The following is a 72,089-nucleotide window of genomic DNA, read 5'->3' on the forward strand; positions in this document are numbered from 1 at the left end:
TCAATGTGGGCTCGATATTTATATGCTAAACACAAAGGCAATCGCTACTTAAAAAGTTATAGACAATGCATAGACAATGCTTCCTATTGAAGCTACATACAAAATATCACACCAACCTTTCCTTCGGATGCCAATATGTTGGGGTTGGTATCCATAGCCTTTAGGAATGTAAGTTAAGTCTACAATATATTTATCTGGCATTTCCCATGGTAACAGAGAAGACAGTTAGTATTTATAATGTATAGATAATACTGTCTTCGAAACTACGCATCAGGCGCCAGAAGCATCTGATCTTTACACCCTTTTAGGAAGTGCATTGTCAAACAGTTAAAATAGAAGTTTGGTGGCCAAAGTCATTTAAGTGTAAACAAATCATCTACCCAAAAAGATTCACTCTAACATTCGTCCACAGAGCAAAGACACCTGTGCGTGTATTTGTTTAACATGTGCTTGATGTTGCACTCCAAGAAGCACACGATACTTCACAAATCAACCAACTGATTCCAGTGGCAAGGAAACCATGATGATTGGAGCTGATGGATTTGTTGCAGCCTTCATCCGCCTTCACAGCCGTTGAGTTTGAAGTAACTTCATCCGCCTGTTCCACTGTTGAGGTCTTGGTTGGATTGTTTTTTGTCAGGGACCTCACCCTTGACCTTACCGCCATGGGTGACCCTACCAGGAGCATAGATCCAGACGGCATTGCTCTCGGGATTACAGGACCACACAAGCTTCTCCACCGCGACAAGGTGACAATCCATGGAGGAGATTTGTTGCATATATAGTACATCAAAACACACAGCGAAATGCATCATTTGCATCAGCAAAGATTGTGCTGGGAAACCCACAAGTGTAGCCACAATTCCAACACCAACATAGCATGCCCACAACTTGTTTAGCATAACCAGTATATCTTTGGAATGTGGGAAGAAACCGGAGCACAGGGAGGAAACCCACATGGTCACGAGGAGAACAAATGGTGCTGCAATAGCATTATGGTACCGTGCTTCACCCATACTATACCGAGTCTTATGAATAAGATGGCTAATTTTGCTTCTTGCTGGGATAATTTCAATCACTTGCCTATCAGACAAACAAAAAATGCACATTCAGATAGATGTTCTAATAGTCTATCGTTTTTATTTCCAATTTGGATTAGATCATTGTCATGTACACCAGGGTGCGATGAAATACCTTGCTCACATGAAGCTCACATTTTATTCATTAGACACAGTAACAATAAATACAGCAACGAGAGCAGAGCACCACAATGGTGCAAAGATAGTCATGCAAAAAAAATTGTTCAATAGTGGAATAGCCAAGAGAGGTAGAATTAGGAGTCAAGAGCGTGGCAGCACCACCGGGGAAAGAGGAATGAAAGAAGCGGTTGGTTCAGAAGCCTCTTAGCAGAGGACTGTTCTTAAATCTAGTCATCCAAGCTTCATTTTTATAAGTTTAGCCTAGCTGGTACAGTGGCTGGCTACAAAACCCAATAGCACATTCAGTCATATTCCAACTAAAAATGATGCCGTAAACAAATGGTCATATTGGTATGAAGTGACAGAGGTGCGTGTAGAATTCCACACCCAGCTCTTCCTGCAATACTGGCAGGAATTCAATTAAAACAATTGAACTTATTTAAATAACTACATATCTGAACTGCAAGTCCGTCAGAAAATATCATTGTTTGCAGTACGTCCTTGGTTTGCACATTTGCAGTCTGTGTTAACAACTCGTCAATAGCTCGCTGCATGGCAAGTTTCACAGTGAATACATTTTCAAAGCTGAATGTAGAAGTGACAGCATGGTAAGCCAATGAGGTGAATGGATTTTGTGAACCAGAAGCTCTTGCATTAGAAAATTCATGTATGAAATCAGGAATTGGAGCTAAAATTCCTGTGCTGGAATCAAATGACATGGAATTTCTGATATACACATTCTGAAACACATGAATATAGATGGTACATCGTTCCCAGGCAATATTACACAGGCTTATTCTCAGTATCGCACACAAAATGCTGGAGGAACTCAGCAGGCCAGGCAGCATCTATGGATATGAATAACCAGGCGACATTTTGGGCTGAGACTCTTCTTCGGGACTGGAAAGGAAGGGGGAAGATGCCAGAAATAAAGAGGTGGGGGCAGGGGAAGGAGGGTAGCTAGAAGGCGATAGGTGAAGCCAAGTGGGTAGAAAGGTAAAGGGCTGAAGAGGAAGGAATCTGAAAGGAGAGGAGAGTGAACCATAGGAGAAAGGGAAGGAGGAGGGGATCCAGGGAGAGGTGATAGCCAGATTAGAAGAGGTAAGAGGCCAGAGTGGGGAATAGAAGAAGAGGGGAGGGGGAGGGAAATTTTTTTACTGGAAGGAGAAATCGATATTCATGCCGTCAGATTGGAGGCTGCCCAGACAGAATATGAGGTATTGCTCTTCCACCCTGAGGATGGCCTCGTCTTGGCACAAGGGAAGGCCACGGACCGACATGTCAGCAAGGGAATGGGAATCGGAATTTAAATGTTTGGCCACCGGGAAGTTCTGCTTTTAGCAAATGAAGTGGAATTGTTCGAGGAAATGGTCTCCCAATTTACCACGGTTCTCACCAATGTAGGGAGGCTGCATTGGGATCACTGGGCACAATAGAGGACCCCAGCAGTTTCACAGGTGCAGTGTTACATCACCTGGAAGGACTGGAGTTGAGGAAGGCAGTGAATGGGCAGGTGTAGCTCTTTGGCTGCTTGCATTTATAAGTGTCTGGAGGGAAATTATTGAACAAGGGAATTACGGTGGGAGCGATCCCTGCAGAAAGCGGAGAGAGGCTGTGGGTAGGTAAAGATATGTTTGGTGGCAGGATCTCTGTAGAAATGGTGGAGATTGCAGAAGATAATGTGTTGGATGCGGAGACTGATGAGGTGGTAAGAACAAGAGGAACTCTATCACTGGAAGGAAGATCAGGAGGAAGATCAGGAGAGCGCGTATGTTTGGCAAGTGGAAGAGATGAGGGTGAGGGGAAGTAGTGGAGGAAGGGAAACTCTGTTCTTTGAAGAGGAGGACACCTCTGATGTCTTGGAATGGAAAGCCACATCCTGGGAACAGATGCGACAGAGATGAAGAAACTGAGAAAAGGGAATAGCATTTTTAGATGAGACAGGATGGGAAGAGGTACAGTCAAGATAACTGTGGGAATCAATAGGTTTATAAAAGATATCAGTTGACAATTTGTCTCCAGAGATAGAGACAGGGTGTCAGGAGTTCTCAGTATCTATGCTCATACATGAAGAAAGCACATCAAGGCCAACGTTCTTCAAGGCAAGTTACTGGAGACAGTGATGGCTCCGATTGACCGTAGGTGCTGCTGCCGATCCCGAAGGCGCCAGGGTGTGGCTGGAAATGGAGGTTGGTAAATGGTGGAACTTTGCTGGGACAGGAGCCAAATGAGCACCATTAGAAATGGGTCTAAGTGTGTGGAAGGGAGTCAAGAGCTGGAGGATGTCTGGAAGCATGGGGAGGTGTAGCAGTGATGTGAAGAATGAAGGGAAAAGGTCTGTAGGCGGGCAAGCAGACGTCAGCGAGGAGATGGGTGGGGAGTGGACTTCATGTAAAGAGGCTTATAGGACAGAAGGAGTGAATAGTGGGTGGATGGCATATCACGCCTCAGAGATAAGGGCCCATTCATATGTAATCAATACTTATGTAGAGTACAATATATTCATCAGAACAGAGTATATTGTACTTATCTGAAATTCAACATCATTTGACAGACTTTTTAAAACATTTTATAAACAGCAGAAAAAATTTAATGTGACACACAGAACACGGGAGGAACTCAGCAGGTCAGGCAGCATCTTACGTGTTCATCCGTCGTCATCGATGAAGACCTCGACACCATCGTGGTGTCGAGACAAGCACTTGATTTGGATTTAAGTGAGGGAGAGTTGCGCAGCGTCAGCCTCACTCTCTCTTCCCAATTCCCATCTGTATCTAGTGGCAAGACAAGATTCGACACAGCTGGAGATGGGACTGGGCGCAGTGGGTGACCAGGACATCTTCTGTGTCTAGTCATGCTCTACACGTTCCACAACACTTGCAGAGACTGCCTTCTTGACCATTGGACCTTCCATCGGTCTCGTCCGCTCAATCCGCCGGAGTCTGTCTTCACATGCTGGGATAGACAACTCCCTATCTCACCGAAGGTTTGAGATCTGTCGGCCGCCCTCACCTAGTTTAGCCGGCTTGTCGAAGCCATTGCCCGGAGTGTGGCCGCTGTCGCATGCAAACAGCTACAGGGAGCCACAGGTGAGAGCTGAGTGCCAGGTGGGGACCAAAGGTGGACAAACCACCTTGAAAAGGACGTGACATGTTCCCCCACCAGAGGTACTACCCCTCCCTGACACCCCATACACCCCTACATACAGTATCTGAGGTAGGAGTAAACAGTCGACAATTCAGGCTGAGACCCTTCATCGGGACTGAGGAGGAAGGGGAAAGATGCCAGAATAAAATGGTGGGAGGGAGGGGATGGGGGCTAGGTGGAAACTGATAGGTGAAGCCAAGCAGGTGAGAAAGGTCAAAGGCTAGAGAAGAAAGAATCTGGTGGGAGAGGAGAGTGGACAATAGGAGAAAGAGAAGTAGGAGGGTATCTGGGGGGGAGTATAGGCAGGTGAGAAGAAGTGTAAGGTCAGAGTGGGGAATAAAGGAAGGGGAGGGGAGTGAAACGTTCACCGGAAGGAGAAATCAATATTCATGCCATCAGGTTGGAGGCGACCCAGACGGAATATAAGGTGTTCCTCCTCCACCCTGAGGGTAGCCTCCACTTGGCACAAGATGAGGCGATGAATTGACACGTTGAAATGGGAATTAAAATGTTAGGCCATCGGGAAGTCCCAGTTTTGGTGGATGGAGTGGAGGTGTTCGACAAAGCGGTCCTCCAATTTGTGACAGGTCTCACCAGTGCAGAAGAGGTTGCATTGGAAGCACTGGACACCATAGACAACCCCAGCAGATTCACGGGTGAAGTGTTGCCTCACCTGGAAGGACTGCTTGGGGCCTTGAATGGAGGTAAGAGAGGAGGTGAATGGGCAGATGTAGCACCTAGGCCGCTTGCAGGGATAAGAGCCTGGAGGGAGGTTAGTTGGGAGGGACAAATGGATAATGTGTTGGATGTGAAGGTTGATGAGGTGGTGGGTAAGGACAAGAGGGACTCTATCGCTGTTATTGGGGCGGGAAGATGGGGTGAGTGCAGGTGAACAGGAGATGGAGGAGATGCGGGTGAGGGCAGCATCAATAGTAGAGAGAGGGAATGTTAGTCCCTTTTCATGTAAAACATCCAGTGAAATAAATGGAGAAAAAAATTATTTTTTACAGAAATGAAATTTGATGGAATAGAGCTTTATTAAATAATATAAACTCAGTGACCACTTTATTAGGTGCAGGAATGGAACCGATGCAGTCTTCTGCTGTTGTAGTCCATCCACTTCAAGGTTCGATGTGTTGTGTATTCAGAGATGCTCTTTTGCACACCACTGTTGTAACATGTGGTTATTTGAGTTACTGTCACTTTCCTGTCAGTTTGAACCTGTCTGGCCATTCTCCTCTGTCCTCTCTCATTAACAGACTTGCCACTCTCTGGATTTTTTTTTGGTTTATCACACCATTGTCTGTAAACACTAAAGACTGTTGTGCATGAAAATCCCAGGAGATCAGCAGTTTTATGAGATACTCAAACCGCGCCATCTGGCACTAACAATCAGTCCACAGTCAAGGTCACTTAGATCACATTTCTTCCCCATTCTGATGTTTGATCTGAGCAACACCTGAACCTCTTGACCATATCTTCTCACGTTTATGCATTGGGTTGCTGATTTTTGGATTAACGAGCAGGTGCATAGGTGTACCTAACAAGGTGATCACCGAATGTAAATTACCCATTTTTCCCAATGATGAACGAACCCCTCATTCTCATACGTCCATAACGTCACACTCCAAACTTCATCATCTGAAAGCTTCAATCAGTTATTTGGTCATAGTTACGATATCATTACTGCTAATGAAACATGAGGACTGATTTAGAGCCTTAAAGAACTCTCCTCAGGCCAGCCACAGAGCAGGTACAGAAAATACTCCTGAGACAGGGGCAAATATGTATTCGGCCAGCCTGGTTTCCCCCTTCCTACTCCAACTGCAGCTGCTTACACAGATTAAATCATGTTTCACAAATGGTCCCAGTCACTGTAAGTCATGGAGTGTTCACATTTTAAGAGAGAACAGCATGTAATTATGTAGTGTCTTGTACAGCAGGACTGCCATAAAGCCTGAAACACTCTGCGATTCTGTTAGAAATATGCTGAATGTTAAAAACTGAGGGTGACTGATACAGTGAAGGAACAGTGAGAATCTCTTAAATCCACCGCAGGATCTGTTACTCTCTGTTTGTAAGTTAATGCAGGTCACCGTTAATATCCAATTACTGGTGGTAAATATGCAAATGCGTACTGCAAACCAGATGCGTGACTGATGCCAGGCAATATGTTAGATGCAATAAGATGAATCACTTCTAAACGTAACCAGGCCGGAAACCTGATGGTCAGTTAAACAATGCATGAACAACGATTCCTTTGATCTACTGGCAATTTACCACAAAGCCGTACATAACTGGATCGCATTTCTCAGCCTCAGTGACTTGAGGATAGAAAACAGAGCAAAATGAATAAGCGTGGAAGCCCACAAAAGAATCCAATCAAAGCAACTTGATCTGAGCAATCCCTTCATTGCTTTCAAATGGGGAACATGAGAGGGAACTTCTTCAGTCGGAGGGTGGGGAGAGTGTGGATCGAGCTGCCGGCGGATGTGATGGATTTGGGTTCGATTTCAGCAATTAACAGAAATTTGGATAGGTACATGAGTGGGAGCTGTATGGAGCGTTATAGTCTGGGTGTGCAGGTCGATGGGAATCAGAATCAGGTTTATTATCACTGGCATGTGATGTGAAATTTGTTAACTTAGTAGCAGCAGTTCAATGCAATATTAATATAGAAGAAAAAATAAAATAATAATAAATAAATAAATCTTATTCAGTATATTTTATACAGTATATGTATAGCGAATAGATTAAAAACGTGCAAAAAACAGAAATACTATGTATTTAAAAAAAAGGGAGGTAGTGTCCAAGGGTTCAATGTCCATTTAGGAATCGGATGGCAGAGGGGAAGAAGCTGTTCCTGAATCGCTGAGTGTGTGCCTTCAGGCTTCTGTACCTCCTACCTGATGGTAACAGCCAGAGAAGGCAAGCCCTGGGTGCTGGAGGTCCTTAATAATGGACGCTGCCTTTCTGAGACACCACGCCTTGAAAATGTCTTGGGTACTTTGTAGGCTAGTACCCAAGATGGAGCTGACTGGATTTACAACCCTCTGCAGCTTTTTTCGGTCCTGTGCAGTAGACCCGCCCGCCACCCCGCTCCCCGCCCCCATACCGGAGAGTGATGCAGGACTTGACAGAACAAGAGTTTGGCACAGACTAGATGGGCCAAAAGGCCTGTTAAGGCTGCAGTATTCTAAGACTCTGCTGCTGCTGAGAAAAATGCCTGCATTCAAGAGGGAGCTGAATTGTCTAGGAATTCACCCACACTGACATTCACAGGCAGTTTCCCCTCACCAAGCCAAGGGGCAATTCATCACTACAGAAGCACAAAGGAGGGTGAGAATTTTCCTGGCACCAGGTTCCCAGTACGACAGCACAGAGCAGCAGGGAGGGTGGGAACTTGCACCAGATTCCAAGAACCACAACACTTCCTTCACCTCGTATTTTTCATGACTCTTTTGCCCATCAAGTTTACACCATCTTACTGAGCATTCCCATAAGCATCATCCCCACACTTATGAACTGGAGACTGTTTTCTCTCATATGCTCATTAAGTCCAACTAATTCACCTCACACTCACAGGGGGAATTTTTAGCAGCCAATTAAGTATAATTTTTGGGGTGTGGAAGAAAAATGGGTCAACCGGGGCAACCCACGCAGTCACAAGAAAAGCATGCACATTCCACACCTGTAGCACCAGAGGTCAGGATTGAAACTGAATCATTAAAGTTATGAAGCAGTATTACTACTTCCTGCACTATGACGCAGCCTTTCTATAATGTCATAACTACCCTGTCTAGCACTGATTTTGTTAATGCTCTTGCTCCATGGAACGCATCCTGAGATCTAAGTGAAGAACCTGAGTACTTAGTTTCATAGGCAACAAATTGACTGTCAGTATAACTGTGGAGTTAGATCAAAAACGTGAATACTCAGATGCATTAATTAACTAGAGGCATGTTCAATTACCACATTTAAAAGATATTTGACAGTACATATATAGAAAAGAGAGGGCTATGGGTCAAATGCAGATAAATGGGACTAGCTCAGTATTCAATAGAGCCGAAAATGTTCACCACAGTAATATTATGGCCAAACCCATCATTGGTTCAATCAAGATAGACATGCACTTTCGTCCAAGGGTCACGAGGTTTTAATCTGCAGCTGATTTTAAAACCCATGACCCATTTCCAATCAACTGTACAGTACAAAACAAGATTTCATTTCTTCTATGATGAAGACAGAGATTGTAGATGCCGTAATATGCAAAAATACACTGCAGGAAGAACTCAGCCTTTCAAGCAACATCTGTGGAGGCAAAGGGATGGTCAGCATTTCAGGCTGACACCCTCCACCAGGGTACTACTTTTAAAAAGTCCTTTGTTTCAAAACTTCTTATTTTTACTGCTCACTGCAAAATAAGCAAACATTATTGTATCAAAAATAAAACAAGTTGAACTCTGCTTTATAAAATATTCTGAACATACCTGCTATTGACACATGGCGCTACCCTATTAATTGCAAAATGTCTGTTCAATGATTTATGGTTTGTTCTTCGTCCCTCTGAGAAATCCAGAGGAGGACGCAACATCCACACACAGTAAAAAGCCGATAGTAAAAGTAAACAATCTCCACTCTCTCTGCTGTATTATAGAAAAATACTAAGCATTCAAAACATGTTCAAAAATTCTGCCTGTACTATACATAGGGAGAGTTTCACATCAAACCTCTCATGACATTTTCCAAAACAGGCCAAGGATTACACTCATTAAACAGCATGAATTATAAAATAAGACAGACCTTTTTAGCTTCAACAAAAATGAATTTTGTTTGGACTTATGTATCTTGATTTAGATTTTGATTCAGGCTCATTTATTTATCAAATGTACATCGAAGCATACAGTGAACTGTGTGCTTTGTGTAAACAACCAACATAAGCTAAGGATGAGCTGAGGGCAGCCTGCAAATGTCGCCACACATTCAGTTTCCAACATAGCGCCCCTGCAATATTCAGCGGAACATTTTGGTTTCCTTCAAATCCTTCCCCACAGCTACCTTCTATTGTTCCAGTTATGCTGCATCTGTTGTACGGTAAGAAATCCGATGGGTTATTTTTACATGCATAATCAATTCATACCCATTCAACGTTCTGGACAACCAGTAATCATCCTAGACTGTTTCCTGCTCTTGATAACACTTATGAACAAATGAAGTGGGTGACAGTGTCGTCTAGTGATAGAAGCTGAAGCATTAAGTTCCACTACCTGCACTCTTTTTTTTAAAAAATGATGTTCTTCAGACAGAATCATTCAGAAAAAGCTTGCAATATTTGAACTCAGTGCAAGGATCATATCACAACACCTAAGATCTGGTAATGCATTACCATCAGTGCATCACTTGAAGATAGTCAATGCATACAATTTTCATTAGGTATTACTGAGATTAATATAAATTTTATGTTCAATATTAGTTTGACTAATCTGAGAATATATTGAAAATATTTTTAACTTGCCAGTGGGCTGAGCCAACAACATAGCTTTGGTAACCTGCAAAAACAACAGTCCTGACACTTTCCGCATTCTTAGCATGAGCAGAATAAATTGATGTGAGTGTTTGATAGAAAACATATTAGAACTGTATCTACCCTCAGAATGAGGAATAATTCTATCAGAATACAAAGGCTATGGATTACATAATTCTAAAAAAAGGCTACAAATGTTGAAGTGGTGAAAATGAATGGATGCTTGAATACTGCTATATATCTGCAGGTGTGGCAGCAGTGTTGGGAAGAACATTTGTGAAACAGAAGCAAAAAATATTGGAGGTATTCAGTAGGCAGCATCCGTAGAAAGAAATTACTTAGGTTCAAGGGCCTTGAATTAGAGCAGAAAAAAGTTTGAAATGAAACAGTTTTAATCGGCAGGGAAGGAACAGAGACAGCAAAAGAGAGTGTGCATGATGAGGTCGAAACCAGACTGGATAATACAAGTAACAGTACCAGCTGAAAGGCTGGTTGTCATCTTCCCATACAGTTCTCTCACATTGCAAGGTCGCAAATGTAAACGCTCTGCTTGAAGCAGAGGGAAAACAGGGGCTGTAGACCAGCTAGCCTTACTCAGTAGAGGACAATCCAATACTAAGAAAATGATAACAAAGCACTTGGATAATGAAAATAGTTTAGGACAGAGCCAACAAAGGAAATCATGCTTGACAAATCTAATGCCTGTTGGTCCTGGCTTTTATGCTGCAGTACTGTTTCCCGGATGGTAGCAGCTGGAACAGTTTGTGGTTGGGTTGACTTGGGTCCCCAATGATCCTTCGAGCCCCTTTTACACACCTCTCTATGTAAATGTCCTGAATTGTGGGAACACACATCAAAGTTGCTGGTGAACGCAGCAGGCCAGGCAGCATCTGTAGGAAGAGGTGCAGTCGACGTTTCAGGCCAAGACCCTTCGTCAGGACTAACTGAAGGAAGAGTGAGTAAGGGATTTGAAAGTTGGAGGGGGAGGGGGAGATCCAAAATGATAGGAGAAGACAGGAGGGGGAGGGATGGAGCCAAGAGCTGGACAGGTGATAGGCAAAAAGGGATACGAGAGGATCATGGGACAGGAGGTCCAGGAAGAAAGACAAGGGGGGGGGGGACCCAGGGGATGGGCAAGAGGTCTATTCAGAGGGACAGAGACAGAGGGAGAAAAAGGAGAGTGAGAGAAAGAATGTGTGCATAAAAATAAGTAACAGATGGGGTACGAGGGGGAGGTGGGGCCTTAGCGGAAGTTAGAGAAGTCGATGTTCATGCCATCAGGTTGGAGGCTACCCAGACGGAATATAAGGTGTTGTTCCTCCAACCTGAGTGTGGCTTCATCTTTACAGTAGAGGAGGCCGTGGATAGACATGTCAGAATGGGAATGGGATGTGGAATTAAAATGTGTGGCCACTGGGAGATCCTGCTTTCTCTGGCAGACAGAGCGTAGATGTTCAGCAAAGCGGTCTCCCAGTCTGCGTCGGGTCTCGCCAATATAAAAAAGGCCACATCGGGAGCACCGGATGCAGTATATCACCCCAGTCGACTCACAGGTGAAGTGTTGCCTCACCTGGAAGGACTGTTTGGGGCCCTGAATGGTGGTAAGGGAGGAAGTGTAAGGGCATGTGTAGCACTTGTTCTGCTTACACGGATAAGACCTGCCCTCCAACTTTCAAATCCCTTACTCACTCTTCCTTCAGTTAGTCCTGACGAAGGGTCTTGGCCTGAAACGTCGACTGCACCTCTTCCTACAGATGCTGCCTGGCCTGCTGCGTTCACCAGCAACTTTGATGTGCGTTGCTTGAATTTCCAGCATCTGCAGAATTCCTGTTGAATTGTGGGAAGTTCACATCTACAGATGCGCTGGGCTGTCCGCACTACTCTCTGCAGAGTCCTGCAGTTGAGGGAAGTACAGTACCCATACCAGGCAGTGATACAGCCAGTCAGAATACTCTCAATTGTGCCCTTGCAGAAAGTCCTTCGGAATGGGGGACTCATGCCAAACTTCTTCCAGCGTCTGAGGTGAAAGAGGCACTGTTGTGCTTTTTTCACCACACATCCGGTATGTACAGACCACATGAGATCCTCAGTGATGTGTATGCTGAGGAATTTAAAGCTGTTCACCCTCTCAATCCCAGATTCATGCATGTCAACAGGGGTGAGCATGTCTCCATTCCTCCCGTAGGCCACAACCAGGTCCTTTGCTTTTGCGACATTGAGGGAGACGTTATTTTCTTGACACCACTGTGTCAGGGTGATGACTTTGTTCCTGTAGGCTGCCTCATTATAATTTGAGATTAGGCCAATCAATGTAGTATCATCTGCAAATTTAATTAGCAGATCGTAGCTGTGGGTGGTGACACAGTTATGGGTATACAGAGAGTAAAAGAAGAGGCTTAGGACACAGCCCTGAGGGGCACCTGTGTTGAGGGTCAGAGGGGCAGAGGTGAGGGACCCACTCTTACCACCTGCCGGCGATCTAACAGGAAGTCCAGGATCCATCTACACAAGGCGAGGTGAAGGCCGAGGTCTCTAAGCTTCTTGTCGAGCCTGGAGGGAATTATGGTGTTGAATGCTGAACTGTAGTCCAAGAACAGCATTCTCACATAAGCATCACTCTACTCCAGGTGTGTAAGGACGGTGTGTAGAGCTGTGGCTATTGTGTCATCTGTCAATCAGTTGTGTCGGTAGGTGAATCGTAGGGGACCAGCCTGTCAAAGCATTTGCTTATTATTGAGGTGAGTGCAACAGGACTCCAGTCGTTCAGACATGTTACCTTGGTCTTTTCAGGTACAGGAACAACGGTGGATGTTTTGAAGCAGGGGGGCACTCTACACCGGAGAGGGAGAGATTAAAGAATGTCTGCAAACACACCTGCCAGTTCTGCCGCACACATCTTGAGTAGCTGCCCTGGGACGCCATCCGGTCTCGCAGCTTTGCAGCTGTCCACTCATTGGAAACACCAGCATACTTCAGCCTCAGAGATGGCCAAGTGCAGGTCACATCAGCGGCTCTCCTCAGGGAGCTGAAGACATTGAACTGAGCGTAAGGAAGATTTAGCTCATCTGGGAGAGAGGCAGCAATGTTGGCAGCTTCATTGTATTTAGCTTTGAAGCCTGCAATGGTGTGCAGACCTTAGTTTTTTGAATATAGTTTTTTGAGGTTGTAAACAGCATAATAAATAAGTGCAAATAAGTTGATGCGGTTGTTTGGGGTTTCAAAATGTGTTTCAAATGGTATCACCCAAAAATTGAAAGTAATATATTGCTGTAAATTGAGAACAGGGTGATGGCAGAGAACCAGTTTTAATGTACAGTTAAATTTCAGATTGGGATTCTGTAATACAAGGATAAGTCCTGGGATCCATGCTATTGACAATCTAGGTCAATAATTTGGATGAGGGAATCGACTGAAACATATTCAAGTTTTTTTGATGATACAAAGCTAAAGTCCTGATGAAGTGTCTTGGCCCGAAACAGCAACTGTTTATTCATTTCTATAGATGCTGCCTGACCTGCTGAGTGCCTTTAGCATTTTGTGTGTGTGTTGCTCTGGATTTTCAGTATCTGCAGAATCTCTTGGTCTAAGTGATAGAGTAGGTTGTAGGGAGAATGTAGAGGGGCTTCAATGGAGTACATATAGGCTAGATGAATGGACAAGCAATTGACAAATAGAATCTAAGATGGGAAAATGTGAGGTGATCCAATTAAATAAATAAATAGAATGGTGGAATATTTTTAAATAGTGAGAAAATGAAAGCAATTAATATTCAGAGGAAACTAAATATCTTTTGTGTGCAAATCACTGTAAGTTAACTAGCAAGTTAATCAGGGAATTAGGAAGATAAATAGTAGATTGGCCTTTATTACAAGAGAATTTGAATATAAAAAATAGAGACTTCTTGCTCTATTATGTAACTCCCTGCCAAAACTTCATCAGGAACATTGTATGCAAACATGGCTTTGCTATTAGGGTGAGTTCGGTGAATTATTTGTAATTGGAGGAGTGCAGTGAAGATTGAGCATATTCATTAGATAAATAAGGGCCCAACAGGTATTGGGGTGCTAGGTTTGTCAGATAAGGAGACAATAAGCAATCTAAAATTATACTCTTTTGAATTTAGAAATATGTGAGGAAATCTCTTTTAAATTCTTATAGGCTGAGCAGAGGTGATGTTTCCTATCCCTGGCTGTAGATAAGGCATTGGTCATGTAGAGGAGAAATAAGGGGGCGGAATCTCCAATCAGTATTCATTTTTTAAAAAAATTTAGTCCAAAAGGTTTCTGGGGCTTATTTGCTCAGTATAAAGATGAAGACTGATAGATTTTTTTTGCTTTTACTGTAATGGAATTAAGTATATGGTGTTAGTGAGGGGATCTTGTCCAATGAGAGAAAGGGTACGAGGCGGCTGCCTCTATGTATCTCCTTATGTTCCATTTTCGCACTTTATTCCATCTTTTTTAGATAGCAGCTATCAATCCATCAATTGAATTGAAAGTGATTGTTCTTTTTCTCCAAGAACTCACACATTTATGAACACTTTCACATGCGTTGCGACCAATGGGTGGACGTCGAATTTGAACATCTCTTTGAAAGCAGTCCTCCCACCGCCAGGCGGCGGTGCGCCCGACACCTGGAATGGAGGAGTTTGTTCCGACAGTAAATGCAGTCCTCCCACCGTTAGGTGGCATTTGACCGACCGTCCGCACCCCTCGGGATGACTGGCGCATGTGCAGTGAGGGGACCCTCCGTCTCCTAGTGATGGCGGCGGCTGTGGAGAAGACAGAGGCTGGGAACGAGGCGGAGGCGACGTGCTCTCAGGCGCAGTCCGCCGAGACGCTGAAGCTCTCCGACATCTTCGAGAACGGCTGGAGGCTGCACGATGAGGTGGAGAGCAGCAACGAGTCGTCCAACTCGGAGAGCTTTCAGCGCAAGGTGCGGCGGGGGATGGAGCTGCTGGAACAGGCCACTCGGATGGTGAACCAGCTGGATCTGTTCAGGTAACTAGAGCCCCAGCCCGACCTGCGCGACGAAGGCGACCGTCCCTCAAACCGTGCGCAGCCGTCTCCCACCAGCAGTCAGTGAGTGTTGTCGCCGAAAGGGGAGCGGTCCCCATAGGTGACAGTTGTGGAAGCCTTTGTGATCAGAAGGATTGGGCATTTAATCCCTTTAACGCTGTAACCACTGAAGACCCCCCACCTGCAGACTTTGGACAACCCTTTCTGCTCGATATATTGAGCGAGAATATATCCACCGTGACTGGATGTATCTTAAGGGTACTTGAAGAATATAGGTGTCTTGGGACAGGTAGTCACACGTAAGGACCACAGTGATATCGAGTTCTGGTGTTTAGAGTCATACAGGATAGAAATAGGGTTTTCACCCTATCGTCCACGCTGACAAACACCTGTTTGTACTAATTCCATTTTATTCTCGCAAACTGTCGTCCTTTCAACCCCCACCCACCACTCACCTGTTCAGGCGTGGGAAACCAATTTGCAGTAGCATTTAGCCTATCGTCCTAAGCACTTGGAGGAAACCCTGGGTCAGGGAGATGGTGCAGATTCAACACAGAGCACTGGAGGTCAGGACTGAACTTGGTCTCTGCTGCTGTGACACAGCATTTTCTCTATCTATGCCGCGCCAAATGTGAACATTCAATTGTGATTTAACTTTAACTTGGCCTACTTGATATAATGGTGATTCCTCACAGAATTGTGGAAACGTGACTTTACCTTCACAAATTGTGCTTTGGTCAATATTTAGACCTATACATGGTCGATTAAAGTGACTAATAAAGGAAAAAATGGTAACGCTAAAGTCACAAGTAGATGATGGACAGGTGATGGCCGCAGTAGAGGCTTCAAGATGGTGTGTGGCCTCCTGGCTGCCAGGGTCAAGGATATGGTTGCTACTGTTGAGGAGGAGGTTTCAGAGCCTGAAGACACACACACAATATTTCAAGAATAGCTTCTCCTCCTCCATCAACTTTCTGAATGGGCAATGAATCCATGAACACTACCTCACCTTTCTAAGCTGTCTTTTTGTATTAAGTTTATATATAATGTTGTAATTTATAGTTTTTATTATGTGTTGCAATATGGTGGTGCTGCAAAACAACAAATTTCATGACATATACCAGTGATATTAAACATAATTCTGATTCCGACCTATTTCTGGGAATCAGTAGCCTGTTTCTACTCAAAATGGAGAAAGAAGAATTGCGCAAAAAATCTTGGAGTTATCTTTAAAGAGCTTGACAAAAGCTCGATATAAGTAGTTTGGGAGTGCACCACCTCCCAAACTACCTACCTGCCCAACGCATCAAGCATCTCCTATCTTATGTTGGACAGAGTTAGCAGGGTTTCCCAACCTGGGGTCCAAGGACCCCTCAATTAATGGTAAGGCTCCATGGCATAAAAAATGTTGGGACCCCCCCCCCCCCCCGGGTTTTCAGGTCCTGCATTGGTCTTGTCTGCCCAGCCCATTTGCAAAATGGAACAGGAACAGTCATCCTCCAAGAAAATGGCTTTCAAAATATAATTTATGTGCAAATATAGCAACAAATGTACACATGGCTTAGTTGCATGCAAAAGCAGATATAAGGTACAATGTTTTATATAGTATTGACTTAAATGTGAAATTAGATAACTTGATACTAATTTGATTTTTTTTTTAGATTTGTTTTTGTTCTATTGCAGTCGAAATGAAGAATTGGAAGAAATTGCCACTCCAGATGTTAAGTACCTGTTGCTGCCTGTGTTACTAGGAGCTCTTACAATGAAACTAGGGAATTCTGCAAAGCGGCTTGAGCATATACAAAAGGCCCAAGTCTATTACATGGACTTCTTGCAACGTTGCAAAGATTATAATGTAATGACATTTGAGTTCCCCAAAATAATGGAAAATAAAGAAGAAAGTAACAAAGCAGGTGCTGATTCCAGTAGACTGACAGTTTCAAGTCAATCCAGTTTAATCTCCATGGCAGTAAAAAGACAGGCTAAAATTGAAAGGTACTGCTTTAATATTATTTTGTTCTTTAGTATTAATCTTGGACCAAATGAATGATTGTGGCAACGTGTGTTGAAATACACAACGTAATTTACTTTGTAAATTCATCCCAACCAGGTATAACTTGAAGAAAGAAACTGAAGCCAAATTAAAAGAGATTAAATCTATTATTTGCAGTGGAAAAGCAGATGATGAGCAGACAAGGAAATTTTATCTATTGAATTTACAGAAATGGATAAGCACAAGTCTGGAAGAGATTGAAAGCATAAATCAAGAAATAGAAATTTTGAAACGAATGGGGGAAAATAAACAAGTAAGTGTTTGGTTCACCATTTGGCTTCAGGCTGAAGTAAGTGTAAGGAGTGAGGAATAAGTGTTTTCAGAACAAAAATATTCTCTGGGCGTAGCCTGGTCCCCTCAGATTTAAAACTCTGTCTATTCAAACTCCTGCTGTACAAGGTATTAACAGTTTGCTGAATAAAGCCTCATCTTTGGGAACTCTGCTTTCAGAGTCCCAAGCTCAAAACCTAAAATTGACAACTATGCCTTTAGCTTCGTGGGCCCAAGCTAATGGCTCCCTCATTCACCTCTAATTATCTTTTCTTAAAGTGCTCCTCAAATTTCCCTCCATGTGGCCCAATGTTGGATTTTGTCTAATAATACATCTGTCTTTGGACATTTTGTTATATTAAAGACTCAATGTGAATGTAAGTAATTGTGCCCGCCTCTGTAAGGAGTTTATACTTTCTCCCATGACCGCATGGGTTTCCTCTGGGTGCTCTGGTTTCCTCCCATAGTCCAAAGGCATACTGGCTGATAGGTTAATTGTTCTTTGTAAACTTTCCCATGATTAGGCTAGGGTTCAATTGGATGTTGCTGGGCGGTGCAGTTTGAAGGGCCAAAAGGGCCTATTCTGTGCTGTTTCTCAATAAATAGATAAAGTAAGTACACCTGGAGTTCAACTCAGTAGTGTAATTGTACCTGGTAGACAAGTAGATCTCCAATTTTACTGCTGGTGTGTTTACAAAATTCATTGTTCTTTTGAAGTGATGGTTCCATGTTCTCAACTATATTTTTACTCCTCAGTACAAAATTCGTACATTTCCAGTAACTTTCCATCTTCAGTTTAGCATCAATATTTTTCAATATCTGATGAAGTAGGCTTGTTCCATTCTGGTCTCGTGCTGGAAAGTGGCCATTTCATAATGTAGTATGAATTCAATTATTTGCATTGACATAACTGAGATGGGGAAATTGGTGAAGCCCTGTTAGATATATGTCAGGGTTTTGGTAAAACATAGCAGATATAAAAAATTTTAGTACTTCTTAAAATGTAGAAAATAATAGCAATATACTTATACTTTTCTAACTTTTGATTTTTTTTCTGCATGCCAGTAAGAGATCCATGACTAAACATCTATGACTAAAATTAATGTTTATTGAGATGTAATGAAATAAAGCAATTTTACAAGACAGAGGTAAAGAATGCATCTGGTACAGACACCTTAAAATAAAACTGTTATCTATTATGCTCCCCATAAATTTGAATACTTAGCTTCCAAGCATTTCCAGAAACATTCTTTTAAAGGCTAGCTTTGAATCTGTTTCTCATTTCTTGTACAATATTCTTGTATTTTTTTTATAATTATTTCTTGTATAATTCTTGTATATAAACTTGATATTGCCATTTGAGTGCTGACTGATAGCCTATCAATACTGAACTTACTGTTTCTATTGAATCAAGAGTAAATACTAGGAAAACAAGAACTATAAGAGCACCTTGTTATACCTGTTCTTGAAAACTAAGCGTTAATTTTAAAAGTAATATAAAATCAATTCATTGTCGAGCTAGTTTTTATAATACTGTCTTTAAATTTCTTTAAAAGAAATATATCAGCATTTAAGTGAAAGTTTAAAGTATTGTGAACATTTTAATGCAAACACAGTTCATGAATTTAATGTTTTAGCTACATACACTCAGTATGTGCACCTGCTTGTTAATGTAAATCAGCCAATCATATGGCAGCAGTTGACTGTATAAAAGTTTGCAGACATGGTCAAGGGGTTCAGTTATTCAGAGCAAACCTCAATGGGGAAGAAACGTGATTGAAGTGACTTTGACCATGGAATATTTGTTGATGTCATATGGGGTTGTTTCAGTGTCTCAGAAACCGCTAATCTCCCAGGATTTCTGCAGTCTGTAGAATTTACAGAGAATGGTGTGAGAAACAAAAAAATATCCAGCGAGTGGCCTGTGGGAGAAAATGCCTTGTTAATGAGAGATCAGAGGAGAATGGCCAGACTGGTTCAAGCTGACAAGCAAGTGACAATAACTCAAGTAACCAGTGGTGTGCAGAAGAGCATCTCTGAACGCACAACACATGGAACCTTGAAGTGGATAGGCTACTGCAACAGACCACACCGGGTTTTACTCATGTATCTAATAAAATGGTCACTGAGTGTATATGAATTATTAATAAGATTTAATAAGTTCATATTTCAGTGAATATTGTAATGTGATGGTCATTTCTTCCCACCCCCATTCAGCCTCAGGCTACTCGACCACAGAGACCCCCAATGCAACCTTTTATCCTTACTCGGAATGCAGCTGAAGCCAAGTAAGTCGAAGAAGAATACTATTAAAAATCCTGTCTGTACTAAATTCTGTCACTTAAATATCTACAGTTTACTGAAGATCTTTGTGTTACTTCTGCTTGTTCTGATTTTCGAATTGACATTTTCCCCAAAAGATTACTATATGCTGTGATATAACAACTCCAGTGTTATTCCTACACCTCAGCAGAGTGTCCTTTTTTTGACATATTATCAACCTATTAGGTTTGTTTGGGTGGCGAAAAATAAAGTCTTCGTCAATCTTTACCCATATATATGCCCCAAATTGTGTATCCTGCTTGTCCTGATGTAGTCAAGTTACACCAAATAAATGCATATACATAAGCAGACATGGTGAAAACCAGCTCTAAATTTGTATCTCCAATTTTGCTGATAAATCAAAATTGGGAATTTTGCCAAAAGTAAATATTAGAAAATGCATAGAGAGGTCAGTGAAATGGTCAGATTGATAATAATATTAACTTGCAGGTGATAATGCCTTTCCAAATGTATTTTTAGGAGGAGAAACAAGGAACTAAACTATGGACTCGATAAAACCACGTAGCTACGCATTAAGAACTTGGAGTTCAAAAACCTAATTTCATGACAGTGCAGTGACCCTTTTGGAATTTTTTTAAATTGGGCGTGATTTGAAAAACTATGTAAAGATGTTCGAAACATTGAACGGTTTATACTTAGAATGCATACAGTTTTCATTGCTACAATCATTGAACTCAGAACAATTACAGGGCATATTTTTCTGAGTGTTCCAGAAAAAGAATATACGTATACACTTGAGAAATCAATGCTATTTCTTATCCTTGCAAGCGGAGCAAGTGTTACACCTGCCCCTACACCTCCTCCCTCACTATCATTCAGGGCCCGAAACAGTCCTTCCAGGTGAGGCGACAATTCACCTGTGTGTCTATTAGGGTCATATACTGTGTCAGATGCTCCCAGTGTGGCCACCTGTATATTGGTGAGACCTGACATAGATTGGGAGACTGCTTCGTTGAGCACCTAAGCTCCATCTGCCAGAAAAAGCGGGATCTCCCAGTGGCCACCCATTTTAATTCCATTTTCCATTCCCATTCCGATATACCTATCCATGGCCTCCTCCACAGTCATGATGAGGCCACACTTAAGTTGGAGGAACAGAACTTTATGTTCCATTTGGGTAGCCTCCAACCTGATGGCATGAGGGTCAATTTCTCGAACTTCTGGTAATGCTCCCCACCCCCTCTCCTTTACCATTTCCTATCCCACTTTCTCTCTCTCACCTTCTCTCCTTGCTTGCTCCTCACCTCCCTCTAGTGCTCCTCCCCTCTTTTCTTTCTTCCACAGCCTTCTGTCTCTTTCACCAATCAGCTTCCCAGCTCTTCACTTCATTCCTCCCCCTCCAGGTTTCACCTATCATCTTGAGTTTCTCTCTCCCCTCTCCCCACCTTTTAAATCTACTCCTCAGCTTTTTATCTCCCCAGTCCTGCCGAAGGGTTTGGGCTGGAAATGTCAACTGCACCTTTTTTCTATATATGCTGCCTGGCCGCCTGAGTTCCTCCAACATTTTGTGTGCATTGCTATTTCTGTTGGAGCTTGTGACAAAGTGAAGATTTGCCATAAGCTTTTGTGAAAAGATATATACTTTATAAATTATAATCTGGTTTGCTATTGCAATTTGAGAAGCACTTTTTCCTGCTGTTTTATATTCAAGGATCTTATTTCCTTTTGGTATTGGTAAAAAAGTGAATGCATTGCATGGGTGGGAATTGAAATGAAGACCATTTTATCATTTGGGGAAGACTAAATAAATTAATCTGATGCAGAACAAGACATGGAGCCTTTGAGAAATGGCTAGATAATGGGTTTAGTTTGAGATTGTTCCAAAAATAGGTTCAAGTAGGCTACCATCTTTTAGAAATGGCACTAATGAGAAGGTAGCATTTTTAGATGCTCTTTAAATTATAGATTTTTCATTCTTTTCCATCTTAGAAGTTTTCATTTTTCAGGTATTGAAATGTAGAAAGTAAGAGTAGACTAGTCAGCTCTTCAGAACTGCTCCACTATTCAATATGATCATAGTTGGTCAACCAAATTCAGTATGGGTTCCTGCTTTTTCTCCTATACCTGTGGCCCTAAGAACAACATCTTAATTCCTTTTTGAATCTATTTAATAATTTGGCTTCAATTGCCTTTTGTGGTAGAGAATTCACTGGTGAAGATATGTCTCCTCACCTCATTCCTACTACATTACTTACCCCTTATCCTTAAACTGTCAAACCAGGGTCTGGATTCCTCCCCCATCAGGTACACCCTGCTTTTGGTCTGTGGACTCTTGATGGGATTTTGTAGCTTTTTATAACATTCCCTTCTTCCAAAATCTACCAAATATGGCTGAATCTTATTCCATTTGTTAATCTTCCCAGGAATCAGTCTAACAAACTTTTTTTGCACTCCCTCCATACAGGAACATTGTTCCTCAGATAAAGCAACCAAAACTGCACATGGTGTTCAAAGTGGAATCTTACTAAAGCAGTGTATATTTGCAGCAAGATACCCTGCTCCTTTACTTGAACCCTCTTGCTATGTAGCCCAATGTACAACATGCTACATAATAGCCTTCTGTACCTTCATGCTTATTTGCATAAACCGGTGGGCAAAGACACCTAGATCTTATTGCACTTGTCCCATTCCCAATCAGAAAATAATCTGCTTTCATTTTGCTGCCAAAGTGGATAAGCGCAACCTTTACTTCCCTGCCCACCTTTGCTTTCTGCAGGGATGGCTCCCTCTCTGATTCCCTCGACCATTCGTACCTCCCCACTAATCTGCCTCCTGGCACTTATCCCTGAAAGTGGCCAAAGTACTTGTACCTGTCCAGTCACCTCCCTCACCTCCATTCAAAGCCACAAACAATCCTTCCAGATGAGGTAACGCTTCACCCGTGAGCCTGCTGAGGTCATCTGTTGTGTCCGGTACTCCCAATGCAGCCTCCTGTACATTGATGAGACCAGTTGTAAATGGGGGGAGCACTTTGTCGATCACTGCCATTCCATCGATCACAACCGGAACTTTCTGGTGGCCAGAAGTTTTAATTCTGATTCCCATTCAGACATGTCAGTCCATGGCCTCCTCTTGTCTCACAATGTGGCCACCTTCAAGGTGAAAGAGCAACACTTCCAACCTGAAGGTATGAATATCAGTCTCTCCTTTCTGGTTTAAAAAAAAAATTCCCTCCCTCCCCCCTTCGATTCCTCACTCTGGTTTCTTACCTTTCCTCACCTGCCCCTGAGTTCTGTGCTCCTTCCCTTTCTCCTATGATCCACTCTCATATTCGGATTCCTTCTTCTCTGATCCTTTATCTTTCCCGCCCTCCTGGCTTCACCTGTCACTTAGCCAGCCTCCTTCCTCTCCCCTATCTTTTTATTCTGGCGTCTTCTGCCTTCCTTTCCAGTCCTGTCTTGGCCCAAAATGTCAACTTTTTTTTTCCCATTTCCATGGATGCTGCCTGACCTCCAGATTTTCTTTCTGTTGCTTTATAGATCATCTGCTCTCTTTCTCATTCTGTCCAAAGCACACTAATCTCTTCAGCTCACATACCCACCAAGATTTGTGACTTCTGCAGACTTGGATTTATTACATTTAATTTCTTCATCTAAATGACTAATATATTTTGTGTATATCCTGGCACTGATTCCTGAGATGCCTGCCAGCTGGAAAAATACCCATTTATTCCTGCACTTTTTGTTTTCTCTTTGCCAATTGATGAATGAGAAGTTACCAGCTGCATAAGTGTACTTAAAATAATTTATATCATTAAGTCCCATTCTAGCTAGACATTGGAATTTGATATTTTAAACATCTTGATGTAATTTCTTTCTAGAGTGTTTGGTCTTGGTTATCCAAGTCTTCCTACCATGACAGTTGATGATTGGTATGAGCAACATAAGAAGCATGGTGCTCTCCCTGATCAGGGAATTCCAAGAAGTCATCCAGGTAGGAATACTTTCTTCGAAGTAGTTGCTTTTAATTTATTCTGTGTATTTTTTATTACATATCCATAATCTTTTAGTGTAGTGTATTTGCTAAAACATTAACTCCTTGAGTGAGTAATGGTATTCAAAAGAGATTGATTCATTCACCTTTGCCTGTATTGCTGAAGTTACTTAGAATATGATATTCATTATGGAGAATTCAGAAAGAACCTTCCCCATCCTTTGTCAGTAAGAAACATGCAAATAGTCAAAAAAAAAAAATTGGCTTTGAAACGTTACCACCAGTTAATGGCATTCAAATGTTAATGTTAAAATAGAGTAATACAACATTGAAGCAGGTCCTTCAGCTAACAGGATGCTCATCTAAGCGACTTCCATGTTTGGCCCATATCTCTCTCTCTCCACCCAACTGCCCCAAAACATTTCCTATCCATGTACCTATCCGAGCGTCTTTTAAATGGTGTTAATGTACCTACCTCAACTGCTTCCTGAGGCTTTTTTGTAATACACACCACCCTCTGCATGAAGAAATTGCCCATCAGGCTCCTTTTAAATCTTTCCCTTCTCACCTTTAGACTTATGCCTTCTAGTTTTCGATTCCTGTTTTCCCAGGCTTAGGCTCACTGCAGCAACTCACCAAGACTTAATTATTAACAATCTCTCTCTCTGAATCATTAGCAAAGTAAATATGTTACTTTGTTATTCATCTAGAAGTACAGTGGGAAGTGGTCTTTATCAATAATGTCATTTTCCATTTGATTCTCTTTAATGTTAAATATACTGAGTTCATCTAACTCAATTGTACCCATTGATTGCAGAGAACTTTAAAGTGCAATTCTGCTGCTATTTGGAAACCATTACCAAAACAATTGGATATTGCATTTGCAGAATTTTCTTAATGCAAATTAAATCTTTGCAGCATTCTTTAGTTTAATATTTTTCTGCCCTGCTCACGTTCCCAAGAGAAATTATTTACAGTTGGGATTTCCTGCTGATTGGGCTTGTTTACGTGAATTTCAAAATAAATTTCCTGAATTTCTTGTGTCCAAGGAGATGTAAATTTTGATTATTTTTAAATTACTGAGCTACAGATATGTGTACTTGGAACAAAATAGAAAGCAAAAGATTTAAAACTATCTTCTGTAGTTAAAAACGAGTTACTGCCAGGTGGTGGAATGGTACTGACTTAAATGTTTATACTTTGTGACCCTTTCTCAGCTACAGAATGAAGAATTCCAAGTTACCATTCTTACATATGATTACTATTTTTAAACAAGATTATCAAGGAAACTATTCCAAAATTTTGTAGGATAATGCCATTTGGTGTTCACTATGGAAATTAGATTGTGCAGTCACTCTGGGTCTGGGGAAAGAAATAGATGCATTAATTGGTTCAATGTGCACTTGAGACACCTTCGAACATGAAGCATGAATTAATATTCCCAGAGTGAATTTCCTATCACATTTTCCAAATGACTGTCAATTTCCTTTCTAAAATTTAAGACTCCAAGAATTTAAAAATGAGCAGTGTCAATATTCTGCAGTTTATTTGTGTGCTGTCTAAATCAGCCATTTTGCAGTGCACTTAGCAGACTGCAGTCCAATAGAGCTGAAGTTTTAACAGGTGCAGTATAATGGACTAAATCTTATTGATTCATGTCTACTGCTGGAATTGCTGCCAATAGCCACTCCTTGCACATAATTGCCTTCTCCAAACATTAGACCCAAACTCCAGTGTTATGGCCTCTGCAGACCCAGAGCCTCTAATGAGACAGTAAGAAAGCTCTGTACCCTCAAGATATGAAAGCTTTGACAGCTGATAGTCCCCTCTTCCTCTTTGACTGTTAAACCTATGAGTAATTTTGAAAAACTTGTTTGTATCTCTAGTATTGAGAATTAAAATTTTAAATGCTCCTTTTTGGGGGGAAAAAATGAAAATTAACTAAAATTATTCATTCGAAATTTTACACCTTTATGCTTTATCTTTAACAGTTGCTGTAAACCATTGAAATTCAGTCTTGTTTCTGATTAGTTGGCACAGGATCCAGCTGTTGATATCCTCAGCACAAATGTTTTGGGATCATGGCAGGCTCTGCCTTTTGGAATCTACGTGGTGCCATCTATGCATATATACCCAAAGAGTAGTAAGTCTGGAGGTCATTGTAAAAATAAATAAGGACAAGTGTATACAGAAATAATAAAATTACAACCATTTTGTAAGTGAGGCACCCCTTACCTGGGAGACATCTAAGATCAACAAGCATGGACATGATAGGTGAACCAGTATTAGTGCTAATTAGGACATGGGTAGGATAGTGTGAACAGCTTCATGTTTATGGAGCTCAGATCAAAGGAAGCTGGCCAGGTGTGCACTGGAGTAATCAAGTAGCAAGTTTCAGATTGAATGAAATATCATGTCTTGTGCTATAGATTTCCATAATTTAATTATTTTATTTCTGTAACTGAAAATCACTTGAAGGCCATTTTTGAACAATTCTTTTTAAGTTTTTAAACAAGGTGAATTGTTTTGCTGCTCTAAGGTAAAATTACAAACTTAAAGAGGCAGTAGGCAATGGGGATGAAATGAGAGAGAAGAAAAAAGAAAAAAATAATGTTCATATTCTAGGCAGACCATATGCTCTTGCTAAGGACCTTGCTCCCTTAATGATTAAACCTGCCGGGTTTTAGTAATATCACACATTTCCAACCTGAATATTGGAAATTACCTACCTCATTAAACTTCTTCCCTGAGTTTGTTCAGTCTTCTGAATGCTCTCTGACTTCCATGCCTTGATTCTTAATTCCATAAACATTTTCCAATATATTTAGATCTGTGTCCAGTTCTGGTTGCCTCACTATAGGAAAGATGTGGAAGCATTGGAAAGGGTACAGAGATTTACCAGGATGCTCAAGCAACACACATAAAAGTTGCTGGTGAACGCAGCAGGCCAGGCAGCATCTCTAGGAAGAGGTGCAGTCAGGACGAAGGGTCTCGGCCTGAAACGTCGACTGCACCTCTTCCTTGAGATGCTGCCTGGCCTGCTGCGTTCACCAGCAACTTTTATGTGCGTTGCTTGAATTTCCAGCATCTGCAGAATTCCTGTTGTTTGCGTTTACCAGGATGCTGCCTGGTTTAGAGAGTATGCATTATGATCAGAGATTAAGGGAGCTAGGGCTTTACTATTTGGAGATGAGAGGAGACATAATAGAGGTGTACAAGATATTAAGAGGAATAGATAGAGTGGATAGCCAGCGCCTCTTCCCTAGGGCACCACTGCTCAATACAAGAGGACATGGCTTTAAGGTAAGGGGTGGGAAGTTCAAGGGGGATATTAGAGGAAGGTTTTTTACTCAGTGGTTGGTATGTGGAATGCACTGCCTGAGTCAGTGGTGGAGGCAGATACACTAGTGAAGGTTAAGAGACTACTAGACAGGCATATGGAGGAATTTAAGGTGGGGGGTTATATGGGAGGCAGGGTTTGAGGGTCGGCACAACACTGAGGGCCAAAGGGCCTGTAATGTGCTTACTTATTCTATGTTCTATGAGGGACCACCAGACTATTCTAGTGTTCTGGAGCTTTGCAGGGCTTCTGAAATCCGTAGTCCAACTTCAAAATACTTTCTTCACTGACCAAAGAGGACCTTAGATTAATATATCATCTGTCAGTACTGCCCAGAAATGTCAAATTGGATTTTATGCTTAACTTCCAAAAATGGGCACAATAAAGAAGCAGCTATCCTAATATCCATCCATAAATTATTCTGTGTCATATAATGATTAAGGGCAGGAATCATTTTTTTTCCCCCTCAGTCCAATGACACTTGTATATTCTTACTCATTTAAACCAATTAATTCAATCCAGGAAAAGGAAGAACGTGTAAGCTTCTCATTGGTATACACCTCAGAGCCACAGCATCTGTTTCATAACCTTTTATGCTATTGGCCTGCTGAAGATGTTTAATTGGTAGATTTCAGTTAACATGGAAGCTTTCTTCTAGCTGATCAGGAAAATCAAGAACAGGAAGTTGAAAATGATAGCGAGGCAGATGATGAACAGGCCCTGAGAATGGCACGTGAAAAGGACGACTGGAAGGATACACACAGACGTGGATATGGCAACAGGCAGAACATGGGTTAGTTGTTCTACCTGGGCTACACTTCAAGAATCACCGCTCATCCTGGAGCCATTGAAAGTGTACTGAGAGTTGGAACCTGCAACATATCAAGATAGATGTATCAACCATGCAGTGTGTGTCCCTCTCTGTCTGTGAGGTCATCATTGGTTTCTGAGTTGTCAACAATTACATTGTTGGTAGTGCCTTTTCACAAAAAAAAAATCAGTGGCCATATTGTGAAGTTTGGCTCAAAGCAAAGTGAGGCACTTGTTGCAAATGCCATTTAAAACTTGCATTTTTGGAGTGTGGTATGGTGATAAATGTGATGAGCACTGGGAGTGAGAAAAGGTGTTTGAGTGTACAAATGTATAGCTACCACTGACTATCAAACATAAGCAATTGACTTGGGAGTTGCAATTAAATGTAATTATAGTAACATTTCTGAATTTAGTATTAAGCAGCATCTGGCAATCTCAATCTAAAACTCTTGTACGTTATTCCCATTCTCCAAATCAGGAGTTCAGAGTCTTCTGCCAGCTTTCTTACAAACTGTAAACATGACTTTTTGAGGTGTGTTTAATCCCTAGTTTTTGACATCTGAATTCCTGTGATCTGTGCAAATGTTTAGTATCATAGCAAATGTTTTCCCTGCTTCATGACCCTTAGTTTAAAAAGAAACTGTTTTCCTATGTTATGAACTGCAAGTTGCCAAATAAAGAAAACCTTAAGTCTCTGGTGGTCTCTTATTAACCATGTTATTTTCCTGTTTTCTTTGCTTACACAGAAACAAAAATATTCCTTTCCTTAAGATTTATTATACTTGTGCTATGACCATCAGGAATTTAAAAATCTTGAAATATTATATGAGGAAGAGCTAGTAAGTTTTCAGATGACACTAAAGCAGATGGTATCATAGACAGAGAAAAGGAGTATCTAGGAATTGCTGGGTTGGAGGGAAGAGGAATGGCAAATGAAATTTCATTCATATAGTGTTACATTTTGGAAGGGCAAATCAAGATAGGACTTTTGCATGAATAGAATGGTCCTAAGTATTGCTGTAGAACAGAGGGGCTTATAGGTTCTTAGTTCCCTTAAAAGTGCAGTCTAAGTAGACAGCAATGAAGCAGGCTTTTGGCACATTGGCCTTCATCAGGCAGAGCACTGAATATTGAAGTTGAGAGATCATACTTTAGTGAGGCCACACAGCATATTGTGTTTAGTTTTGGTCACCCAATTATATGAAAGATGTGATAAATGAGAAAGAGTACAAAAAAAGATTTAAAAAGTTATTGCCAGGGCTCATGGCAGTGAGTTGTCAGAAGAGGTTAGGTATGTTGGGAGTGTAGGAGACTGAGGAGCAGTCTCATAGAGGTATATAAAATAATAAGGGACAGTGATAGCATGAGTAGTTTTTTTTTTCCAGGGTTGGAGAATCAAAAGCTAGACAACATAGTTTTAAGGTTAGAGTGAAAAGGTTTAGTAAAAACCTGAGAAGCAGCGATTTTTACACAGCAGGTGTAGGTAAATGGAACCTGCTGTTAGAGGAAGTAGGTGGTACAGGTACAGTACATGCATTTAAGTATGTGGACAGGTAAATGGATAACAAGTTCTTCGGAGGGATAAGCGATCAGCTTGAATATCCATTTTGGTCAGCGTGGACACTGAGTTGAAGGGCCTTTTTCCACACTGTGCAACTCTAACTCTAGTGTGAAGGTGAAAATCAGAAATATAAATGTTTCTGTTTACGATGGGGAGTTTAGGAGATTTAATTAGTAGATTTTAAATTGCTCTCATTCTATCTGAACTGGAGATTTGGGGGGGGGGGGCGGAATACCCTGTAAAGCAATAATGGAAAAGTAAAAGTAAGCAATTAGACAAAAAGATGGCAGATGAAATATCAGGTGAGCAAAAGTTATTGACGGAAGTTGTAGAAAAGAGATAATATTACTTTAACTACGTGCAACTGGTAGGTGCATAAAGGAATACTGTGCTGCTTTAAGATGCTCAAGTAACTATGTAGGTCCCCTAAGCATGAAGTCAAATGGGATGTTGTCAATATTAAGAGGTGTGGTGGGGTTTAAGGTCTGGAAGTAAGTTAGCTTTGACAAGATCATACAAAGATTTCTGAGAGCTCTTTTGGAGTCCTGTGTGCAGCTTTAGTCTCTGCATCTAAGGGTATACTTGGAATGAAAAAGAATTGTTCTGTAAATTGCAAATGAGCGAGTCAGAGCCATCTTCAATATAATTTAGAAGAATGAGGAGTGATGTCATTAAGAACTACAGGATTATTTCCTTCTCTGGTTGAGTCTAGAGCTTCCTGGGTTAGGGACTCGGCTATTTCCAGTTAGGAAATTGTGATATTAAAATTCTTTTGTGGGGAAAGCCAAGATCATGAGCATCATGGAAGGAAATTTGAAGACTGATCATGAAAAGGAAATGTAAATGAGCAGTATATCTAGAAATTGATCAGCACTCTCAGCTGTGGTCTTCTGGCAGCAGGCCAATAATTATTTTGACAGGACTTGCCAGTGGGAACTGCTGTAGGACATTATACACTGCTAAATAGATTATCCACACTAAAGAGCTCATCCTTACACGTTCAGCCATTGCAAAATCTGAGAATCAGGTGTGATTGGAATTAGGTGCATAGGATTGCCATGGAAGGAAGCCAAGGATCAGAAATGAGAAGGGAAATTTTGACTAAAAAAAAAGCAGAATAGCCTGAGGAAGACTTTAAAAATTATTTCCAGGTGTAAATATTTTACAACCTGATAGGCTTCAAGAGAGTTAGATTGATCTTGAGAAGTAAATTTGCATAAGTAATTTCACTGAGTTCTATAAAATGATGAAAACACTAAATTATGCATAAACTGACCAATTACTTCAATAAGATTGGGGATGGTTAATGATCATGGATATAAGCAAAACATGAAATAGATTTGATCAACATACATCAAAGTTGCTAGTGATAGATTTGATGCTTGATGACTCTTTCCCTGGAGACTTGCTGAGTTTCTGATATTCAGAGCCAATTGATATAAAGAAGTAACCCTTTAACTAACATTTAGATAGATACCTATGGACATCAAACTATTTTCATTATCTAATACTATACCTTCCCCTTTGCTTTTGATATTGAAATCAATGAGTCATGAGTCCATTCAGTAAGATGGTGGTGCACTAAGTAAAGGTCAACAGTAGGGTGAACTGACAAATTGGACTTGGCAAATCTGTTAGATTGGAACATTTAGCAATGCCTATTTGAAAGTTCCAGGCCACATATTTCATTCCTTTCATCTGGTTTGGCTTCCTGATCTCAAATTGTCAATATTGTTAGGTACCATATAGTTCTTGTGCTACCAGAACAAAAAGCTCATCTTTTCCATATCTTGTTCATATTTTGCTTTAGACACACTGCACACTGGCCTGTTGTAAATAATGATTCACTAGTAAAATAAATATTAAATACTCAAGTGCCAAGTCAGGTTAGTGAATTCTTATTTAACAAGAAATTAAACAGCACACACCATTTAAAATAGCCATTCTTCCAATTATTTAAATGGGAATGAATTTTCCCTTCATAGACTCCCCTTTAGAAAAGCTAAAAGACTACAGCTACTGAAAATCTGGAATATACATGGAATTGTCTGAAGTACTCTATATCGATCAGGCTATGTCTAGGAACGCTGATACAAGTGGTTTCATTTGATGACTTTTCATCTGAATCAGTTAGAAAACGAGCGTCGAATAAGCTATTGAAATGCCCTTTGCCACTTTTACAATTTCTTCACTCCTTCACTGCAGTTTTAAACATTGTTTCTTGCCAACTTTGAAAGGTTATCAACCTGAAACAGTAATTTTGTTCTGCTTCCCACAGATGCTGCGTGACCTGCTGATTATTTCCAGCATTTCCTGTTTTATTTTTAATTTTCTCAATATTGCCAAAAATACTCCATTAACCTCTGTTCAGGCAATGCATTGTTCCTGGAATTAAACTGCCACTTGGGTAAGGCACTGACCATTAAACTTTATACAGGGAAATGGAGCAGCTGCCAAAATACTTAATTTTTATCTATGGATTTTTTTAAAAGACTTTGCTTGGAATCTTGTTAAAATTAAATTACCTTACACTTAAATATTTGAAGTATTCACTTTGTTTCTATTAATTGAAAAGAAACCAGATAGCAGTAGTACTTTTGTTCATTTTATTACGAATACTGGAACGAAGAAAAAGTTATTCAGTTGATCCAGCTTGCAAAAAGATACAAAAATAGACCTAACACTGCAGCAAATTTTGTTCTCATTAAAATCATTATTTTAGTTGTATAGAAGGATAATTGATCCCTGTGGTGACAATAACAACCTCACTTTCTAAGCACATTCATGCACAAATAGGTAGCTTGTGTTGTTGTAGGTCACTATGATTAAGAAATAATGAGACAATTACATTTTGAGAATTCATTCAGATTATTAAGTTTCGTTTCTTAAATGTAAATAGGAATTTGCAAGGGAGATAAAACTCAACAAAAATTCAGTAATTGAAAAGTGCATTTATTTAACTGGTGATAGGGAGTTAGGGTATTTAATTGCAAGTCTCTAAAATTAAATTATGCTTTGGCTCTTGGTATGGTCACCCATGAAAAAAAGGTTAGAGGCCAGAGTAAAAGTGATTCACCAGTCCTTCATTTTCAGGGATTCAGCTTGGGGCTAACAACCATGACTGGTCAATCAAAACTGTTAAGGAAATAGCAATGAAGAATCCTACATTTGGATGGTCAAGGACAGAGATGGAGAACCTTCATTGCTGCCCAAAACGCCATTACAGGCAGTAAGTCAGTCAAAAATGGAGGACTTTAATGGCCTTCTAATTTTGTGAACCAAACTGCACGTTTTAGGCATTTTATGAGCTTAACCTTGGTGATTCAAATACAAGTAATATCGTTTATTGCCCGGCCTACCCCACCCCACTGCAGTTTAGCATCATGCAACCATAATAATACTTATTAATACTCTACCTCAAGTACACAGATAATCTGAATGTGAGGTCATTAATATTTGTACAAAATATCACTGCACTTTAAAAAAATTCAAGTTTATAATTCATCATGACTGCTGCCTCTTGGTTTGACCAACTTTCCTATGAGGAGTATAGAGTTAGTTTTGTTATCACGGACCAGGAAGATGTATGGATGATCTGCATAGAAGAGCTGGGGTGTCTTCATCTCTTCATGAGAATGTACATCTTCATCAATATCATTTCCTTCAATGCTCCATTCTATAGCAGCAGCATGAAACATGCTGGATAAATGGAGGTCTTTCTTGCCTGTGATACCGGAGAAATCAGCTTTGTTCTTATCTATAGCTTCAGTCAGGCCCAACTCTTGCAAATGTTTCTAAGAGATAACAGAAGATTTTCACAGTATTAAAACTATCATTGGAAAAGAAAAATAAAATCAAGTTACATTTGTAATCTATATCTACCATATGTCAGTAAGAAATAGGGAGAAACATTTACTTAATCTCAACAATCCACTCTTTTGACCTTCATCTTATTCCAGTGCGGGCATTAAAACTCACAAATATAGAGTGTGATAGAAAGATATTAGTGAAGCAGCTTATTTGACAATCCAATGAGCCATTATATTTACTTTCCAAATAGTTGACTATCTAGAAATTGAATGTACACTTCTCACCCTAGGAACTGATCTCATGAATACTGACTCAGCACGAACAAAAACACAAGTTTACTTCTGGCTTCAGGTCAAAAATATACATCTTGTGATTAGATAGCAGACTGGATTTGCATTTTTTTTTTCACTCAGAAACTGAATGTGTATCCAGACAAATCAGATAACATTAAGGTGCATTGTCTGGTAGCTGCAAGTGTTCTATCCAATATGAATTTGGGCAACAGTAATTTTTTATGAATATTGTTCAAAATCATAAATCTGTTATTGCGGAACAATTTAAAATAAGGGGTGAAAGAAGACATTTTCAGTCTTTTAAATATTAGGTAGCAAAAAACAGACAAAGGTAATCTGGCAATGTGGAGACAATATGAGTGTTAAGAGAGGCCTGTGTACATTTGGAAACTGACTCCAGTTTTTTTAAATGCTAACATATATGTGAGGAAGAGGAGGTAAAGTACAAAGCCATAGGGATTCCATTACTAATGATGAAAAATAGTTACGAGTACTAAAGTTACAAATGAACACACAGAATGGAATCAAGTTACGGCAGAACAATTGACTTGCATAATGGAAAAGCAGCACTGGTGGAAAATGATGTCATTACCACACAGGTAGGAACAATGGAAGACAAGGTGACACACCATCATGGCAATATTCACAGAGGATGGATTTTAAAAGTTTAGTATGATTGTTTTCATTGTTGTACCATAGTTAGAAATCTGATTTAAGAGGTTAAAATAAAGATTTGAGATTTTAAAAAATAACCTTTTTGAGCAAGAGCACTGTATAAAAAACACAGAATCATACAGCCCAAACAGTCAATGCCAACCAAAATTTCCATCTAAGCTAATCTCATTTTCCAACATTTGGTCCATATCCCTCTAAACCTTTCCTATTCATCTACCTGTCCAAATACTTTTTTAAATGTTGTCAATGTAATTCCAGATATACTCACCACCCTCACATGGTTTGAGAATGCTTTAGAAAATCAAAGGGTGTATTTCCCAGAACTGAAAGCTACTTTTTGCGATAAGGTTATGACAAGTTTTGATTAAAGGGAAAACGACTGGGAAGCCTTATTTTGAACATCTAACAGGAATTCCATAACGAGGTGTTCAGCAGTGTAATGGGAATGAGACTGAGAAAGCATTAAGAAAGTTGAGGACAATATGGAGAAAGACGAAGGCTCTTGGCTGGTGAGGTAATCTGTGCAGAGATTTGGTCTTGTATTGGGGAAGAGAAAAGGCTGCCAAGGCATCCAAAACGATATGAACTCAGTCATAGTCCCTTATGCATCTATCAGCTCCTTGTACACGTGCACAGAGAGGAGTTTAAGAGAGAAGTTGTTGGTAGTGGAGAAAAGAAGCTTTAAGTTACCTTTATTCTCCCAAATTAACATGGAGGAATAAACATTTAGGCAGTGAATGAATGTACAATAGTATTTGATGTTTTATCAATCAAAACCAGTGAGAGGCGATTAGTTTACAAACCAAGTCTGGAAATTATAATTTCCTACACAGCATTCTTTAAAGTTTAAATAGAAGATTTTTTTAAAATATGTTATTAGAAATATAGAAACATAGAAAACCTACAGCACAATACAGGCCCTTCGGCCCACAATGCTGTGCCAACCACATACTTTAGAAATTACCTAGGGTTCCCCTTAGCCCTCTATTTTCCTAAGCTCCATGTACCCATTCAGGAGTCTCTTAAAAGACCTTATCATATCTGCCTCCACTACCATTGCCGGCAGCCTATTCCACACACTCACCACTCTCTGCATAAAAAAACTTACCCCTGACATCTCTGTACCTACTTCCAAGCACCTTTAAACTGTGTCCTCTCGTGCTAGCCATTTCAGCCCTGGGAAAAAGCCTCTGACTATCCACACGATCAATGCCTCTCATCATCTCATACACCTCTATCATGTCACCTCTCGTCCTTGCCGCTCCAAGGAGAAAAGGCCAAGTTCACTCAACCTCTTCTCATAAGGCATGCTCCCCAATCCAGGCAACATCCTTGTAAATCTCCTCTGCACCCTTTCTATGGTTTCCACATCCTTGCTGTAGAAAGGTGACCAGAACTAAGCACAGTACTCCAAGTGGGGTCTGACCAAGGTCCTATATAGATGTAACATTACCTGTCGGCTGTTAAACTCAATCCCATTTGTGTATTTGTAGACAGGTTTCCCCCGCTATCCAAAGGTAGAGCATTCCTATGAAACCTTTTGTAAGCCGAAATGGCGTAAAGCGGTGAAGCAATTACCATTAATTTATATGGGAATGATATGATAAATACACAGCCTATATAAAGTAGAAATAATGTATGTACAGTGTAGTTTCACTTACGGAGGCAAGTTCAACACACGCACAATGACTTTATTTCGTTCACCACGATTGAAACACTTAATTATGTCTCATTGCTCGGGGCGCTCTGCTCTGCTCTGCTCTCACTGCTCTCGCTCTGCTCTGCTCTGCTCTGCTCTCACTGCTCAAGATGCTCTCACTGCTCAGGGCGCTCTGCTCTCTCTGCTCTCACTGCTCTGCTCTGCTCTCACTGCTCTGCTCTGCTCTCTCTGCTCTCTCTGCTCTCACTGCTCGGGGCACTCTGATCTCTCTGCTCTCACTGCTCTGCTCTCGCTGCTCTCTCTGCTCTGCTCTGCTCTCTCTGCTCTCACTGCTCGGGGCACTCTGATCTCTCTGCTCTCACTGCTCTGCTCTGCTCTCACTGCTCTGCTCGCTGCTCTGCTCTGCTCTCTCTGCTCTCACTGCTCGGGGCACTTTGATCTCTCTGCTCTCACTGCTCTGCTCTCGCTGCTCTCTCTGCTCTCACTGCTCTCGCTGCTCTGCTCTGCTCTCGCTGCTCTCACTGCTCGGGGCACTCTGATCTCTCTGCTCTCACTGCTCTGCTCTCGCTGCTCTGCTCTGCTCTCTCTGCTCTGCTCTGCTCTCTCTGCTCTCACTGCTCGGGGCACTCTGATCTCTCTGCTCTCACTGCTCTGCTCTGCTCTCACTGCTCTGCTCGCTGCTCTGCTCTGCTCTCTCTGCTCTCACTGCTCGGGGCACTCTGATCTCTCTGCTCTCACTGCTCTGCTCTCGCTGCTCTCTCTGCTCTCACTGCTCTCGCTGCTCTGCTCTGCTCTCGCTGCTCTCACTGCTCTGCTCTCTCTGCTCTCACTGCCCAAGGTGCTCTGCTCTGCTCTCACTGCTCTCTCTGCTCAAGGTGCTCTGCTCTGCTCTCACTGCTCAAGGTGCTCTGCTCTGCTCTCACTGCTCGAGGTGCTCTGCTCTGCTCTCTCTGCTCTCACTGCTCAAGGTGCTCTGCTCTGCTCTCACTGCTCGAGGTGCTCTGCTCTGCTCTCAGTGCTCGGGGTTTGCGCTGCCTCTATAACGGCTCACTGCAAAACAAACGCTAAATGCTATTTTCCCTTTTCGCCTTTTTTCATAAAAGTGAAAATCCTCTTCGGATTTCTTTCGGTTAGCGAAAACAGGTACTAATGTAGGTCTTTCGTGAAAGCGAACTGGCGTAAAGCGAGCTTTCATAAAGCGGGGGATACCTGTATTCCAGTCATGGAAGAACTTATCTATGATTTAGTTCCTTGGTTCTACAAAAGCTTTTAAGTCATGGTTCCTACCTGTAGTTCATGACTGACTTCAACAATGGCTTTGGGTAGAGAGATGCTAACAGCCTTTGTTTGCATTTTGCGAAACCAGGTGTTGAGTTGTTCCTTGGTCAACAATTTCTCTGCTCTGTCCAGTGGCTCCACGTGATGTGGCAATATGAATATCATGCTGGAGTGTTTGTGTGCAAGAGGCATCGCCACAAGCTGAACTTTATTATCTGCATCATCATAGTAGCTATATAATCCTAGAAAAAAGAAATGTCAGAAATGGTAATTATTGAACATGTCTCCCCATTGATCATAACTGTGGATCCTGGAAACTCGGCACAAAACAGAAACTGATGGAGATGTTCAGCAAATCAGGTAGGAGCTGTGCGGAAAAATGTGTTAACATTTCAGATCAATACTATTTCACCAGAATTCTCACATTCACTCTAATTATCACTCTGCCAGACGATCCTTTGAAAGTCTACCATTCCAGAAGCAATTCACAATGTACCTCATGTAACCTATACAGCACCCTTCCTTCCCCAATGTAATCGCCAAGCTTTTTGTATTGATACTTCACCAAATTTATTTTCCACTAAATAAGATAGACTCCAAGTGCAGAAATCTTTGTAAATAACGTCACCAAAAATAATACTTTTTATTCGTCTGTTCCCCCCCCCCCACCGCCCCGCTTTTATTGAAGGCACTGGCTTGATCTTTGGAATCTGGTTGCAAGCCTGTTTTCTCTTCAGTCATATGGGAGTCCTGGCTATCCAATCAGGAAAAGCATCACCACCAAACTTATGAGGGGTGATTGATAAGTTCATGGCCTAAGGTAGAAGGAGTCAATTTTAGAAAACCTAGCGCATTTATTTTTCAACATAGTCCCCTCCTACATGTACACACCTAGTCCAGCGGTCATGGAACAGACGCATCCCTTCTTTGTAAAAGTGATCCACAGCTGGGGTGATTGATAAGTTCGTTGCCTAAGGTAGAAGGAGATGAGTGATACAGCTGTTGTTACATACACGTGCAGTTCAACTCTTTAAGTAATAATGCAGAAAGTTATAATTCATCTCCTTCTACCTTAGGCCACAAACTTATCAATCACCCCTGCTGTGGACCACTTCTGGAGGTCCAAGACGCCAACTTCTACAAAGAAGGGATCTGTATGCTTCACGACCGCTGGCCTAAGTGTGTAAATGTAGGAAAAATAAATATGCTAGGTTTTCTAAAATTGACTCCTTCCATCTTAGGCCACAAACTTATCAATCACCCCTCGTAATCCTTTCCTCATTTCGTATTCAACCAAACATACCTCCAGCTGACAACACACAAAAAATGCTGGAGGAAGTCAGCAGGCCAGGTCTCTGATGAAGGGTCTCAGCCTGAAACATCAACTGCTTGTTCTTTTTCCAGAGATGCTGTCTGGCCTGCTGAGTTCCTCCAGCATTTTGTGTGTGTTGCTTGGATTTCCAGCAACTGCAGAATTTCTTATCTTTATATCTCCAGCTGAGGTCACTCTGTAGCAATTGGAGATGAGAAATCAAGATTTTTTTCCCCCAAAACACAGAAGTGTAACAAGTGTAATGTCACTTAAGCTATCAATTTTTTTGGTTCTTATGATTCCTATGAAGGAAGGTCAGTGAGCCCCTGGTGGGCAAAGGAAAATTTTCAATAATAACATCAAAATTAGCCATAAGAAGTTCAACATTACATCTAAGAACTGGGAAGACATTGCACTCAATAGATACACCTGGAGGAAATCTGATCAAGAGGGAGCTGTGCTACATGAGAACAATCTCCACTCTGCTGCACAGAACAAGCAGCAGCTGCAAAAGGAGAAAATGAAAAACCAAAAGACTGTAGCCACCACTTACTCCTTCCCACACTGCACCAGAATATGTGAATCCTTGAATAACCTCTACAGCCACCTGAGGACCCACCAACACACAATCCCTTATAAGAACATCCTACTCGACTCAAGTGATCGAACGACTACTATGTAAGTAATGAGTGTCTACCTGTACGATGCATCATGGGAACAGAAACAGTATGACCTCTGGATACCAAGAAACCTCTTGTATCAATCATGCTCGGTTGGAAATTTTCATCCCAATGAGCTGCAAAAGCAAGGTGATAATTTAATTTGTGACCAAGTGCCTGCACAGCAATGATTCTTTTTGAAGTCTGTAACAATTTAACACTAATCCCTTCATAAATAATAATAATACTCACGCTTAAAATACATGGCATTGACAAATAAAGCACCATCAACATTGGGTACATCCTTGGTGATTTCTTTGAGTTTTCCCTCTGTGGTTTTAGATGCCCATTCATTTATGGATTGAACCAAGCTTCTCTTATCTCTGAAGTTAACCTTGGAATGATCATGCTTGTAGTGTGCCTTGCTCTTCTGAACAAAGTCATCATTGAACTTGATTGAACTGGGCCCATAAAGGCGGCTACCAATCTTCCAAGTGCTGTTGCGGGCAGATTCATTGCTGACTTCATTGAACAGCTCTGAGAAAGTAGGATGGAAAGCATCATCGCGCAGGTTGACATTGAGGAGGGACTTCACCTGTTTGGCCGTATTGTCTCTGGCACCCAGAGACATCACTCCCAAGGAGGAAGCTACCACCACCGGAGAGAATAGGAGGTTATCAGATGAGAATTTCTTGTCCTTGACCATTGTCTTGTAGAGGTTGAGTGCTAGGTTCATTGTACCATCTGCCAGGATGGAAGTGTGCTCTTTCAGCTTCATGGGGTCTGCTGTTACCATGGCAAGCAGCAGGGTTAGGATTATGAATTTCATCTCCATGGTTTCACCCAGTAAATGCGAACCAGTAACGCTGTTGTAGGTTAAAAAAATTAATCATATTATTTTGAAGAAAATATATATAACATTTTCAGAATATTTAAAATATTTCTCCTAAACTAAACACAATATTTAGATGGTTACCATCATGTTGAATTAATTTCACAGCCCTCTTTATATATTAGAAACAATCAAATTTTAATCATTTAAACTTTGCCATAAACATTTCACCTATTCCAGTTGGAGTTCAACAGAAAATCCTGAAGACTTTTGGTGCCCATCCAACAGGTAATTTACAAATTCAGCCTATCTTGTGATTGTGTCAAGAATGGTGGTTACAGCTATGTGTGCCTGGTCCCACAGAGGAAATCAGAAAGTGGTAATTCTTGCTATCACCTGGTTCTGATCAGCTTTCTTGTTGAGCTACCTTGACAACAGAATTACTGCCACTTCTAGGGCTGCTTAGTGAAAACTGTAGCAGCAAAGACAAAATGTTGGAGGAACTTAGCATGTCAGGCAGCATCTATGGAGGGAAATGGCCAGTTGACATTGCAGGCTGTGACCTTTCATTAGGGCTGGAAAGAAAGAGAGCAGAAGCTAGAATAAAATGGTGGGGGGGGGGGAGAAGCACAAGCCAGTGGGTGATGGGTGAATCTAGGTGAGAAGGGTAGGGAGGTGGGGAAAGGCAATGATGTGAGAAGCTGGGAAGTGACAGAAGAGGCAAAGGGCTGAAGAAGGGATCTGGTAGGAGAGAATACACCATGGAATAAAGAGAAGGAGGTGGAGATTCAGATAGCAGTGGAGGGGAAACCACATTTTCTGAATAAAAAGAGGACATCTCAGGTGATCTGGAATGGAAAGCCACATCATGAGAACAGAATGTGGTGGAGGTGGAGGAACTGAGAGAAGGAAATAGAATTCTTACATGTGACAGGGTGGGAAGAGGTACAGTATAAGCAAGCTAACAGTGAGAATCAGTAGATTTGTAAAGGAGGTCGTTGAGATAATCTGTTTCCAGATATGGAGTTAGAGAGATCAAGGGAAGGTAGAGAAACTTCAAAAATGGACCAAGTGGATATGAGAGCAGGGTGAAGGTTGGTGGCAAAGTTGATGAAATTGACGAGCTCAACATGTGCATGAAGCTGCTGCACTAACGCGGTCATCAATATCGTGGGGAAAGAGTTGGGGAGCTTTATCAGTGTTAGTCTGGGCATAGATTATGTAGCTGATGAAAAGGCAAGCATAGTTGTGGCCTGTGTGAATGCCCATGGCTACACCTTCAGTCTAGAGAAAGTTGGAGGAGCCAAAAGAGAAGTTGTTGAGTGCAAGTACCAGTTCTGCCAGACAGAGGAGAGCATGTGAAGTGTCATGGATGTAGATGGGAAGGGACTGTACCGGGTAAGCGGGGGTAAAAATGGAGTTGAGATAGGAGGACACGAGTTCAGTGGGCCAAAAACAGGTGGAAACAATTGGCTTAGTGAGGCAGTTAGGTTTGTGTAAAAACTGTAGCCCGACTCATTGATGTTTGAATAATGACTACTGGCAATGAGTGAATAAATGGCCACCTGTTCATCTAAGCACATCAAAACCACAAGTGGTCATTTTCTGATGTCTTCAGAGCAGCAAATAACTTGAACAATTTGAATTGCTCAACCACCCCTGTTTCTAATAAGCAACTATATACTATAATGTAAATACCAGAATCGTGTCTCACTCTCTCTGCATCAATATACTTTATCGATATTTTCTAATACATGTTTGCCTAAACTGTTATATTCTTGTATATCGGAATATAGTGCCTGATATGCTCCAGCTTCATAAAAGGTAATCAACTCTTTAAAATAGTCATCTTGAATACAGAGTGGTTCACATGAAGATAAGCTAGGCTGACAGCCCAAAGAGCTATAATGACACATTATAGATATATTCAACATCTGGTCATTTCTCAGTTCCACAGTTCTCAATTTTCAAGCCATTTAGTTTTTGGTTATATGTGGATAGGAGTTTAATTCTATACATGATACTTCCATAATTTTAAATACTTTATTTGTTGCAATTTTCTTCTATAGGTGAACAATATTTCTGGAATTCAGGTCAAAATCATATTTGTCTTGAAATTGTAATTGCCATGTCGAATGTGAAAATTATATCGAGAAGTTCCAGTCCGGTGAAGAAGCTGCCTTTTCTGGTGAAATCAGAAGTGACATGAGTTGAAATGCCAAAATGAAATGATGGTTGGCAAACATGGTGCTGTCTCTGTTGAAAATGCTAACAGTCAAAAATACTATAAATGGTAACCTAAGGTTTGCAGCCGCTTAGTTTGTACCTTGAAATCTTTTCAAGGGGATGTACATCTTTGCCAAGTTCATTCTGAAAGATATAACAAATACAAATAAAGGGTATACAGTTCATTTGGTTATTTTCTGATGAAACAAAATATTGTAATGAATGGAGGGACAGTTGGAGAGGAGGGGTTGCTGAGATGGAGTGAACATGGACTTAAAAGCGCTTAATTTTCATTTTCTGTCATAACCTAACTGTGCAAAATTCGGCCATATGTATTAATTCTCATCACATCTCTTGTATGGTTCAGAAAGCCAATAACTCGGTGTCCTATCCTTAATAAAATACTTTCAGGGAGCTAATCTAAAATACTTCTGCAACAGTATTAACCAACAGAAATTGCAGGCAAGCCACATGTTGCTATGCCAACAGTGATTTCCCCACATGTACTAATAACTTTAAAAAAACCTTTCCTCTACTTATAATAGATAAGTATTTATTCATAGCAGTACATTCACTTTATTATAGTCGATTCCTGTTAAATAAGCCATCAGTTAATTAAGACAGCTGCTTATTTGGGACAAAGAACAAAGAACAAAAACTAACCCAGAAAATAACCAGGATTCCCTTTGTTTATTTGGAACACTATGCCACTTAATTGGAAAAGGAAAATATCGCCAAACAATTTCTAACTAGCATCAATCGCATGCATTTGTGTGGCCATTAGATACTATACTATGCTTAGAGTGAACAGATTTTAAATAGCAACGGTTGCATGTGCTTTCCTTCAGAGAGCAGTGACTTTTGATACTGATAGTTGGCAAGAAATAAGCAGTAAGACAATTCAGAACTATTTTGCTCACTGCAGTTTCAAGCGTTCAGGATTGGACATAACAGAAATAGGTGGGAGTGAAAATGAATTGATTTCACTACTTCAGCCATTAGGAATTACGGAGAATTTGAAGGTATTGACAATCATTTTTAACATTACAATGAAAATGAAGATTTGGAGGATGCAATTGTCAAAAGGTGGCTGTGCTGAATTTGTTCATTTAGTCAAAAGAAAACAATAGTGTGCACTGGATGAATTCCTATGTCAATAACTATTAGGAACTAATACAAAATTTAAAACTACTGTAGTAATGCTAGTAATATTCAAAATTGTCCTGTATTTCATTTAAATACATAATTTGTAACCCAGTTTATCTTCTTTACACCTTTTTAACTATTTTCATGAATTAGGGCAGCCCCTTAATTGGGCCAAAAGGTACTGGTCCCATGTGCCCCAATTAAGCTAAATGTACTGTACATATTTTTACTAAATCTACTGGACTAAACTTTTCTTTAATTCAGTAGCTTATATTCTTCATGATCTGTGTATCAAGGGCAAGTTCAGCATTTGTTGCCCTAAGCTACTTATTCCTCATAAAGTGGAGTAAAATCACCTTCAGAATTAAGTTTAATATCACTGATAAATGTCATGAAATTTGTTATTTTGCAGCTTCTTGATACACTGAATTTATTCTAATAAAAATATTCTCACAATTCTACTTGTGAGTGAATTCCAGGATTTAGAGCCAGATCTAATATTTCAACTCAGGACCTAATATTCCATAGTCAGAACAGGATTGACTTGAAGGAGGGCATGCTGCCCGCAGAGTTCCCATGGGCCTGAAATCCTTGGTCTTCCTGTTGATTCATGCTGCAGATTTCAGAGGTGATGTTGAAAAGACCAGGCTGAGTAAATGCAATAAATTGTGTAGATCGCACATACTGCAGCCATTGTGCACTAGTAGTGGAGGGAATAAATGTCCTGTGTGTTAGATGGTCAAGCAGCTTACTTTATCCTAGTTGATACTGAGCTTCTTAAGTGTTTCTGGCATCGTACTCATCCCAAAAAAATGGACAGTATTCCAGTACTGAGATACCTTCAAATGGTGGATATCCAGTATCTGACCTACTCTCCCAACTAAAATTCTAATTAAGTACTGATCAATGGAAACCCACAGGTAGTATGGTGAGGTGTCAGTGATGGTAGTGTCATTGAACCTCAATGAAAAGTGGTAAGAATCTCTTTAGTTGGAGATGGTCATTCCCTGGCACTTTTCAACCAAAGCCTGAATGTTGCACATGCCCCGCTATATACAGGCATGGAATAGTTTATTTATTGAGGAATTGTAAATGGAATTAGAATTGAATATTTTTCTATGGGTAATTACACATACCTACTTATGAGCTTATGCAAGGAGGAAGGCCATTGATTAAATGGCAGAGTATAGGCAATGCCTTGGGTTGAGATGATTGACCTGAGATTACCATAACAATCTTCCAAACACTAGAGGTTTTCCATCTCGTCAATGACAATTACTCTCGCACTCCCTCTGGAGTTCAGCTCTTTAGTCCACAGGGCTATGTTGAGGTGAGACGTCAAGTTCAAATTTCAAAGTTCGAAGTAACTTTTGCTCAAAACCCAAAGAGTTTATTGATAAGTGCAACATGATGTCATTGCCAGTGACAGCTTTGCTGATGAGTGAGGGGAGACTATTTGGGTAATAACTAACTGGATTGGATTTATCCTGCTTCTTTGCGAACAGGATATATTTTCACATTGTCAGATGCCATTCTTACAACTTCATTGAACAGTCTAGCTTGTTCTGGACTGCATGTCTTCTGCACTACATTTGGGATATTGTCTAATCCAATAGCGCTTACTGTATCCAGTGCACTCAGAACTTATTGACATCATGTGCAATTAATTATATTGGCCTCTGTGACAATGGCGCTCTCAGGAAGAAAACAAGATGGATCACCCACTTGGCATTAATAACTGAAATTGGTTGCAAATGCTTCATCCTTGCCTTTGGCATTCAATTATTGGATTGCTGACTATAAGAATGCTCTTGAAGCCTCCTCTTCCCATTAATTCTTTAATTGTCCACCATTATTCATGGCGAGCTGTAGTAGGAATGTAAACCTGTGATCTGATGATAAAATGGTGTCGCTCTGTTGCTGCTGTTCAGAGAATCTGTACTGTAGTTTTGCAGTACCACAAAGAAGGCACCTTCCTTTTAGGTATGCCTGGTGTCGCTCCCAGCACAGCTTTTGCATTCCTCACAAAAGCTGGACTGGTCCCCTGCCCCACTTTTAATGGTGGAGTGAAGAATATGTCATACCATGGTACTGACGGGCCTATTTCTGACTCTGCAGGGGATTCAACATAAAACAGTTTTTTTTCCCCATATGAATGCATGACTTTGTCTCCACCAGGATTGTAAGGTTGCTTCTTCCAATGCTGTAACAGATAAATGTATCTGCTAATGAGTATCAGTTCATACAGATTTGTCTCTCGGAATGACTTACTTGCTACATGCAGCAAACCTAATCTGGCAGCTACTACCCAGCCGCTCTTGGTGATAGATTTCTTAGACCACCCCCTCCCCCCAACAAGAGTCACCCTTTTTACTTTTCATGCATATTTCAAGTAATTTGAACAAGTGGGTCTACTGATTCATTAGCTAATGAAGTCGATCGGTGGGAATCTGCAGATTGCCTCGGCAGTATTTGACCAGATCTGCTCTGAGGTCAAAGCCTGTTGGGCACAACCCTGCCGCTCCCTCGGGATCTGGCAGCGACAGAGAGCGTGATGGGAAGTGCGACAGTTATCCACAAAGTGTAATTCGGCGAGTACAATTATTTCAGGTCATCTCTTGACTAAATTAAGGAGCAACTTAAAGGCGACGAAAATAAATCCGTGAAGACATCAAACACAGAAATGTCCCTCCGTTTGCTGACAATGAATGTTAATCTCCAAGCTTTCCTTTTAAAATCAAATTAGTGGGCTCTTGTTCCGATTGAAATCACTGAAGACTATGCCACGTCAATTGTCTTCACCGATCTGTGTCTACCATTCCATATAAGTACAAAATAGTGCGAGTGTTGGAAATCTGAAGCTCAATAACTCGAACATTAACTCTTGTACCCTCGGGTATTGCCTGGCATTTTCTTCCAGTCTTCGCTGTATAAACCAGGCGTAACTTTACTACAAGTGGTAACCTTGTCCAGTGCATTTCTGTGGATCTATTCCAACCGCACTATCACATAATTTGTCTACACTGGCAATGACCTCTCCTTGATGACAATCCCACCCCGCCCATTTCATCTCCCTCTGCACCGAGCAACTCTTCGGAGAAATATATCCCATCTCTCGATCAGACCTCAACGTGGCAAACATTTCAGCTTCATTGGTGGTGGCGGGGGGGGGGGGCGGGGATGCTGATTTTCCGGTTGGTGTTCTTCGTTTGGCTTTGCAGTTAACCTAGTTATGTCAAATATCTTTCTTGGTAGTTCTTTCCTTTAACTCGGAAAGTAGTTATAATTCGCGTTCTTTAATTTCGCCGCACGAGACTTTAGAACCGAATAATTTGGTTGTTCGAAGAGACCGGGGTAACTCTGGAAGTTTTAGCGCGCTTATCCTGTGGAGCCGCTTCTTTAACTACACGGTGTGTAAGAACCTTAATTTAGGCGTCTCCTTTGACCCTACATTGAGGAAGCCTTACCTTTGTTCCCAAAAGCGCGTTCCGCTCGGACTGTGGACCAGGCTCCCGGCTCCGCAGCTTTCCACTTCGACAGTACGAAAAAATGGCCAACCTCTCGTTTTATAACCCGTCCAGGGAATGTTCCAGAAAGAATTTATTAAACGTTTCTGAAATCTGAGCCCAAAGCACCGCCTCCGTGGGCAGAGTTAGAGTAATCTCCCGGGGTCACTAACTGTCCCAGTAAGTACACTTTATGAGAGAAACGCAAGAAAATCCTTTCGATTTACTCTGTCGTTTTCTACACAATAAAACCAAAACGATGACAATCGAAATGAATTGCGAACTGAAGAAGGAACGGGATTACAACGGTTCCAACAGGGAAAATAAATGCAATCTTATATTTGATATGTTGGTTTAATAATCTGTTTTACATTATCAAAAATAGCAAATGTGTTTCAGTACAGGCTTTATCTCAGAAGTTAGCAGTACATGTTACGTGTAGCTGAATTAGCTTCTCACAAAAAAGCAGCGGAAACTTGCTCCTATGTTTTGCTATTGTTAAAATTCTTCGTTATTCTCTTGCGTGACGTTAGTAAGAAAAATGAACAACATTGTAACTAAAAACAACGGTTGGACCGATTGAAATATTTAAACATATATTGAGACATGGACAAACTGGCGAAGAAATAGAGTAAATGATAATTTAGTTTGACTGTGAATTTTTGTTTAGAATTTTTCTGTGACGAAATGTCATGGTATTCCCATTCACATCAACATGCCTACGCTCCCCGCCTTCATTCCTGCAACTGCCACGTCGACAGTTAGCCAAAAGGCCTTCAACTTTTCATCTGTATGACTTTAAAAAAATATACATGTGCTATTCGTTACTTGTTTTAACCTTTCATTTCCAAAGCGAAAATAATCATCTTCAATAACGATTCTAGATATTTTTAGCATCAAATTCTATTTTCTAATAGAAGTCTTATGGAGTTATTCACCATGGACCCCTGAACCAAGAAGATTTGTGATATGTTAAAGAAATGAACATATTTATCCCCAAAACTGGATGTTCCCTTTAATGAAGTGAGTCAGCTAAGCAAGAGAAGCATTTGAAAATATGTCTTGCAAACAAGGAATTCCAGACTACTTGAAATCATTTTAGTATTTGGTTGAATGCTGGGGTCAAAGAATGGTGGTAAAATTAAACATAACAAGAAAAACTCTCCAGTCTTTGGATTATACTTCATAAACAGGAAGATTGTTCTGTTTTGTTTTGGAGAGCAATCATTTCAGACTGTAAGTTTTTCAGGCAGTATCCTTGACACTCCATCCTGAATTGCTTTATCATGTTCCTATTCTATTATAACTTTAGAAATGAGGGTATTTACTGATGACTGCACAATGTTTATTTCGATCCATAACACCCCAGGAACCCCAGGAACTGGAGCTGCCCGTGCCTGCACACAACCAGACGGAGACAAGTCCCAGAAAAATACTATTTCCAGCTGAAGACACTCTGACCAGCTACCCAGAGTTTGTTGTTTTGTGGTAGCAGTACAATGCAAGACATAAAAAATGACTGTGTTACAATCTATAAATAGACATCGTACATAAGAGCTATATTGAGGTAGACCATTTAGAAACGTGATGGCAGAGGAGAGGCTGTTCCTAAAACACCGAGTGTGGGTCTTTAGGCCTCCTCCCTAATGGTAGTCATGAGAAGAAGGCATGGCCCAGATGCTGAGGGTTCTTTATGATGTATGCCACATTCCTGAGATACCACCATTTGAAGATATCCTTGATGGTGGGAAGGCTTGTGCCCGTAATGGAGCTAGCTGGGTCCAAAACCTCTGCAGCCTCTTTCAATCACTTACCTTGAAGCCTACTCACTGCTTCCACCACTGGTCTCTGATCTAACAACTGATCTACCATGCTCCTCTCCACCTTCTTGTCACCAGCTGACGTTCTGCCAACATTGGTGTCATTGGCAAATTTATAGATGGTGTTTGGTCTACACCTAGCCACCCAAGAGTAGAGCAGTGGGCTAAGCGTGCACTCTCAAGGTGTGTCTGTGTTGACTGAGGTGTCCTGATGAGGATGTAAAGAATCCAACTGCAGAGGGAGGCACAGAGACCCAAGTTTTGAAGCTAACTGATTTGTACTGATGCAATGACAGCTGTAATCGATGAATATCTACCCTTAATTTTCTATAACAATACCATTGTTGAATCCACCACGATCATTTGAGCCAATGCTAATCAAATTTTCAACTGGACCAGCTATGGAAGTACTGTAGCTATAAGTGAAGATCACTTACTTGCTACCTGTTATGTTACCTGTTTGAACAATCAGGGTTGTTAGCCCTGAGCTGAGCCCCCAGACCTGGAGGACCAGTGGACCACTCTTAGTCTGGCCTCCATCCTTTGACCTGTTTGGCATGGGTGACCCTACCAACAGCCAAAGCATAAAACCCTAACTCCAGCCGGCATAGGTCCTCGAGTGATTGAGGCACACAAGCTTCCAAACCACAAGGTTGTGATCCTGTTGGAGGAAGAGAAGGTCAATGGCTGGTTAAAACTGAAAATACTGGAAATGCTCAATAAGCAGGTCAGACGGTTGCTGTGGGAACAGTTAACATTTCAGATTCAGGATCCGTCATCAGAAGAAGGAAATAGAGAGAAAACTAGTTTTGGTATCAGATAAGATGGAAGAGAAATGGGTAAAATAAAGGGAATACCTCTGATAAGATGATTATATATATCATCTGGAATACCAGGCAGCAATAGCCTGAGTTTCCCTGGATTACATATCATTACATATCATATTTGCATTCCTAAATTATTGTAGTACCTTGTGGTTTGATGGTTTGAATCAATGCTCTGAGGAACTGGATATTTTGGCGTCCAAGTTGACAGCATTAGTTATGCTTTCCCATAGAGCAAAATAAGTCATGTGAAAGTTGTCTCTATCTTTAAAGAAGAAAGAAGTGTCAGCCTGAACCATAAACTGGCAAGCGGGGTCTATGGAGCACCCGCAACAGAGATGAGCTCTGTTTACTGAGCAAGAGCATTTTGCATTGAAATGGATCATACATAGTCATGCTAAGTACTTTTGATATCCACCTGAACATTCTACTGACTTTTATTCCAAATTCCTGTACCAGCAAATTTTGCTCCCCTATGCCACTGTCATCATGCTGGCACCTTCCAAATTATTTGGTGAATCAATGAAAATATGCATTTCTTTAACCACCAAAACCGCACTGCTCTCACTCATTATTCCTTGTTCCTCTACCTAAAAAGACCAAGGTAACATGTCTGAACGACCAGCATCCTGTCACACTCACCTCAATAATAAGCAAATGCTTTGAGAGACTGGTCAAGGATTACATCTGCAGCATGCTACCACCCACACTGTACCCCCTACAATCCACCTACTGACAGAACTGATCAGCAGAAGACGCAATAGCCACAGCTCTACCCACCGTCCTTACACATCTGGAAAAGAAGAATGCTTATGTGAGAATGCTGTTCTTGAACTACAGTTCAGCATTCCACACCATAATTCCCTCCAGGCTCGACAAGAAGCTCAGAGACCTTGGCCTTCACTCTGCCTTGTGAGGCAGGATCCTGGACTTCCTTTCGGATTGCTGGCAGGTGGTAAGAGTGGGCTCTCTCACCTCTGCCCCTCTGACCCTCAACACAAGTGCCCCTCAGGGCTGTGTCCTAAGTCCCCTCCTTTACTCTCCGTATACCCATGACTGAGTCGCCACCCACAGCTCCAATCTTCTAATTAAGTTTGCTGACAATACTACCTTGATTGGCCTAATCTTAAATAATAATGAGGCAGCCTACAGAGAAGAAGTCATCACCCTGACACAGTAAACAACCTCTCCCTCAACCTCAACCTCTCGCTCAATGTCACAAAAACAAAGGAGCTGGTTGTGGACTACAGGAGGAATGGAGACAGGCTAACCCCTATTGACAGCAAAGGATCTGGGGTTGAGGGGGTGAACAGCTTTAAGTTCCTCGGCATACACATCACCAAGCTGTGTGGTGAAAAAAGCACAACAGCACCTCTTTCACCTCAGACAGTTGAGGAAGTTTGGTATGGGCCCCCAAAACCTAAGGACTTTCTACAGGGGCACAATTGAGGGCATCCTGACTGGCTGTATCACTGCCTGGTATAGGAACTGTACTTCCCTCAATCGCAGGACTTTGCAGAGAGTGGAACGGACAGCCCAGTGCATTTGTAGATGTGAACTTCCCACTATTCAGGACACTTACAAAGACTGGTGTGTAAGAAGGGCTCAAAGGATCACTGGGGACCCGAATCACCCCAACCACAAACTGTTCCAGCTGCTACCATCCGGGAAATGGTACCTCAGCATAAAAGCCAGGACCAACAGGCTCTGGAACAGCTTCTTCCACCAGGCCATCAGACTGATTAATTCATGCTGATACAATTGTATTTCTATGTTATATTGACTGTCCTGTTGTACATACTATTTATTACAAATTACTATAAATTCCACACTTAGACGGAGATGTAACGTAAAGATTTGTACTCCTCGTGTGCATGAAGGATGTAAGTAATAATGTCAATTCAATTCAATTCATTCTGAACCCACATAATTAATCTCCAGCTGGTTAATTTCAATGCAAGTAAAGCTTTGTAAAGTAACTGGTTTTGATCTTCTGTGTAAATTATCAATTATCTGCATCTGGTTTTATCCCTGTCTATTGCATCTCCAGAGACTGTGGCAGACATGGATAGTTGATGACTAATGGAAAATAATCCCTTCTCTAGTTTGGGACTGTGGTTATCAAGAAAAATATGTGGAATGCATAATGACTCATTGATCTGCAAAATATCACACCAAAACACTTCATCATCTCTTGTACAATCATGAAGCTTAAATATCTAAATGTTAAATTATTTTGCTGTTGCTTTACGGATCCTGCTGCCGAAGGTGTGATCTTGTTATGATACCTGTCTCCTATGAGTCTGCATTCATTGTCTACTGAGAACTGAAAATTCAACACAAGACACAAGGATGAGGATAGCGACCCAGGTTCAATCCTAACCTCCAGTGCTCTCTGTGTTGAGTAGGCATGTTCTTCCTGTGACCATATGGACTTCCCCCCGGTATTCTGGTTGTCTTCCGTGTCCCAGCAATGCACAAGTTGGTAGGTTCATTGGTTATCATAAATTGCACCTAATGTGTAGGTTAGTGGTAGAATCTGGGGGGGGAGGTGGAATTGAGGGGTATGTGGTGAGAACAGATTGCTGAGAAATGTAGTGGGAAATAATATTGCTCTGTGAGCCAGTGTAGACCTGATGGACCAAAATGGCTTCCTTCTATGATGTAAGGAAATGTGGAAACATGGTGGTAATCAATAAAAAGTTGGCAACTTCATCTTGACATGGGCATAATGTACATTTCTTTCAATGTTTCAATGATAACAACCTGAAAATCACTGTAATATTGCCTACACAAAGTCTGCAGCAGATGAAGAAGGCACATTAGAATATGGAACCTTGAACAGTACAACCCACAGATCAGGCCCTTCAGACCACGATGTTGTGCTGACCTTTTAACCTACTCTAAGATCGATCACTATTACTTACTAATAATCAATTACTAACACTATACAGTGGTATCTTGTAATGGAGAATAACAACAGAGCCTTACCAGCACTGCCAGATTCCAGGAAGAATAAATAAATACTTAACAATCTTTGAAAAACATGTTCAACCTATCTTGTCCTGTACAAGGTTCTGTATTACTTAGACAACACTCAGTGCAGTGAATTAGAGCAAATGCTATCAACAAAACCAATGTAGCATCTTCTGTGTAGAAAACTTCCTTTAAAGGATGAGGCTGTAGTCACTCTCAGATGGCTATGTAGGCCTGACCATGTTGATCCAAAAAAATCAAGGATGTGCTTAAAGCTTCCCTGAAGAAGAAGTGTAATTCCCCAGTCACTCCCAGTGACCCAAAACTGTTCAAAATGGAGGAGCCTCAGACAAAATCCAGGAGGAACACAGAAAGTCAGGCAGCATCTATGGAGGGGGATAATCAGTTGACATTTTGAGTTGAGACCCTTTATCAGGACTGTCTTCTTGTGGAGAATCTCCTATGTTTGCAGCAGTTTCTCAGAGTTGGACTGTGACCAATTGTGGAGCAGGATTCATTCGAAAGGGCAAATAAAAGTAAAGCAAGTGCAAGCAGGGCAGCCATGGTTTTGAGTGTGCCAGCATTTAGAGTGGCTTTGGCTCACCAGGTTTAGGCGAAGTAAAGTCGAAAAGAGGTAAAAGTTTCTCTTTTAGTTCTTAACTGTTCATTCCTTAGCTATTAGGGCATAGTAGTGTGGTGAGAATGGCTCCAGGGGCCTAAGAACAAATCCTTTATTTCTCCTTATTTGGAAAGTCTCTGCCTTAAAACAAGTTAAAAACAAAGCAAGTCTTCAGCTAAGAAGATTCTGTAATAGCATGCCCTCTTAGAACAGTCAGTATTGCCTGACCTGCTAGGTTCCTCCAACATCTAGTATTTGTTACTCCTAATAAAGTTCATTTGACTGAAGGCAATTAATACTGTGAATTTTAATCAGCTTTAACCATTTTAAAGAATGAAATAAATAAAGGCTTTAAATTTTAACATTCAATCCAGCAAAATTAAAATGGTACACTTGGGCCCTCAAAATACAAAATTCTTTTAATTAAAAATAACAACAGTTAAAACTTACTTAAATAAATCCTACAACTTTTCATGATATATATACAATACATTAAAGAAGTTTTTTTTAAAACTTGAATCTCTTCCAGTATACTTCAAGCAGTTTGGAAGAATCTCCTTATGGTTAAAACGTAACCAAAGATGTATCACTTATGTGAGAAAATACTTTTAGCAAGACAATTTGGCAAATAAATTATAGCTTCTAAATGTGTATATCAATTGGCTTTAGTCAAATGAACTTTATTAGGAGTAACAAATACAAGCTGCTGGAGGAACCTAGCAGGTCAGGCATCATCTATGGAAAGGACTAATCAGTCATTGTTTCAGGCCAAGACCTTTTATCAAGACTGGAAAGGAAGGGGAGAAGAAGCCAGAATAAGAAGGTGTTGGGGGCAGGGTGGAGGGGAGGGAGTACAAGCCAGAAGGTGATATGCGAAGTCAAGTGGATGGGTGAGGGGGGGTGAAGTGAGAAGCCGGGAGGTGATAGGTGGAAAAGGTAAAAGGTTGAAGAAAAAGGAATCTGATAGGGGAGGAGAGTGGACCATGGCGTAAGTTGCATAGAGTGATGTGCTGGATGTGGAGGCTCATGGGGTGTGAGGGAAGGATGAGGGACTCTATCACTGTTAAGGTGGTGGGAAGGTGGGGTGAGGACAGATGTCTGGGAAATGGAGGAGATGCGGGTGAGGGCAGCATCAATGGTAGAGGAAGGCAACTCCCATTCTTTGAAGGAGGATATTTCTGATACTCTGGAAAGGAGAGCCTCATCCTGGGAACAGCTGCGGCTGAGACGAAGGAACTGAGAAAAAGAACAGCATTTTTACAGGTGAAGGTAAGAACTATTGTCAAGATAGCTGTGAGAGGAAGTAGTGTAGTCAAGATAGCTGTCCAGCAACCACCCTTTGGCCCACCACATCATTCTCTGCAAATTCCACGTCTCCAACTAGATACCACCGAATGCACCTTTACCTCTCCCCGGCTCCACTCCGCTTTCCACAGGGATCCATCCCTCCCCACAAATCTCCATCCTGGCACATCAGAGATGTACTCCTTCTTCAAAGAACAGTTTCCCTTCCTCCACCATTGATGCTGCCCTTATCCACATCTCCTCCATTGCCCAAACATCTGCATTCACCCCATCTTCCTGCTGCCTTAGCAGTGAGTTCCTCATCCTTACCTACCACCCTCTGAGCCTTGCATCCAACACATCATTCTCTACAACTTCTACCATCTCCAAAGGAACCCTACTAACAAACTTATCTCTACCTAACCCCTCTCTCCACTTTCTGCAGGGATTCCTCCATCCATGATTCCCTTATCCATTCATCCCTCCCCATTAATCGTCCTTCCGGCACTTATTCATGCAAGCAATCAAACTGCCCATTCATCTCTTTCCTCGCCTCCATTCAGGGCCCCAAACAGTCCTTCCAGGTGAGACAACACTTCACCCATGAATCTGCTGGGATCCTCTATTGTGTCTGGTGCCCCCAATGCCACCGCCTCTACACTGGTGAGACTTGACATAAATTGAAGGACCATTTCATCAAGCATCTCCGCTCCATCTGCCAAAAGCAGAACGTCCCGATGGCCAAACATTTTAATTCCCATTCCCATTCCAACATGTTGGTCCATGGCCTCCTCTTGTGGCATGATGATGCCACCTTCAGGGTGGAGGAACAACACCTTACATTCCACCTGGGTAGCCTCCAACCTGATGGCATGAATATTGATTTCTCCTTCCGGTAGAAAAATTTTCCCTCCCCCTCCCCTCCTCTTCTGGTCCGCACTCTGGCCTCTTACCTCTTTTCACCTGCCTATCACCTCCTGCCGTATCTCCTGCTCATTCTCTTTCTCCTATGGTCCACTCTCCTATTAGATTCTTTCCTCTCCATTCCTTTACCTTTCCTGCCCACTTGGCTTTACCCACCACCTCCTAGCTATTTTCCTCCCCCTCCCCCCCCCCACCATTTTATTCTTGTGTCTGTCCCCCCTTCCTTTCCAGTCCTAAAGAAGGGTCTCAGCCCAAAACAACAACTGTTTATTGATTTCCACAGACACCGCCTGACCTGCTGAGTTCCTCCAGCATTTTGTGTGTGTGTGTGTTATTTTGTATATGTTACTTGGCAAAATCTTTTGTGTTTAGAACTTTCAAGAGATCGTCGGAGCATGTCGAAGAGGGGCAGAAGATTCCAGAGATTTGTTTTAGGCTATATTCTGGAGAAGCTATGATTCTCCTTCTTCTTCTTGGTTTGTGCTAATGGCAGCTTGCACCTATCAGGAAGGTGCATTGCCACCACCTACTGTATTGGAGCATGACACGAGCCATGATGGGAATCAGATCCTGCCATGCAAATTTGTTTTATTTAAAAAGTTCCCCGGGCCCTGCACAAGTTAACTGTCCCTGTCTCAGGTGCCAGAATATCCTGCAAACTAGATGCCGCGACACATCTACATGTGCAGGTACACAATAAAACTGTAGTAATACTCCTGTACTCTCCAGCACATATACTTTATAATACAGATCAGGTCACCTTGAATGCTTCAATTCCAAACTCTGCAGTACCGAGGCAGAATCTGAGCAGATCACAACTCTGTTTGGCTTAACTTGTTCAACCCACGGCAAACTGATGATAATAGCCATAACTTTTGCTGTATAGACAGACAATCCATCTGTCAATCTTTTCTCCATCTCTATATTAAACCAGGGGAGTAAATATCCTAGAGCCTACCCGGTTACTAACTGGGTCTTTGGAACTATCTGTAAAGATAGGCAAAAAGGAAAAATACTGCTGCCGTAAATGACACCCAAAAGGGCCTGTCCATCCCCAGAAATGTTAAATCTATTTCCTCTTCTGGAAATTTCCATGGTGGAACTCCTGGCAAGGCCACTGTTAGGCCAATCTGCAAATCCCCAAGACCATACGCCTATGCATATTCCCTAATTATCCATCCAAAACATTTACCAACTCTGCTAGTATATTCCCAACAATCCATTAAAACTGAGTAAGTCAAATGGGAAGTCCCCCACCCTACTATGCAAGGCTCAGTTTTTCTCTCCAGAGGTCAAGAGGCATCTCACGTAGTTCAACTACCAGTGCATCTCTTGTTGTGGTCCAGAATGCTTCACTACAGATTCTAAGTACACTTGCCTGTAGGATGTCCAGCCTACATAAAACTGAACAAGCTGGGCTCTCCTTAAATCATATAACCATAACACAGACTAGAGTGCATTAAAGCATGATAAACTGTCAATAGAACACCCCTAGAAGCTCCCCAGGCATACCCAGCCACACAGCACAGAAAGTTCATGACCAGCTTATAATTATCCTCCAAGAACTATATATGTGTTTTCCCAGTTAGTCTCACATCCAGCCAAAGCCCCAAATATTTTAACGTGGGAACCCTACATAGCGAACACCCGGAGTAAGGTAAATATTATCCAAGCTATGTTTCTGACTAAAAACCATATATTCTGACTTAGAAACAGAAAATTTAAAACCCAGTCCGTAACCCATTCTTCCATTGCAGATTGCGCTGTTTGCACAGACATTACCACAGTGGCAGAATTACAACCTCTTTTCCACAGAGCCCCATAATTAGCATATAAAGCTAAATCAAACCCATGCCCAACACCATCCAAAGTATCGTTAATCATCAGATTAAACAATATTGGACTAATAGCACTACCCTGGAGGCTCCCATTTTCCACTGCAAACTTTGATGACACTTCTTCACCCAACCCCACTGCAAACAATGGGCCAAACAAAAAATCCAATATCCATTTGTATAACCTACCACCAATACCAGGCTTACTGAGTTTAATCAAGAGCCTTCCCTCCATAGAATATCATAAGATTTTTCAATGTCTAAAAGCACTGCAACTACTGAATCCTTCACTGTAAAAGCTTTCCGAATATCATTTCCCAGTAGTACAAGGGCATCATATGTACATCTCCCTTTGCGAAACCCACATTGGTCGTGACTAAGTAATTCTTTCTTTTCCAAAACAAACAACAGCTCAATTACATACTATCATTTTCTCTATTATTTTACATAATGAAGAAGTGAGAGGAATAGGCCTATAGCTACTTAGCAGTGTCGGATCCTTCCTAGGTTTAACAATAGTCAACACCACAGCTCTTTTCTAGTCTCCTGGAAGCATTTCTTGCTTCCAAACTTTATTATAAAATTCAAGCAACTTCTTTAGGGCTGCCTCAGACATATGAGAGCTAGCCATATCCTAGCCTGGAGCTGTAGCACTTGCACTATTGACAAAAAAAATTTCATTTCAATCAACATAAAGTCATCATCCATGGTTCACTCAACTGTCTCTTGTTTCTCACTAATCTTCCAATTTCCATCAAAATACACTATCATCTCTTAATATACTCATCCCCTAAATTGTCTAGTCTATGTATCTTTGCAAATATGTTTCCTGCACATTCTGCCTTTCCTTTGTCCATTGTAGCCAAATTTCCATTCTCCACTAACACAGGAATCTGGTTATAACCTCCGACACCATTCATTTTCTTTAGCATTCTGCCAGACCAGTTTCCCTCCCAATTGATGAGCAAAATCCCCTATAAGCCTCCCCTTCAGCATTCCTAATAACTCCCCTTGCTATCGCTCTTTTCTTCTGAAAATTCAGCAAAGCTCCTTGCATTAATGTCGTGTTAAAGCTTATTGTTGTGTAGCAGTGGTCTAGTATCCCCACCAGGGACACTAACATACTAGACCACTGCTACACGACAATAAAGGATGCATATCACTCTGTTACATGGGCAGCCTTGGGATTCTCCGACCACTGCCTGGTTCACCTTCTCTCGACAATCAGGTAGAGACTAAGATCGGTTAAGCCTGTTGTCAGGACAGTCAGGAGATGGACCAATGAGTCAAAGCTGGAACTTCAGGCCTGTTTCGACTGCACAGATTGGAGTGTCTTTGAGGCTGCAGCTACATATCTTCATGATCTGTCTGACATCATGACCTCATACATCAGTTTTTGTGAAGACGTGCATTCCAACAAAAACCTTCTGCATATTCAACAACAACAAGCCCTGGTTCACATCACAGCTCAGGCAGCTTCGTCGGGAGAAGGAGGAGGCGTACAGAAGAGGGGACAGGATTCTGTACAATCGAGCCAGGAACACACTGACAAGGGAGATTAAGGCAGTGAAGAAGTGCTACATTGGAAAACCACAAAACAGGTTTTCAGACAGCGACCCAGTGTCAGTGTGGAAGGGGCTCCAAGAGATCACCAACTCCAAGAAACCATTCCCCCAGGCTGTGGAGAACCATCAACTGGCTGACGATCTGAACAAGTTTTATTGTAGATTCGACACCTTCACCCCCCAGCCAAAACACAGACCTACCTGCAACCCCCATCATCCATCACCCCGTCATCTCAGTATCCGCTTTCTCACCTCACATTACAAAAACTGCTCCCCCTACCCCACCTTCACTTCAACCCTCTTGTACCTGCACTCAGGATCTGTGAGCAGGAGGTGAGTCAGCTGTTCCGGAGGCAGAAGACCAGGAAAGCGCCAGGCCCAGACAGCGTGTCGCCCTCCTGCCTGAAGACCTGCGCTGATCAGCTGGCCCCCATCTACACACAGATCTTCAATAGATCACTGGAGCTGTGTGAAGTCCCTCATTGCTTCAAGCGCTCCATTATCATTCCAGTCCCTAAGAAACCCACTATCAAGGGACTAAATGACTACAGGCCTGTTGCTTTGTCATCTGTGGTCATGAAGTCCTTTGAGAGACTAGTGTTGGCTCAGCTGAAGGACATCACAGGCCCCCTGCTGGACCCCTGCAGTTTGCTTATTGGGCAAGTAGGTCAGTGGATGATGCAGTCAACATGGGACTGCATTACATACTACAACACCTCTTCAATCCAGGAACTTCTGCGAGGGTCCTGTTTGTTGACTTCAGCTCGGCATTCAACATCATCGTCCCAGAAATCCTCCACTCCAAACTCACCCAGCTCACTGTCTCCCCCACCATCTGTCAGTGGATCACAAGCTTCCTGACTGACAGGGTGCAGCAAGTGAGGCTGGGGAGCATCATTTCTAGCACCCGGACAATCAGTACCAGTGCCCCCCAGGGATGTGTGCTCTCCCTACTGCTCTTCTCCCTTTACACTAATGACTGCACCTCACAGGATCCATCTGTTAAACTCCTGAAGTTTGCAGACGACACAACTGTCATTGGCCTTATCCGAGATGGTGATGAGTCTGCATACAGACGGGTAGTGGAATGGCTGGCCCTCTGGGGTGGTCAGAACAATCTGGAGCTAAATATGCTCAAGACTGTGGAGATGACAGTGGACTTCAGGAGGAACCCCCCAATACTCCCCCAACTCACTATACTCAACAGTATTGTGTCTGCTGTGGAGACCTCAGGTTTCTGGGTGTCACAATCTCCCAGGACCTGAAGTGGACACCCAAAGCGGACACTCTTATCAAAAAGGCTCAGCGGAGGTTGTATTTCCTGCGTCAACTCAGGAAGTACAACCTGCCTCAGGAGCTGCTGATTCAATTCTATTCAGGAATAATCCAGTCTGTTCTCTGTTCGTCCATCACTGTCTGGTTTGGATCAGCTACCAAACAAGACAAGAATAGACTCCAAAGAACCGTCAGGGCTGCGGAAAGGATTATTGGCGTGAAGCTGCCCTCAATCCAGGACTTATATGCATCCAGAGTCAGGAAGCGAGCAAGCAGCCTCATTGTAGACCCATCACACCCTTGGGCATCACCTGTTCCAACTCCTTCTTTCTGGTAGGCACTTTAGATCACTGTATGCCAGGACAAATAGGTACAGGAACAGTTTCTTTCCGTATGCCATCAGTCTTACGAACACTTGAATTTTAGTTTATTATAAACCAAGTCCACCTGTACATACACTGGTATACCTCATTGTATATAGTTCATGATTATTTGCACTATTGTTTTGTCTGCTTTTTGATTCTGTACAGCAAGAGCTCAGGGAAACCGGCATCAAATTCCCCGTATGTGTCCACATACTTGGCGATAATAAAGGATTCTGATTCTGATTAATCTACGTTTCAAAACATTAAATGCCCATCTCTGGTCTCTGTTGGCCTCTGTACGTTCCTATGTCAACCAAGGAACACATTTCTTACCAGCTCTCCTAGACACTAAAGGAATGCCTCACACAAACCAGAAATTATACTCTGATAGTCTTCTATGGTACCACCTGGAGACAATTGGTCAAACTATTTATCACACTCAACAGAAAGTTTTTCCCATTTTGCCCTCTTAAAAACACCACTTAGTACCAGAACTCAAATTCTGACAGTGAACCTTGACCCCTACAATACATTATACTGGAATGATTATACCCCATACAATCAGCCATTACATCCCAGCTACCTAGTCCAGCAAGTGGAGCAGAGAGAAGAGTCGTCCATACAAAACCCCCCACCTTGAGCAATATCCACCCTGGTCTCTCTTCCATCATTTAAACTAACTAAACCATATACTTCCAGAAACTCCTCTACTGCTGTTCCATTAGCATTTGCAGTTTCCCTGTCCCACAAACCACTACCTGCATTAAAGTCACCACAAAGAATAATTGTACCAGAATAAATTCCCACCATCCTTCCCAACCTTTCAACGGACAGTTCCCGACCTGGATTATAACAGTTCACAATTTTGATCCCAGCCTGTGCATATAATAATTATGCATTCAGAAGTCTCTTGAGAAGGCAGAGTTCTGTATAATAAATCCTCCTTCACAAAGGTAGTAGCACAGCCTCTCCCCACCCCCACAGCTGTACGTCTACCATATCTCACGACTTCATAATCTGGAATCTTGAACACAAATAACACTCAAGGGAACATCAAGTCCTAAAACATATGCTTTAAAATCCTGTCCGTTGGCTAACAGGCTTCTGGCATTCCAATGAAGAACTGTAAGTTGATCAGAAAAGACGGCTATGTACCCTTTGTACAATTACCCTACACCATGAGTCCATTCCCCCTACTATCGTTCTCCAAACCTTTTCTCCGAAATACTTCGTGTAATTCGCAATAATCCCAAATACTTGGATGCTGCATCCACCACTATTCTGAGTCGATCCGATTTCTTTCCCACCTGTACTGTTCCGTTAACCACAGCACAAGAACGCAAGACGTTTATTTTTTTAGGAATCAATGTTTCACAAGATGCCTCACCTCCCACACTCCCTGCCTGTACAACTTCACTCCACGATCTTTCTCCATTCAAATTCCAGTTAGTGTCCGTTTTAACCCGACACCCAACAGATGTGGAAGAATCAAACTTTCTCGCAGCTTTCGGATAAGAAATGGTATTCGCTATCTTCACCTTCTGAATTCCCCGAGCCTTTTGTAAAATAGGGCAACCTAAATAAACTGCACTATGAGCACTGCCACAAGTGGAGCATCTTACCTCGGTACCAACTTCACAATTCCCATTTTCATGTTCACCTCCACACTTTGTACATCGCAAATCCCCCCTGCAAGAAGCAGCTGTCCTACTAGTTGGCATTTAAAACACAACGGTAGACAACATTCTGACAAAATGACCAATACAGCCGAAATAGACTTTTGACGGTAGCAATTCATCAGAGAAACACAACAAAACAGACAAACTATCACATTTTCCCCTTTTCTCTAAGTCTGTAATCTCTCAGCCAAAATATCCTTGCCCCCTCTCAGGTTGTCCCTAATATCCTCCATAGAGGTACCCCTGAAATAACACCCGAACCTTCGATTTCCCCCTATCAATGTACTAACAATTTTACTCTCACCCAGAGAGTTCATTTTCATATCTTCTCCTGTTGTTTTAAATCAGCACCTGTAATCAACACTCTACCTTTGCTTTAGACATATTGCTGATTTTACTTTACTAATATCTTTCCGAATAGCCTTCGTCAATCTAACCATGTGAACATTTTTATCACAATTAGATATAATAATAATAATAAAGTACTTTATTAATCCCAAATGGGAAATTATTTCATTACAGTAGCATCATTTAAATGCATATTTACAACAATAATAAATATAATAATAATATTAACTCATAATAAAGTACAGAATAATAATATTGACCAATGTGCAACACTGGCAATCATAATGCACGAAATAATAAGCAGAGTCTACCGTACTATGATGTGTGTTCTCCTGTAGCACCGAGATGAACTGTTGTAAATGCTTATCGCATTTGGTAGGAAAGATTTTCTGTAACGATCCTTGTGACCTATTCGAAAGGGTGCTCCGCTTTTATTATTCAGTATGTCATGGAGAGGATGTGCCTGATTGTCCATGATCAATAACAGTTTGTTAGTAACCTCCTCTCCATTACTAACTCAGAAGAGTCCGGGTCATAGCCAAGGGCAGATCCAGCCTTTTTGATGAGTTTATTTAGTCTTTTTGCATCACCAGCACCGAAGCCTCTCCCCCAACACAAAGCCGCAAAGAAGACTGCACTAGCTACAACAGACTGGTAAAAGATCTCCAACACCCTGCTGCACACAAAGAAGGAGCTCAGCTTCCTTAGAAAATAGTCTGCTTATCCCCTTCTTGTAAGCAGCCTTGGTGTTAGTGCGTTGTCAAGGTGAACACCGAAGTATTTGTACTCCTCCACCACCACAAGTTCTTCTCCCAGAATGTGTACATGACTCATTATCATGAAGTCGATAGCATCTTCTGACCCAGTCCTAATGCCTTTCACCGGGCAATCCTCCTCATCCAAACCCGTCTTCCCCCGTCTCCTTTTTATTTCTTGCCAGAATCCACACCATACTATCGCTTAACTCCCTATCTAAACCGCACCATAAAAGCCAGGACCAACAGGCACTGGGACAGTTTCTTCCACCAGGCCATCAGACTGATTAACTCATGCTAACACAACTGTATTTCTATCTTATATTGACTATCCTGTTGTACATACTATTTATTATAAATTACTATAAATTGCACATTGCACATTTAGACAGAGACGTAATGTAAAGATTTTTACTCCACATATATATGAAGGATGTAAGTAATAAAGTCAATTCAATTCAATTCCCACCACAGTTTCCCCTCAGCCACAATACAATTGGTGTAAACCACCAGCCCTCTTGCCCCTTCCAACTATGAGACTCTTGCATCAACCCGACTTCACCCCAGTCGAAAATCTCGAAGTCAACATCAAGAGCCCACCTCCCTCCTTAATGATTCTCCTATCAGATTCCCCCTTCTCCATCGCTTTATCACATATCATAATTGATATAGTAAATAAATCAACGAGCAAGAAATCAACAGATTGGAATGGGTATGATATGTATTTAATTAAAAACATCATTGATTGTGTTGTGAAACCACTGGCTCATATTTGTAATTAGTCTTTGATTGCTGGAAAATTTCCCAATAAAATGAAAATAGCCAAGGTCATTCCAATATACAAAGCTGGAGATAAACATGTATTTTCAAATTATAGACCGATTTCTTTGCTCTCACAGTTTTCCAAAATATTGGAAAAAATATTTGTAAGAAGGTTAAATGATTTCATAACAAAACATAAAATACTCTGTGAACACAATACGGTTTCAGAAAAAACAGAACCACTACAATAGCATTAATAGATTTTGTCGAAGAAATATCAAACACTGTAGAAAGAAATGAATGCACAGTGGGAATATTCCTTGATCTAAAAAAAAGCATTTGACACCATTGACCATAAATTATTATTAACAAAATTAGAAAAATATGGTCTTAGAGGGGTGGCACATGACTGGTTAAGTAGTTATTTGGAAGACAGGTATCAGTATGTACATATAAAAAATTCGAATTCAAAACTTCTGAGGGTAACTTGTGGGGTTCCACAAGGTTCGTGCTTGGTCCATTGCTGTTCATTTTGTATATAAACAGACATTAAAATGTATATTATTACGTCTCTCAGACATTAAAATGTATATTATTTGCTGATGATACAACTATATTTTGTAGTGGGGAACATCTGAAACAACTTTTAGATACAGTGGAGAAAGAACTAAAAATTATAAAGAAGTGGTTTGATACTAACAAATTATCACTGAATCTAAGTAAAATTAAATTCATAATACTCTGTATTTGGAAACCGTGTACCAAACTCACATAGTAAACTCAGAATAAGTGATGTTGAAATTGATAAGGTACAGTATCTGAAACAAAATTTTTAGGAGTGGTAATAGATAATAAATTAAGCTGGAAACCACATATAAATTATGTCAAACCAAAAATGTCAAAACCTATTGCAATACTGTACCTTAAATCATATATTCTTAACTATATTCTTAAATCAGGAATCTTTGTATACATTATACTGTTCACTTATAGTCCCATACATGACTTACTGTGTAGAGGTATAGGGAAATACATACAAAACAAGTACAAACTCAATTTTTCTACTCCAAAAGAAAGCCATAAAAATTGTAAATAAGACAAGTCATTATGAGCCAACCAATCCACTATCTATTCAACTAAACACTTTAAAATTCAGAGATTTCATAGATTTTAAAATAATACAAATTATGTATAAAGTAAAAAAATGGACAGCTACCACAAAGCATCCAAAGGTTGTTTAAAAATGAGAGAAAGTCAACATGATTTGAGAGGAACATATATATTTCAAAAACAAAGGATAAGAACAAATGTAAAAAATCATTGTATTTCGGTCAGAGGGGTGACTCTGTGGAACAGTAGTAGTGAGAATTTAAAAACATGCACCACACTAAACAAGTTTTAAAAAATATTTTTTGAATGAACAAATATAAAACATGATTTAAAACGAATGGGAGTAATGTAAATAAATGATACTTGGAATTGGTTTTTGTGTTAAAGAGTTATGAAATTTCTTGTTTTGATGTGATGATTGACGCCAAATACATTGTTGTATAAGTAAGAGGGATAGGCGTAATAAGCAACACACGTAAAAGTTGCCGGTGAACGCAGTAGGCCAGGCAGCATCTCTAGGAAGAGGTACAGTCGACAATTTGGGCCGAGACCCTTCGTCAGGACTAACTGAAAGAAGAGCTAGTAAGAGATTTAGAAGTGGGAGGGGGAGGGGTGATCCGAAGTGATAGGAGAAGACAGGAGGGGAGGGATGGAGCCAAGAGCTGGACAGTTGATTGGTAAAAGGGATATGGGAGGATCATGGAACAGGAGGTCCGGGAAGAAAGAAAAGGGGGAGGGGGGAAACCCCAGAGGATGGGCAAGGGGTATATTCAGAGGAACAGAGGGAGAAAAAGGAGAGAGAAAAAAAGAATGTGTGTATATAAATAAATAACGGATGGGGTACAAGGGGGAGGTGGGGCATTAGCGGAAGTTTGAGAAGTCAATGTTCATGCCATCAGTCTACCCAGACGGTGTTGTTCCTCCAACCTGAGTGTGGCTTCATCTTTACAGTAAAGGAGGCCGTGGAAAGACATGTCAGAATGGGAATGGGACGTGGAATTAAAATGTGTGGCCACTGGGAGATCCTGCTTTCTCTGGCGGACAGAGCATAGGTGTTCAGCGAAACGATCTCCCAGTCTGCGTCGGGTCTCGCCAATATATAAAAGGCCGCATCGGGAGCACCGGGACGCAGTATATCACCCCAGCTGACTCACAGGTGAAGTGTTGCCTCACCTTGAAGGACTGTCTGGGGCCCTGAATGGTGGTGAGGGAGGACCCATCCCCTTCTTGCAATTCAGGATAAGTGCCAGGAGGGAGATCAGTGGGGAGGGATGGGGGGACGAATGGACAAGGAAACACCTCTCAACTTCTTATTTCAGTCCATTCCACCGCCCCCCCCCCAGCTTCTTATTCAGGTTTATAACCCCCTTTTCAATTTTTAATGAAGGGTCTCCGCTGGAAACGTCGACTGTTTATTCTCCTCCATAGACGTTGCCTGATCTGGTGAGTCCCTCCAGCATTTTGCTGGGAATTTGCAGCTTTTGAAGAATCTCACGCATTAGGGAAGGCCACCCAACTCCCGCGCTCAGCCCGAGACGAAAGCCCGGCTCTACCTATCAGTCATCGGCGAGGGTGCGGCGCGCATTGGGCGTGAGGAGCCGGGGGCGGGGCCTAGGGCAACACGCTGGCATTTCGCGCTCGCGGAGGGGCGAGGCTCGCATGGCGCTGGGCAGGTGGTGCCGAGGGAGCGGGCCTTCGAATGAAAATCAGGTTTAATATCACGGGCATATGTTGTGAAATGTGTTGTTTTTGTGACAGTAGTACGTTACACTACATGTTACATGCTCAAGGAGATCTGGGTTTTTTGTGAGAATGCTGCAATGGGCTTTTGGAGGGCACCTGATGTGATTTTCCCGCCGTTGTGAGGTCACGTGATGACATGTGCGCGCGGCCCCCCCCCGTGACTATATAAGGGTCGACTCAGGTGACGCAGTGGGAGTTTTGAGTTTGTAGATTTCCAGGTGGAACGTGTTGCATCTCCGTTTCTGTTGCGTGTTTGTTTTTGTGACGCAGTTTCATTCTTAAAACGGTTGTACGTTCTGTTGAAAGATTCCATATTACTTGGACTGGGAATTTGTGGCTGGAATTGCCAATTTACTCAATTCCGACAGTTTTGAAGAGAGAGTGAAGAATTTGTCGAAGTGAAGGATTGAGAGAAGTCGGCATCGGTTGGCACTTTAATAAAGGATCGACCTTATTGAGTCTTCGTTGAAGAGAAGCTGCGTTGAGATAACTCTTGCAATAGAGCAATAAGTTCATGCAAAGGCTCTCTCTCTCTCTAAAAGGAATTTACGGTCAGTTGATTTAAACTGTTTATTTTCGGCATCGGGAATCCTGTGGACCGAACTGGCAGTAAAGGTGCATCGGTGAAGAAATCGTTCTCCAGAGAAGTCTCTCCTAATTGAATGCGTAAAACTGTTGGACTTTCGAAGTTATCGCTTTAAGAACTGTTTCCGTATTTAACTCCTTAAGAGCCAGAGCCGAGTGGAGTTGATGAACGGCTGCGTACCTGTTTAACCTCCGGTCAAAGTTTTCCTTCTCCTCCCCCCCCCCCCCCCAATCGCTTATATGTGTTTAATAAATGTTCGGTTGTTTTTATAAAACCTGTCTCGATTAATACTCATTGTTGCCGGTTACGTAACATCATATATAGTGGATTCTGGTTAATTAGGATATATAGGGATCAGTACATTTTGGCCCAAATAAACTGGCTGCTCCAATTAGCTGAAGTTTCATAGAAAAAACAAACTGGGTAACATGTATTTAAATAAAATATATAAATTAGAACACTGCTAATACTACAGTACTATACTGCTAATACTACTACAGTACTATAAAACTGTAGTTCCTAATAGTTATTGCCAGAAGAATTCACCCAGAGTATACTAATGGTGTTTTGAATGACTATAAAAGAACAAAATATGCAGACATCTAGTACAAGTAAATGGACTGCCTTCAGGCAATGGTTTTGATTATTGCATCCTCCAACCTTTCATTATAACAATCAAGATTATTGTTGATAACCTTCAAATTCTTAACAGTTTCTAATTTGATGAAGTAGTGCAATTGTTTCATTTTTACCCCCAGCAATTTCTGGCATCTCCAAGCCTGAATACTTCAAACCATAGTGAGCAAAACAGTTCTGAATTGTCTAACTAATTACTTCTCACCAACTATCAGTGATTAAAATCACACAGCTGACACTATTTAAAAACTCTTTGCTCCAAACATGGTGTAGTATTTAATGGCCACACTTGTGCTAGTGCTTGACTTGTGACTTCACCCATGACTTGTGCTAATTTGGCAACAGTCTCCTGTCCCAATTGAGCTGCATAGTGTCCCAAATAAATAAAGGAAATCCCATATATTTTCTTGTTGCCAAACAATTGATACTAGAGCGTACAATCATCACAACGATATTTGATTCTGCGCTTTGCACTCCCTGGAGTACAAATTGATAGTAAATATTAAAAATTTAAATTATAAATCATAAATGGAAAAGTAAGGTAGTGCAAAAAAAAACGAGAGGCAGGTCTGCATATTTGGATTGAGAAAATCCCTGCTATTTTCTCAGTTTTTGTTTTTTTAAGCGTCTCAAATAAGCAACCACCCAATTAACAGGAATCCACTGTCTATTTTGAAGAGATGTGTGTGAGGGAAGTTCAAATGAAGTGATGTTTTCCCGTTCTAGGTTAGAAAATCCATATATCACTTCGATTGCATTACTTCCCTTTATTATTCAATGCATATCTATGAGGAGGAAGATGTATATATCTTCATTTTCAAAATATCGGTTATGTTGGTCTAAATCATTTTGGCATAAGAAAAACTGACTGGGAAATGGAGTAACAAAAAATGCTAGAGGAATTCAGCGGGTCAGGCAACATCTGTGGAGGGAAATGGTCAACATTTTGAATAAGACTCTTCATCTAGACTCAAATTTCTGTAACGTAGGGAATGGATCTGGGAGAACCATCAGTATTTGCCTTCGCAGAAATCTACCCAACTTCCAAAGAAAAAGGGGAAAACTGAGAATTTGTAATTTGTTCCTCAGCCTCTGCACTATTTTAAAAGAAAAAGAGGAGAAAATGCAGAATTTTATAGAGTATTTTGATTGACTGTGATGCAGTGTATTTGATATAGCAGTTATGAAGTCTTGTTCTGAAGTTTCATTCCATTCTTTGGTGTTCAAGTAACTCTGGACTTCGTAGTATTTGTAGTTCATTATGTTTCATCACTAATAATAATTGTCAAATGTAGTTTATTTTATGTAAATATGTATTTTAAGTTCCTTGAAATGTCAAGTTTTTAAAAAATATTTTTCTTACAGGAAATTGTACCAATGGAGCATGCAGCCAAACTAGAAAAAATTAAGCGATCTATCTACTACCAAATGATAATAATTGACAATTATCAAAAGGCCGTTGCCACTGGTGTGGTACAGCTGTTGGAATGGGTACGTTGTAGTAGGTTTGTATGTTTTGAGTACCTATAGATTATCAAAGAATCAAACATGTTTAACTCGAGCTTTTATTTGTTTCTTAAATCAAAATTCTGTACATTCCCCATATTGTTTCATATTAAAATATGATTTTAAGATTTTGAATATTGTTTGTACTTTTGGTATCTGTTTTTAAGTTGAGACTTTTATTGTTATCTTTGGAATTCAGCAATGCTTTAACTTTTGAGTTGTAGTTCTAATATATTGATGTGTTTTGGAGTCAATATTAGTCTACTATTTTTGGATGTTTTATTCTATCAAATGTGCTGTATAATTGCAAGTTGGTCATAATTAAAACTGATCTTGGGGGAAAACATTTTTATGTAGGGCAGAGTGAATATTCAGGATATTCCCATAATTGATGAAGATTTTTGTGAAAATTATGAATCTCTCCATGATCAACTAATTCAACTGCACAGGTCAAGCAAGGAATTGTACAAAATGCTGCAAAAAATCAAAGCAGGTAAGTCATTAGTAGGAAATCTCATGGTTAAGACATGTTACTCTAATTTTGTGTGGTTGTCTTTCTTTTGGCCATCTTTGGTCTTTTTGCTTGTTGATGCAAATGATGCAATTTTCTGGCTTCAAATTGGTAAAGAATGGTGTCATTTATTTTGCACATTGTTACAAATTATACTTCCAAATTCAGAAAGATTTAAAAAGTTAGGGGAAAATTTGTCTTTCATGTTTATCAAGATGAACATAATGGGTCCCATCTTATTTTTGAAGAAGTCCTACCGAAGTGCAAAACCTTGCACTTAGGTGCGTTAAATTCCATCTGCAATTTTTCACCCATTTTCCGGCTGATGAAGATCCCCCTGCAAGCCATGATAGCCTTTCTCACTGTCCACTACACCCCCAATCTTGGTGTCATCCGCAAATTTGCTGATCTAGTTAACCACATGATCATCTAGATCATTGATATAGATGATGAAAAACAAAGGACCCACCACTGATCCCAGTGGCACACCACTAGCCACAGGCCTGCAGTCAGAAAGGCAACCCTCCACTACCATACTCTAGCTTCTCCTACAAAGCCAATGTCTAATCCAATTTATTACCTCATCCTGAATGCTGAGTAACTGAACCTTCTTGCCCAGCCTCCCATGCAGGACCTTGTCAGAGACCTTCCCAAGTGCCATGTAAACAATATCCACTGCCTTGCCTTCATCCACTTTCCTGGTATCTTCCTCGAAAAAATCAATAAGATTGGTTAGACTTGACCTATCACACATGAAGCCATGCTGACTATCCTTAATCAGTCCATGTCTATCCAAATATCCGGTCTCTTAGAATACCTTCCAATAACTTTCCCACAACTGATGGCAGACTCACCAGCCTATAATTTCCTGGTTTCTGTTTAGAGCCTTTTTTAAACAGCAGGGTGACATTGGCTATCCTCCAATCCTTTGGTACCTCTCCTGTTGCTAAGGATGTTTTAAATATTTTTGCTCGGACCCCAGCAATTTCTGCACTTGCCTCCCGTAGGGTCCAAGGGAACACCTTGTCAGGCCCAGGGGATTTATCCACCCTGATTTGTCTCAAGGTAGCAAACACCACCTCCTCTATACTCTGCACAAGGTCCATGAAGTTGATGCCACATTGCCTTACTTCCATGTCCTCTGTATCCATCTCCTGAGTAAATACAGATGCAAAGAATTCATTTAAGGTCTCTTCCATCTACTTTGGTTCCACAAGTGTATTACCTTTCTGGTCTTCCAGAGGACCAATTGTGTCCCTTGCAATCATTAACATATCTGTAGAATCCCTTGGGATTCTCCTTTACCTTGTCTGCTAGAGCAACTTCACATTTTCTTCTAACTTTCCTGATTTCTTTCTCTTGTATTCTCTTGCATTTCTTGTACTTCATAAGCACCTCATTTGCTGCTACTTATCTACACCTGCTGTGCACCTCATTTTTTTCCCTTAACTCTGGCCTCGATATCCCCTGAAAGCCAAGGGTCTCTGCACTTGTTATCTTTACCTTTTATTCTGAAAGGCACATACCAGGTTGGTACTCAAAAATTTCATTTTTGAAGGCTTCTCATTTTCAAGTACACCTTTGCCAGAAAGCAGCCTGTCCAAATCCACACTTGCCAGATCATTTCTGATTGAAAATTGGCCTTTCTTTGATTTAGAATCTCTACCAGCGGAGCAGACATACCTTTTTGCATATTTACTTTGAAAGTAGTGGCATTGTGGTCACTGGATGCAAAGTGTTTCCCTACACAAGCTTCTGTCACTGGCCCTGTCTTTTTCCCTAAAAGCACATCCAGTATCACACACTGTCTCATTGGGACTTCTACGTACTATTGAAGGAAACTTTCCTGAACACATTTGAGCAACTATATCCCATCTAGTCCTTTTACATTATGGGATTCCTAGTCAATATGTGGAAAGTTATATCACCTACTATAGCAACTTCAAGCAAGAGAAAATCTGCAGATGCTGGAAATCCGAGCAACACACACAAAATGCCGGAGGAACTCAGCAGGCCAGGTAGCATCTATGGGGGGGAAAAAAGTACAGTCAACATTTCGGGCCAAAACCATTCCCATTTCGATATGTCACAAGCGGGATCTCCCAGTGGCCACCTATTTTAATTCCACTTCCCAATCCCATTCTGATATGGCCATCTATCGTGATGAGGCCATACTCAGGTTGGAAGAACAACACCTTGTATTCCACTTGGGTAGCCTCCAACCCAATGGCATGAACATAGATTTCTCAGCTTCCAGTAATGCCTCCACCACCTCCCCCCCCCTCACCATTTCCCATGCCCTTGTCCCCCTCTCATATTATCTCCTTGATCACCCATCACTTCCCTCTGGGGCTCCTCCCCCCCCTTT

The 72,089-nt window shown here is 41.3% G+C and overlaps 3 protein-coding genes across 4 annotated transcripts in view; 2 read left to right on the forward strand and 1 right to left on the reverse strand.

Annotated features, from left to right (window-relative positions):
* The first annotated feature begins 14,586 nt into the window (after window positions 1-14,586).
* On the forward strand, window positions 14,587-28,350 carry igbp1 (immunoglobulin (CD79A) binding protein 1). Its single transcript, XM_063060978.1, has 6 exons — window positions 14,587-14,870; window positions 16,572-16,883; window positions 16,999-17,194; window positions 19,429-19,499; window positions 23,375-23,487; window positions 27,486-28,350. Exons 1-6 carry the CDS (start codon window positions 14,599-14,601, stop codon window positions 27,623-27,625), a joined length of 1,104 nt encoding a protein of 367 aa, XP_062917048.1. The 5' UTR covers window positions 14,587-14,598; the 3' UTR covers window positions 27,626-28,350.
* A 3,365-nt stretch (window positions 28,351-31,715) lies between these two features.
* Window positions 31,716-46,667, reverse strand: LOC134353089 (serpin H1-like). Of its 2 annotated transcripts, XM_063060979.1 has the most exons (6): window positions 46,560-46,667; window positions 42,047-42,090; window positions 39,141-39,754; window positions 38,927-39,025; window positions 36,927-37,159; window positions 31,716-32,995 (listed from the first exon to the last, which is right to left on the reverse strand). In XM_063060979.1, the coding sequence occupies exons 3-6, from the start codon at window positions 39,721-39,723 to the stop codon at window positions 32,696-32,698; spliced, it is 1,215 nt and encodes a 404-aa protein (XP_062917049.1). In that variant the 5' UTR covers window positions 39,724-39,754; window positions 42,047-42,090; window positions 46,560-46,667; the 3' UTR covers window positions 31,716-32,695. The 2 variants fall into 2 exon arrangements, with proteins under 2 accessions (XP_062917049.1, XP_062917050.1); XM_063060980.1 differs by lacking the exon at window positions 42,047-42,090 and having other exon boundaries at window positions 46,560-46,665.
* Window positions 46,668-53,820: 7,153 nt separating this feature from the next.
* Window positions 53,821-72,089, forward strand: part of LOC134352569 (uncharacterized) — a 35,066-nt gene continuing 16,797 nt past the window's right edge. Inside the window, exons 1-5 of the mRNA XM_063059821.1 lie at window positions 53,821-53,825; window positions 58,763-59,104; window positions 66,242-66,449; window positions 69,070-69,195; window positions 69,568-69,703. Of these exons, the coding sequence (XP_062915891.1) occupies window positions 53,821-53,825; window positions 58,763-59,104; window positions 66,242-66,449; window positions 69,070-69,195; window positions 69,568-69,703 (817 nt within the window). The remainder of the gene's footprint in view (window positions 53,826-58,762; window positions 59,105-66,241; window positions 66,450-69,069; window positions 69,196-69,567; window positions 69,704-72,089) is intronic.

Source organism: Mobula hypostoma, chromosome 10, assembly GCF_963921235.1.
Source record: "Mobula hypostoma chromosome 10, sMobHyp1.1, whole genome shotgun sequence".
Lineage (NCBI taxonomy): Eukaryota > Metazoa > Chordata > Chondrichthyes > Myliobatiformes > Myliobatidae > Mobula > Mobula hypostoma.

Excerpts from the sequence above, each read along its gene's own strand:
- igbp1 (XM_063060978.1), top strand. The coding sequence starts at position 14,599 with ATGTGCAGTGAGGGGACCCTCCGTCTCCTAGTGATGGCGGCGGCTGTG. Across the intron at positions 19,500-23,374 it reads CGGAATGCAGCTGAAGCCAA|AGTGTTTGGTCTTGGTTATC; the intron begins GTAAGTCGAAGA and ends ATTTCTTTCTAG. Across the intron at positions 23,488-27,485 it reads AATTCCAAGAAGTCATCCAG|CTGATCAGGAAAATCAAGAA; the intron begins GTAGGAATACTT and ends GCTTTCTTCTAG.
- LOC134353089 (XM_063060979.1), bottom strand. The coding sequence starts at position 39,723 with ATGGAGATGAAATTCATAATCCTAACCCTGCTGCTTGCCATGGTAACA. Across the intron at positions 39,026-39,140 it reads CAATGCCATGTATTTTAAGC|CTCATTGGGATGAAAATTTC; the intron begins GTGAGTATTATT and ends TTGCTTTTGCAG. Across the intron at positions 32,996-36,926 it reads AAGTCAGTCATGAACTACAG|AAACATTTGCAAGAGTTGGG; the intron begins GTAGGAACCATG and ends GTTATCTCTTAG.